The 72,089-nt window shown below is 41.4% G+C and overlaps 1 protein-coding gene across 1 annotated transcript; it reads left to right on the top strand.

Annotated features, from left to right (window-relative positions):
• Positions 1-30,968: 30,968 nt before the first annotated feature.
• Positions 30,969-65,894, top strand: LOC134290817 (uncharacterized). Its single transcript, XM_062858020.1, has 4 exons — positions 30,969-31,293; positions 32,905-35,892; positions 36,095-37,147; positions 65,740-65,894. Exons 1-4 carry the CDS (start codon positions 30,969-30,971, stop codon positions 65,892-65,894), a joined length of 4,521 nt encoding a protein of 1,506 aa, XP_062714004.1.
• Positions 65,895-72,089: the final 6,195 nt, after the last annotated feature.

The raw sequence follows: 72,089 nt of genomic DNA, 5'->3' as shown, positions 1-72,089 counted from the left end.
GAGGCTGCTGCTTCTGCTAGTGCTGCTGTTTCCAGACGATAGTAGGAAGTGTATCCTGAGTTCGCGCCCTCTCTAATCTGGGAGTGATTGAGTGTGAGTGTTTGTACGTTGTAGAGCATTATGTGTGATTAAAATGATTTGATATTATACTAACAATGGTGATGAGGATGCTGCCAGAGAGGTGAGATAAAACTAGATTTACTTGTCAGTTGTCCGGCTATAAGACGTCGCGAATATTTCACGATGAATGCAGAATCCATCTTCTTTGGGGTTCAATCACGTCTCTAATCGTTATGAGCGTGATCTTCGGTCCTTCGCCGGAACCTCACCTTGATAAAGCCTGTATCCGCAATAATCGGGACACAGAAATACAGCTGTAACTCTGCAATAGATACATTAAAATTGTTCAAATTTGGCATAATAACATCATAAGATGTGTTCATTTCAGCCATAAAATTTCATGTGAATCGGTGCAGTACTTTTTGTTGTAGCAATGAAAGAGCAGAATGAGCGCCATTGAATTTTGTACAGTCCCTAGTTTTGCTTGTCAGCGCTGTAACTTTTCAATTTGGCAAAGGAAATGGCTGAAATTTTGAACACAATCCTCTCAATTTACATTTGTTGCTTAGACAAAATTTCAAGAAAATTTATGCACTATCAAGAATTTTATAGTCGAAACATGTATTGGGACTGAACGTGATTTTAGCCCCTCAGACAGCAATTGGTCAGCACTCTTTATTGTTCCGATTATACTATTGAAAGTACTATACCAATAATCGTCAAATTTGCAGACATAAAATACACATAATCAGCTACCATATGTGAAAATTTCATGAAAATTGGCAGAGAAATTCAAAATTTATAAATAGACAAACAGCGCACATGAAAAACACGAAAATTTTTTACTAACGATCAGCCCTATCGACACCAGTAGCTTTCAAACCAATCGATCAAAGTTGACGAAATTTTGCAAAAAAGTGTCTCTAGTATCATAACTACTAACAAAATTTCATAATTATGTTAATAGAACTTTGAACTGTACCGTAAAATAACCATCTATTATGCGAATGAAAATTGGTCATGATTGTACAAAATGCTTAAAACCACGTCTGTTTGTTTTTCATATACAGTTAAAAGTAATGCGCATCGATTTTTATGAAATTTTGCACGAACAATAAACATACACCAAAGAGTTCTCAGTCATTTATTTGGTCAATTATACCGATTCATTACAGAGCTACAGCCGTACTTCTGTGTCCCGATTATTGCGGATACAGGCTTTATGTAACTTGTTGGCTACAAAGTAACTGTACTGTACAGCTTACAGCACCATCCTCGTCAACCTTGGACTTTGTTCGTCCAGTTTCCCCGAACGTAACACACATTATTTTCTTGTTTCCCTCCAAGAATTGCACTCTGCACTCGATATTTTCGAAAGCTTCCCGGCCTATCTCCTTAAACATCCACGCCTTGTGAGCGTGGAGGATCACCGGAAGAATCAACATCTTATATGTACATAGTGAATTTCATATGAGTTTGCAAATTACGGAATCTATACGAATTACGTAGTCCGTAAAAGGCCCTATTAACAGCTGCACTACGCCTTTTCACTTCACGAGAAACATCATTGTCACATGCCACAAGTGGACCAAGATTCATCAACAACTACAAACACAACTCCATCAATCTCTTCCTAAGAAGTCATGTATTTTGTCTTGGTTGAGTTTTGACGTCAAGGCTATCCTTGCTGTCTTCCTCTTCAGAGGAGCATGAGCTTTTTTTGCACACCAGTTTATTGCCAGCCGGATCAGTAGCGAACACCAACTTTTCAGGGATTTTGTCCGGCATTCTTGTTACAGTACCTGTCCAACGTATCCCTCCGGCTGGATGCTGGATTCACCATAGAGTGTAGCGAGCCCGTGGTTCATCCTTCTGCGTCATACACTATTCTCCTGCACACCACCGCCGAAGATCGTCATTAGCACGCATCACTCGAAATAAATAGGCACGATATCCACTGATGATGCGCATCCGTATTCCAGACTCACATTGTTGTCAGTTATCAGTAAGGATCCAAGGTAGACGAATTCCTCCACTACCTCGGAATGCTGCGTTACTTTCTAGACGAATCTTGTCGTATTCCATTCCACCTACCCGCATTCACCACTGTTGTATACAAGTTCGGTATTAGGATTTCGGTAAATAGGAGAATACCGGTTTCTAAGACAGGTGGTAAATTGAAGAGAGATGGCTGCACTGAAAAGATATGGATTAATAGAAAAGGGAAATTATAACTTTTATGAGAATCAGGAGAAATAAATATGATCAGAAAGTACCTATCTTAGATCGAATTGATTAAGTTGTGTTTTCTCTACCCATTCTTTAGAAAACCCCAAAGTATAGGATTTCGGTAAATAGGAGAATACCGGTTACGATTGATAGAAAAGAGAAGTAAGAACTATAATGAGAATCAGGAGAAATAAATATGAGCAGAAAGTGTCTGAGATCGAACTGATCAAGTTTTGTTATCTCTACCCATTCTTTAGAAAACACCTTAGTAAAAATTTATCAACCACCAGTCCGACCTTTGTTACTGTGTTACTGTGTATCGTTCTCAAAGTCCTCTGCAAAGTGATCCAGGAGAAGATTGACGCAACTCTCCGACGGCAGCAAGCAGGATTCCGTGCCGGACGATCCTGTGTGGACCATATATTGTCATGCTCCGTATCATCCTGCAGCAAACCAATGAATTGCAAGAGTCTCCCTACCTGGTGTTCATTGATTACGAAAAAACTTTCGACCGTCTCAATCACGGAAATATGTGGGAAGCCCTCAGGCACAAGGGTGTCCCTGAGAAAATCATCGGCCTCATTGAAGCACAGTACAGGGCATTTTCGTGCAGAGTACTGCACAATGGTATCTTGCTACTAGAATTGCACTTTAAGAATAAGTGGGGTGTCCCAGCCCTTATACACTTGGATCTCCAGTTAGCCTAGTGGATAAGGCTATGGATCGCCAATCCGGAGACGGCGGGTTCGATTCCCGTTCCGGTCGGGGAAACTTTCTCGATTCCCTGGGCATAGTGTATCATTGTACTTGCCTCACAATATACAAATTCATGCGATGGCAGGCAAAGAAAGCCCTTCAATTAATAACTGCGGAAGTGCTCAAAGAACACTAAGTTGAAGCGAGGCAGGCCAAGTCCCAGTGGGGACGTCGTGCCATAAAGAAAGAAAGACACTTGGATCTCAGTGCAATTGATACCAGCTCAGATCAATCAACCAGGAGCAACCATTGACATATATAGTCAGATTTGATCGTTTTTTGATCGATCAGAGTACTGCACAATGGTATCTTGTCCGATCCCATCCGGGTCGTTGCTGGAGTGAGACAAGGATGTATACTATCACCGCTACTGTTCCTCATCGTAATCGACGAGATCCTGGTTGGTGCGATTGACCGTGAGCCAAATCGTGGATTGCTGTGGCAACCCATTACCATTGAACACCTAAATGACTTCAAACTGGCTGATGACGTTGCTCTCCTAGCTCAACGGCGCTCTGATATGCAGAGCAAGCTCGATGATCTTGCCAATCGCTCCTTAGCGGCAGGTCTTACCATAAACGTCAGCTTTACGGTAGCTGGGCAATCAGTGGAGAATGTTGAAAGCTTCCAATATCTTGGTGGCCAAATGGCAGCCGATGACAGCACCAAGATCGACATAGGTGCACGGATCAAAAAGGCGAGGGCTGCTTTTGCGCACGTGCGTGTGATGCGACCATGCCCTAGGCGAGTCCACCCTAGAAATGAGAGGCCACCGGCTTACTGGTAGACCGACGCGATTGCGGACCTGCGCCGCGCCTGCCTACGGGCTAGGCGGTGGATGCAGCGACCACGATCAGAGGAAGAGCGAAACGAACGGCGGGTGGTGTTCGCCGCTGCAAAAGCCGCGCTTAAGACCGAGATAAGAGCAAGCAAAAAGGCCTGCTTTGAGGGTCTCTGTCAGAGTGCCAATACGAACCCGTGGGGTGACGCCTACAGGATCGTTATGGCCAAGACGAGAGGTGTGATGGCTCCTACAGAGCAATCTCCAGAGATGTTGGAGGGGATCATTGGAGGACTTTTTCCGCGTCATGATCCTAGTCCTTGGCCTCCTTTCGTAGGACAGCCGGGGACTGGGGCTGGCGATGAGGAGAGGGTCACCGATGTGGAACTTGCGGGGATAGCTAAGTCCCTTAGCGTAGGTAAGGCCCCAGGTCCTGACGGAGTTCCGAACCTGGCCTTAAAAGTAGCTATTGCAGAGGCTCCCGAGATGGTCAGGTCTGCTATGCAGAAATGCCTGGACGAGGGAGTTTTCCCAGAAGCTTGGAAGAGGCAGAGCCTGGTACTATTGCCAAAGGCGGGGAAACCACCCGGAGACCCGTCGGCATATAGACCAATATGCTTGATTGACACGGCGGGGAAGGTGCTCGAAAAGATCATCCTCAATAGAATGTTGCGGTTCACCGAGGGCGAAAATGGTCTTTCGAGTAACCAGTACGGCTTCCGGAAGGGGAGGTCCACCGTAGACGCTATCTTGTCGGTTACAAAAACCGCCGAGAAAGCACTCGAGCCTAAGAGGAGGGGAATTCGCTTTTGTGCGGTAGTGACTCTGGATGTAAGGAATACATTTAATAGCGCCAGCTGGTCTGCTATTGCCGATGCGCTCTTGCGTCTGGGGATACCGGAGTACCTGTACAAGATTCTCGGAAGTTACTTTCAGAATCGTATACTAGTCTACGACACGGAGGTGGGTCGGAAGTGCTTTCACATAACCTCAGGAGTCCCGCAAGGTTCCATTCTGGGTCCGGTGTTATGGAATGTCATGTACGACGAGGTGTTGAGGTTAGAGTTCCCAGTGGGAGTGGTGATTGTCGGATTTGCCGACGACATTATGCTCGAAGTCTACGGTGAAACGATCGAGGAGTTAAAGTTTACTACCAACCACTCGATCAAGGTTGTGGAGGCGTGGATGCGGTCCAGGAAACTGGAGCTGGCTCACCACAAGACAGAGGTGACGGTTGTTAACAACCTGAAGTCGGAGCAGCAGACGGAGATCAGTGTAGGAGAGTGCACTATCCTGTCAAAGCGCTCCGTCAAACACTTGGGCGTGATGATCGACGATAAGCTTACCTTCGGTAGCCACGTCGATTATACCTGTAAAAGAGCCTCCACAGCTATTGCGGCACTGTCCCGGATGATGTCCAATAGCTCTGCGGTGTACACCAGTAAGCGCAAGCTTTTGGCTAGTGTTGCTACGTCCATACTAAGGTATGGCGGCCCGGCGTGGGGCACCGCGCTAAGTACTAAATGCTAGCGACGGAAGCTGGAAAGTACTTACAGGCTTATGTGCCTGAGGGTTCCCGGGTAGAGGTGAAATACAGACGATCAAAACATGATATTGGTTTGGTTGATATAAGAGATAAAAGATCTGAAAATAATATCTGAAAAATGTTCCTGGAACATCTGAACAATATCAAAATTTGATATTTCAAGATCATACGAATAGCTCGCTGCTATTGGTTAGATCTTAAAAAATCTAAATATGATTTGATGATGATGTTCCAGGAGTAAATTTTTGATTTTATTTTTAGATCTTTTATCTCTTATGTCAATCAAACCCATATCACTTTTTGATCTCCATATCAAAACATGCTATTATTGAGCTCTTTTCCTCTACTCGGGTTGCAAGCGCGTACCGTACCGTGTCACACGACGCTCTCTACGTCATTACTGGTATGGTGCCTATCAGCATTCTTATCAATGAGGACATGGAGTGCTTCGAAATGCGCGGCACAAGAGGCATACGCAGGACTGTCAGGATGGCCTCTATGGTCAAATGGCAGCACGCGTGGGACAGTTCCACCAAAGGAAGGTGGACCCATAGGTTGATACCGAGGGAAGATAGTTGGATTAATAGGCGCCATGGGGAAGTTACATTCCACCTGACACAGGTCCTTACAGGTCATGGTTGCTTCAGACAGCATCTACACCGTTTCGGGCATGCGGATTCTCCCGAATGCCCAGTGTGCAATGCAGGGAGGACGCAACTCCGGACAACTTGGTCCAGAGGATGTGTAGGGATGAGTTTGGCTGGAACGCCGTTTCAACGGCTATCACCCATATCGTTTGGGAGCTACAGAGGAGGTGGCGCGTGGACTCGGAGAATGGCTAGTTCAGATGCAGTACAAGAGGTGCTCCAGGGGTTCGGAGTCGGCTTCGTAGGTCATACCGGTGCCCTGCGGTCGAGATCGACCCTTACAGCGATTAAGTGGCCGCGGAGAGGAAGTCCCGGTAGCGGTGCTGTCGTGGCATCGGTCTACTGGGTTGGATCCGAGCCCGCAGTTGGAAAGGGGTCCCCGGCAAGGGTCGAGGCAGGTGGAGACCCTGTTGTCAGCAACCTTCTGGTGCAGCTGATAGGGCCTGAAGGGTAGTGATACCTGCCTTCAGCAGGTCAGATCGGGTTGCAAGTGGGCATCAGTTCTTGATGTCTGCAAAGCAGTTGGGCGTGGGCGAGGTTGACCCTGCCCGCCTTCCGAGGACAAAGAGAGTGGCGAGGACCACTCGGAAAACTGGCTAAGCGCCAGCATGTTACCGTGATGGACTCTCCAGAGCGAGTCATCGATGTTCGTTGCTGCTAGGCTACGCAGCTAACCTTGAGGGTGCGATGTGCACTAGCCCCTCTCTGAAGCAATACCTTCTTGGTGGTTCCGGAGAGACGTAGGGTTTGGCGACCATAGGAATGGTTTAGTGGGTACGAGGAGAGAGTAGTCCTGGCTTTTACTTTTGTTGTAGAAGACGGCCTCAGACCTACACTACCCTAACCTTCTGTTAGGGTGTCTGTTGAGCAGATTATCCCCCTATGGTTTAGAAGAAAAAAAAAAAAAAAGAGCTGCTTTTGCGAGTTTAAGAAATGTATGGAAAAACAACCAGATTAGTCGACGCACCAAAATCCCAATTTTCAACTCGAACGTGAAATCTGTGCTGCTATACGCCAGTGAAACCTGGTGTGTATCAGTGGAGAACACTCAACGGCTACAGGCCAAGCAAGTCGGCAGAAATTTGACCTGGCCACATGTCAAGGCGGTGGCTGGCAATCGCCCAGAATGGAAATCTTTCAATTCGGTCCTCTGCACCGCCGTGGGTGCTGCTTCACGTTTTTGGCAAGAGTACAACTTTGTCACCGCACCGTTTGGAGTGTTCTGGCAATAATATCCAAGTCGTCCGCCAATCACCCAAATAGATCGGATTTCGTGAAAATCGCTCCCTGTTCAATACTCGTTTGTAGCAATTTTCCCTTTTCAACAACTTTAACCATTTGGTTCACTGCTAATGAGAAAGATCGTAGACTTTTTTTTTTTTTGTAGTTCAAACATTTCATTGCCACAATGCAAATTGGCAGCTACGATTCTCCACGGCCAAGCCAAAGAAACCAGATAAAAAAGCCTCCCACAAAAGCATGAGAATTGTGCTTATCTGCATTTGCCCCCACTCGCCACCTTCTTCAGCCAGAGCAGCAGGTTATTTCCGCTATTCATCTCGCATTTTCCGGCGATGATTCCCGTTTCCCCCTTTTCTTCTCGAGATTGGATAAAGCTAACAAGCCAAAGGCATTGTTTGCGTTCCTGGTGCCAGTGGCTTCCACACGCTTGGTTCGGCTGCACAGCATCCACAAGCCAAACCACCCACAGACAAAGGGAACTAGTGCAGCAGTGTGAATGCAGCCCACTCCAGCCTCATTCACAGAAATCACCTGGGAATGCAATTTAGTCCTTTGGCTTCGCAAGGCTCTCCGGTGCAGCATTTCCGCTGCTGCTGGAGATGATGATGATGATGATGATGGTCTTACTCTCAGACTCCACCGTCATTCACCGTCGTTTGTTGGTCGTTAGTTGTTTCGAGCGCGCGTTTCTATGCCCTACTGCCGGAGAAAAATAGATGAAAGATAGTTGTTTATGCTGACATGCCACTGTCCTCGACAGACAAATAGACAGATAGTGCGACAGATAGAGATGGGAAGATGGTTGGTCAGTCGTCGTCGTCGGTCTGATGTCGGTTTTTCTCATTTTATGAGAACTGTTTCCTACATACTTCGAAGCCTCTGTCGTTGCATCATCTGTACAGAACTCTGTATCAGTCACTCGTTTGATGTATGTCTCTGTCCACATATTAGGTTCATTCTTCTGTGGGAGTGGAACATTCCTGGAGTTGGGAGGGTACTGTACTGTGAACTGGCAAGAATTTTCAGGCTACTGAGGCTGTGACCTTGTGCTTTGGAACTCATAGGTGGGTATAGTGTCCACCCTAATCTGAATTATATATTAGTGTGGGTCATCGGAACCGTTTTCTCAGATCAAAGCTTTTTTGGTTCCGTTTCGGGTCCTAAGTATCTGTGCAAAATTTGAGCACGATCGGTTGCGTCTACACTTTGCGCATTGCAATTGAAAATTGTATGGGATTTTGTATGGGAAAACATACTTTTTTGCATTTTAGCCATAAGTTGAAAAAGTTTGTCTGAAACTTTTTAACCGATACTGTAAAATGATAGCCTAGGATGTCCTGAAAAACTTTGTTGAAGACCGCAAAGCGATCCGATGCTTGTGAAAATAGTTATAACCAACGAACCGCATGCATGTGTTTATGTTTTAACATGTAAAGGAATAACAATAGCAACAAAATCATGCTGTTTCGCCAATCAATGCCAACGCTATAACTTTTTTCATAAGCATCAGATCACTTCGCGGTCTTCGACATAGTTTTTCAGGACACCCTAGGCTATGTTTTCACTTTAACGGTTACACGGTTTTAGAAAAAATCGAACTTGTTATGAGAGAAATGCAAAAAAGTGTAATTTCCCATGTAAAACCCCATACAAAATTCAAACACGATGCGCAAAACGTAGGCATAACCGATCCTGCCCAAATTTTGCACACTTATTTGGGTCCTAAAATGGGATCAAAAAAGCTTTGATCTGATGGGATACCATTGATTTTTTCTATTTTCCATATAAACGATGACCCATTCTATTATATATCATTATGTTATCCTGTAACGCATCTGCAAAGAAACTGAGAGTCCAGCAATAAAGAGCTAGCTCAGTCTAGCATGAGCCGTTGCATGAGACGGAGTCGGAACGCACATAACGTATTTTATTTCTTTTTAAAGAAAGAGTTTCTACCCAAGTTATTTATTTATATAAATCTTTATCGGTCGAGTTTTATTATAATTAGTTATCGTATATAACAGTGGCGACGCACACTGGAGTAACAGGGTCCATTTCATGGCCAAAAAGTTTTAACACGTTTTTGCGGTATATTATGTATGTACTAGCGATAAAATTGTAAATTTAGATATTGAGGAAGCATTTTGGATTATAAATAGCCATATTAATCCACTTAAAGGCTAGAAATGGTTTCTTATAACCTCTCTAAGGACAATGTTTATTTTCACCCCCATAAATTGCTTGAAGCGTCGAACATTTTTATTTGACAACAGGGAACTGGAAAATAATTATATTTCCATGTGAAATATTGTTTGGAAACAAGGGCCACCTCGTTTCATAGAAATTCTCCTAGAAGTGTGAGAGAAATTTAATTCTTTTATAAGTGTATATAACGTGTTTATGTCTTCAGCAAAGTTTTAAGGAGTATCATAATTGGGATACTTGTTGACCAATGTTTCTATCTTCATAATTTTTGGGAGTATGGGCCGTTATTTTTGAACGGCCCCTTAAACTCAGTTTAAATGTTGTACCTTTTTCCAGATATTTTGGGAATCACATTTTCATTGGGGTAACTTTTATAGTGCCCTGGAAAACACATCAAAACTCAAAAATTAATCATGGATTGCAATTTTAGGAGCTTGAACATGATGACAGAAGCCGTGTGGAATATCAGTTTGAATTTTTCTATTAAAACATGGCATTTTAACACAACTTTATACATAAAAGTAAGTTCGTGGAGTACTGAGTGAAAAACTTAATGAGTTTAGCTATAAAAAACATTATTTATCTTAAAATATTTTTTTAACGGTGCATCAACTTATGATTACATGCTACAAATAGTGAGCTCTTTATTTGAGTTGTTCTTGATTTTTTATAACAAATTTTGAACACAACAGTTCTACCTACATTAGATTACTACTGCATTGCATACATTTAGGCGTTTACCGGTGTATGGAGATTTCTGGCCAAATTTACTAAATTAAATCAATTTGACACATTTTGTTAAGAGATAGAAGACCAGATTTGTATTCTGCTATGATCTATCTACCGAGAGTAAGTGGCCGTTCATTGAAAAAGTAGTCGAAACTAAGTTGCTTTTTCGAAATAAAACCTAAATTGTAACTAAAAACTTGTAAAAAAGTTGTAAATTTCAAAATGATTTATTTTTTCGTCTGGTACTTTCTGGTACCCGTTCTCTTGCCATTCACAAAGGATATGCCTTATATTTTATTGTAATTTTATCCAGATCGCGGAATGCTGCAGAATCTGAAAACTTTTTGAATGCTGAAAATGGTTCAAAATTGACAAAAATCATGATTTTGAAAACTCTCCTGTAAGAAAGCAAAATAAATGAAACCAGGTGAAGTTTTTTGTTTAAATGATACCCCCTTATCAGGAGAACTGTGTTACATACTCAGTTATTTTTTTCAAACTGTCAATATTTCGATAATTGAAGTTCTTCCGATGAGTTATGATGCAAATGAAGAAAATAGTAGAGAAAATCGTCAAATTTCGGCATTTATTCTTAAAAAAATATGCATCCCAAAGAATTTTATTGATTGGCACATGATGGAGCATTACTTCATTTATCTTTAAAAAATATTAGACTCTGGAAAACTCTGAAAAAAAATTTTCGACTTATGGCCAGGAATTTGCCCCATTTACGCTCGTGTGCGACGACGGAAAACCGGATAAAAAGCGATCGCGATATGTGCAGGTAGGTAGCAAGGTAGGTAGCTCAAACGGAAGGTACTTCCAGCGTGAGTCGGCGAAAGTACTTAGAGCTTTTTCGAGCCTAGCAACTCGAGAAGCTTGTAAAACGACAGACAGGTTTTCTTGAGAATTGTTTTGATAAAAGAAGCAATTAGAGTACCTGTTGAGTCATTTTAAAAGCAGAATTATCTACGAATAATCAATATAAAATTGAGAAAAGTGGATTGGATCTATATATATAAATGCAGTGGCATACGTGGGACCGCGCGCGCATAACTTGCGAACGGAAGGTCCGATTTTGATCGTCTTAGTTTTGTTTTGTTAGTTTTCACCCAAGGAAGGTTTATGAGGCATAAAAACATGGAAAATTGAGAGTATTTGAAAATCGATCTTCCATACTTGGTCTAAGATAGAAACTTGAAACGTCAAAAAACGCAGTAGGCAAGACAAAGTTTGCCGGGTACAGCTAGTTTCATTATAATATCGTACTTTCTTCTATTTCACAGTCTTCTATTCGGGACAAAGCACTATTGTCCACGGATCGTCTCTGTATTCCACAACATCTCGGAAAAAATCAAATTCCGAGTGAGAGGCAAGAACTGTTCGAATACCTAGAGGATAGGCGCAAGTTACTGCTGCTGCTGTTGTTGTTGGGGTATTGGTTGCTGAGTTATTGTTGGTTGTGATCACTCGAGAGAAAATTAGAGAACCAGGCAAGGGGAGTGCTATTGCTGTAGGTAAGTCTCGCGGAGTGAAAACTTGCAGAGTGAAGACCAAACTCACTTCTCACATTTTAATCTCTCCGTTGTGAAAAGCATATCGCCGTGACTGTACCTTTGTAACCCTAGTTTTGGACTATGCCGAAGTAGACGACTGCCGTGCCAGGTCGTTGAAGCTTCAATAAAGTAAGGAGTTACGAGCTAGAAGTGCATGCTGCCAGTGAAGTTGTGGAGACGAGCAACAAGTGTTAGCTGGTGAGATATACCCGCCTGTGTACACGGTGAGATTGATCTGCTGTGAGTAACCTGGTTTTTATTTTCGATTTTGATTCGATAGCTACCGCAATCATCGTAATATCTACGCCTGGTATGATTGGGTCTATTGACCCGTACCAACGGCATAAACCGTTTGCAAATTATGTGGAGCGATTTAAGATATTATGCAAGCTTAATAGAGTGTCTGCTGAAACTTAACAGCCTTATGGCTTATTTCCGTAAGTGGAGATGAAGTTTTTGACGAGGTCGAGTAGATTTTCCCACAAAATTAAGTTTGTGAAATACCTTACAATAAGATGATAAAAAAAACTGAAGGCTTGTCTGGATAAAGTTGAGCCGGCTTTAATGAATCGTTACAACCTTTATAATCGCTTGCAGAGACAGAATGAGTCAGCTGAGAATTTTGTATTATCATTTAAATTACTTGTCAAAAATTGTAACTTCAGGGAATTCAAAGACGAAGATATTCGTAACCGTTTAATAATTAGCCTAAGAGATAAAAAGTTAAGGAAGAAGTTTCTTATGGACGATGAGGTAAATTTGGAAACGGTAGAAAAAAAACTATTATCAGTAGTGAGAAAACAGAAAACAGAGCAGAGCATAGGGACGACTACGGTGAATCTAGAAAAGTGCTTTCGGTTAAACATCGGCTAGGCAGAAAACTCAGTGACAGTGAGCGTAGAAGAGACAGGGACAGAGCTCGCAATCGCAGTTGGAGTCGTGATCGCAGTTGGAGTCGTGATCGCAGTAGGAGCAATGACCGTAGTAGGAATGACCGGGATAGAAATCGTGATCGCGAGTGGATACGGGCTCAGCGGTAGGAGTTATTAGTGAAATGCTATACAGACAAAGCTTCTCATCCATCCCGATTTTCAAATGCGATAAAACACTTGTTGTCGTGAATGGATCCAAAATTGCCGTAGTTGGAAAGATTTCAGTTGGAGTAGTTTTGAATGGTATTAGCGCTGGGAGAAGTTTGATTGTTCGTCTTTTACGCTACAGTTCAAAGTTCTGTGATGATAATTATAAAATTTCATTAGCAGTTATGATACTTATAGAGACACTTTCTTGCAAAATTTTATCAACTTTGATCAATTGGTTTGAGAGCTACTGGTGTTGATAGGGGTGAGTGTTAGTGAAAATTTTTCGTGTTTTTCATGTGCGATGTTTGCCTATTCATAGCTTTTGATATTCTCTGCCAATTATCATGAAATTTTCACAGAAGGTAGTTGATTATGTGTATATTATGCCTGCAAAATTTGATGATTATTGGTACAGTACTTTCAATAGTACAATTGAAACAATAAAGGGTGCTGACTAATTGCTGTCTAAGGGGCTAAAATCACGTCTAGTCCCAATACGTGTTTCGACTATAGAATTGTTGATAGTGCATAGATTATTATGAATTTGCAAATGCAAAAGTTACAGCGCTGACAAGCAAAACTAGGGGCTGTACAAAATTAAATGGCACACATTCTGCTCTTTCATTGCTACAACAAAAAGTACTGAACCGATTCACATGAAATTTTATGGCTGAAATGAACACATCTGAAGATGTTATTAGGCCAAATTTGGGTAATTTTAATGTATTTATTGCAGAGTTAGAGCTGTATTTCAGTGTACCGATTATTACGGATACAGGCTTTAGATGACTTCAAAGACACCGAACAGGTTTTAAGTACGATTAATCAAAGATACGCCAAAGTGTTCAATAAAGACTTTATTGAGCCAATTTCAGGTTTTGAAGCGGAGTTTACCTTGAAATCAAAACAGTAATCTTCAAAAAGGCGTATCAAGTGCCATTTGCTGGAGAACCAGTGAGTAATTACACCCATTCAAGCTAGCGAGTGGGCTTCTTCAGTCATAGCTGTTGTTACCGAACGGTAACTAGATTTTGTTTGGTGTGGGGAATTGGGGATTAATATTGTGAAGTTAGAAAACGTTCAATTTGAATTGATCGATCGTGGCTGATGGGTCGCGTACACGAGTGATAGGTGGGTAGCAAAATTTGATAAGGAAGTGAAGGTGGCATCAATGGGGCCGGATCCAGTGAGAATCACCCGCTCACTCGATGGGAGAATGGCGATAAAAAGGGGCCTGTGCGAAACCACGGTTGAGATGTTATCAGTCGTCTACCGATTGTCAGAACACAGAGGCGTATTGCAGTTGGAAAAGACATACCCACGTGTGGGACACAAATTTGCCAAAAGTGATCAAGTGTCGGCCAAGCCGATAGTATTCGAGTATTGTGAGCCTATCGTTGCTTTCGTCCGCTCCAAGAAAGCCTGTTACCTCTCCGGAAGGCCCGTTCGAACCGCCTTGAAGCCAGAACACCTGCTGGGCCGTCTCTAGGTCCGGCGACACCACTCTCAACCCCGTTTCGCCGCAGGAGACCTGCTTCGCCGCCGGAAGGCCCGGCTCGCCACCGTAGTGCCAGTTTTGTCACCGTAAGGCTCGAATCTCCCTCGGAGGGCTCTGTTTTCGCCGGCAGGGCAGCAGCGTTACTTGAAAGCCCTTTTGTCACCCGAAGGCCGGCCATATTGCCGAGAGAACCGTTCCGCCACCGGAGGTCCCGCTACACCATCCAAAACTCCGTTGTGCCGCACGTGTATCTGTTTCATCGCTAAGAAGCCTGCTCCATAAGGTCCACTATCCAGCCGGTGGGTCCGTGTCTTCGCCTAACGTCCCGCCTCCATGGGCGAAACTACGGATTTTTTCTAGGGGGTGCACTACAAACAAATATTCATCAGTTCATCCATTTACCATTCATCGCCCCATATCTCACAGTAAGTAATCAAAATTCTAGGGGGTACCAGGCAACCCCGGTACCCCCGGTAGTTTCGCCTATGGCCGCCTCGCCGTCGCGCACGCTTTGCGCTACGCCGCGGGGGCACCCGCTATCCCACCACGTGAAAATACCAGGCTGGCCTGTGTGCCGAATCCTCATGCTCGCCGATCGCAGAGACCTGCCTCCACCGACGGCTGTCGCTCCACGCTGTCCAGTGCACCAACTCCCACCTGCCACCGGTGCATAGTGTTTTATTTTGCCGATTTCGTGCGCTTTTTTAAAAAAGTTTCAACCGATGATTTTTGCGATATAGTTTCTTCGGAGATGTTTCTACAGTAGACAAGGCGCTTCTTTTGACATAAAGAGTTGAATGATCAATCCACCTATAAGTGAGATGAAAAAAATATTTTTTCGAAAAATGCATATAGACGTTTGATGTCTTCGGCAAAGTTGTGCAAAATGCAATTTTGAACAACTTTGTCAAAAACGTCATAATGCTGAATCTCATACTTTACGAGATATATTGCATTGTATGTGCATGACCCCTAGAAATTCATCATAACTTTTTAACGGGATTTTTTAGATTTTTTGCGTCTTCTACAAAGTTGTCTGGAATGTAAAAATACATATTTTTGCTGATCATTGAAAAACGCTAGCTTTTAAAATTACAAAATTATTTACAAATTACTGATATTTATAGGGTAACTTCGAACTCGTCTAACTGCTTTCGGCGCAAAATGGCGCAGAGAACCATTTCGAATAATGAAACAACTATATTTTTACTATATCAAAATGGCTTAAACTTTTGTATACAAGTGTATTCTTTATGTGTTATGGTAAATAAACAAACAATTATCAAATATTGAAATTATTTAATAACTTCTTCATTTAACGAGATAGAATGTCGCAACGTTCAACAAAATTGTGTATTTTTATATGCTCAACAACTTTGCAGAACATGAAAATAATGTAAAAATTATGGATTAAAAGTTATAATAAAAATCAATTTCTGAGTGATTTTTAAATATGTTTTTTTATATAATTCGTTAAAATAATCATAGCTTTTTACCAAGATTTTCTACAATTTTTGTATGTTCTAGAAAGTTGTTGAGCATACAAAAATATACAATTTTGCTGAGCATTGCGACATTCTATGTCTTTAAATTAAGAATTTTTAAATAATTTCAATATTTGATAATTGTTTGTATATTTACCATGACACATAAAGAATACACTTGCATACAAAAGTTTAAGCCATTTTCATATAGTAGAAATATAGTTGTTTCATTATCCGAAACGGTTCTCTGCGCCATTTTGCGCCGAAAAAAGTAACACGAGATCAAAGTTACCATATAAAAATCAGTAATTTGTAAATAGCTTTCTTATTTCAAAAGCTAGCGTTTTTCGATGTTCAGCAAAAACATGTATTTTTACATTCCAAACAACTTTGTAGAAGACGCAAAAAAATAAGAAATCCCGTTAAAAAGTTATGATGAAATATATGATTTCTAGGGGTCATGCACACACAACGCAATATATCTCGTAAAGTATGAGATTCAGCATTATGACGTCTTTGACATAGTTGTTCAAAATTGCATTCTGCACAACTTTGCCGAAGACATCAAACGTTTATCTGCATTTTTCGAAAAAATATTTTTTTCATCTCACTTATAGGTGGATTGATCATTCAACTCTTTATGTCAAAAGAAGCGCCTTGTCTAATGTAGAAATTTCTCCGAAGAAACTATATCGCTAAAATCATCGGTTGAAACGTTATTAAAAAAGCGCACGAAATCGGCAAAATAAAACACTGTGCGGCGCAACCATCAAGCCGGGGAGCCACATAGATCGACCCGTTGTGTGCCATTCCGCTGAATAAACGTTTGATCAGGTAACTACTTTCGTATGTTAGGTCCTCCACACCGAAAACTCCCCCTTCTCATACGCCCTGGGACCCGGGAGTCGAAAGAGGCCTTTTGAGCCCACCCCGGAAGCTGCCGTTGGCTGGACCAGCAGCTTGGGGCTTTGGGCCGTCCCCGTCTGGGACGGAATATAGAACTCCCAGGGTCAATCATAGTTTCACTGTTGTGGGGTATGAACAAAGCTGAGTAGCATTCCCCATGCGTGCATTTCCCCTAGCAAGCATCAGTGACAGCCAGCACCATGACGGGGTCGTCGTCAGTGTGATGCTGCCTCATTGACGAGTGGACTGTTGGCGGAGCAAGACGCCATCACCGTGAGGTTCCGTATTATGCCAAGTGATTCTACTGCAGTTTGCTAAGATGGCTGGGAACGGATTATTCCAGGGAGTTGCCCGGTATTCACAACTGTGATGAAGAAGGATGGAGATTAGTATGGGACACGCTTGTATGGAAAAAAATAAATCCTCGCTCCAGTCGACTTTTTAGATCCCATTTAGGTCCCATATGAACTGTACAAAATTTCAGCGCAATCGGCGAAACTATAATTTAGCGCAAGCGGTTCAAAGTTTACATAGGATTTACTATGGGAAAAGTTACACTTTCAAACAAAAAATCCCAGAGGTCGCCCCTTGTTTCCTTAATTCAAATCAATCAACGCATCTTGTAGAAAAATCATTTATGATACTTTCCTTCGAAGACCGCAAAACAATTGGATGCTTGTGGAAAAAGTTATTAATTTATTACCGATTAGTGATCCGACGAACGGTTTTTTGTTTTGTTTTATCAGCAGCACTGTAGCTGCTGCCTTGGATGCTGCTGTTTCTGGGGGTGGTGATGCCACCCGCCACCCCATGCAGCAACGACAGCAGCAGTGCTGCTGATAAAACAAAACAAAAAGCCGTTCGTTGGATCACTAATCGGTAATAAATCAATAACTTTTTCCACAAGCATCCAATTGTTTTGCGGTCTTCGAAGGAAAGTTTCATAAATGATTTTTCTACAAGATGCGTTGATCAATTTGAATTAAGGAGACAAGGGGTGACCTCTGGGATTTTTTGTTTGAAAGTGTAACTTTTCCCATAGTAAATCCTATGTAGACTTTAAACCGCTTGCGCTAAATTATAGTTTCACCGATTGCGCCAAAATTTTGTACTGTTCATATGGGACCTAAATGGGATCGAAAAAGTTAACTGGAGCGAGAATTTGATGTTTGTCCCATACTAATGGAGATGTTATAATGGCAATTGACTGTAAAGTGTCCATAAATAAAAGTTTGATTCCAAATACTTATCCTCTTCCTCTGGCTGAAGACATTTTTGCATCACTAGCTGATTGTTACACACTCAGATTCAATTTCGTCGTTCGGTAATTATTTTGCTGAAAAAATTCGGTAATGCTGAAAAACTACCGTTTTTCGGTAAAGTTGATTTATTTTACAAGAGTTCGGTAATTTTATTACCGACTGGTTTGTAATTCGATACTTTGACAGTATCATCTGTCAAATAATTAACTGTACGTGCTGTAAACTTCAGCAATCGCCGTATACTGTAAAATACTTTACCGAACACTTGTAAATCACACCAAACTTTACCGAATTTCAGTAAAATTGCCAGCATTATTTGCGAAATGTCAAACTGATGATAGTTGCAGTTCTCATTTCCACAGTTTTAGCGGTTCAGTGTTTTCAGTACTCCAAAAAATGTGTAAAAATAACGTTTTCTGAGAATAGTGGCAATTTCAAGTGGAGCATTGTTTTTGCTGGAATTGGGTAAGTTGTGCACATGTTTTTACTCTGATCTTCCCCCCAATTAAATATTCAATCATTTCGTTCCAACCTATCCAAGTGTTTATGAGGTTGAACCAAGCTGGAACTCGCTTCGCGTTCATGCTACAAATCAGTGATGATACGAAATTAAAGTGAAGAAATGTGTTAATAAAAGCATTATATTTCTCGAAAAAATGACCAAATAAAAACATTTAAACTTCAGACTGCATCGTTTATTTTTACAATTACCGAAAAACTGCAAAATATCCAGAAGAAAACATTGAATCACCGAAATCCTACGGTAATTCTGAAAAGCGCATTACCGGAAAGTTCGGTAATTTTTGACAGCCTTTCGAAAATGTGGTTTACCGGATGTTCGGTACTTGATTTGATTACCGAACGGACTACCGAACGTTCAGCTGTTGAGAATTCGGTAAAAAATTACCGGATACTGTAAAAAAATCTAAGTGTGTAGGCATGAGAGTCGATCACCTTGTCGCAGTCTTCGGCGAGATTCGAACGAGCTGTACAGATTGCCTGAAACCCTTACGCAGTTTCTTACACCGTCCATCGTCGTTTTGATCAATCTAATGAGCTTCCCAGAGAAGCCGTTCTTGTCCAATTTTCCATAGCTCTCTGTGGTCGATACTGTCGTACGCCGCTTTGAAGTCGATGAACAGGTGGTGCGTTGCGATCTGGTATTCACGGCATTTTTGGAGAATTTGTCGCACGATGAAGATTTGATCCGTTGTAGGGCGGCCGTCGACGAAGCCGACTTAATAACTTTCCCCAAACTCTACCTTATTGCCCCGAGCTTTCAGATTCCGGGGTTGAGTGCGCTCACCTTTTCTTACCCGTAGTAGGTCCGACTTCCGCTGATGATGCGCCTCCGAATTTCACGATATACGTTGTTATCAGCCGTCAGTAAGGATCCGAGGTAAACGAATTCCTGCACCACCTCGAAAGTATCCTTGTCTATCGTAACATTACTACCCAGACGGATCCGGTCGTTTTCGGGTCCGCCTACCAGCATGTAATTTGTTTTTGAGGCATTCACCACCAGTCCGACCTTTGCTGCTTCGCGTTTCAGGCAGGTGTTCAGCTCTGCCACCGTTCCAAATGTTCTGGCGATAATGTCCATGTCGTCCGCAAAGCACACAAATTGACCGGATTTTGTGAAAATCGTTCCCCGGCTGTTGAGCCCTGCTCGTCGCATCACACCTTCCAGAGCGATGATGAAGAGTAGGCATGAGAGTTCATCACCTTGTCTCAGTCCCCGGCGAGATTCGAATGCACTGGATAGTTCACCCAAAACCCTTACGCAGTTTTGCACATCGTCCATCGTTGCTTTAATAAGTCTAGTCAGCTTCCCAGGAAAGCCGTTTTCGTCCATGATTCTCCATAGCTCTGCGTGGTCGATACTGTCGTATGCCGCTTTGAAGTCGATGAATAGGTGATGCGTTTTGCGATCTGGTATTCACGGCATTTCTGGAGGATTTGCCGCACGGTACAGATCTGGTCTGTTGTCGACCGGCCGTCGATGAAACCGGCTTGATAACTTCCCACGAACTCATTCGTTTTAGGTGACAGACGACGGAAGATGATCTGGGATAACACTTTGTAGGGAGCATTCAAAATAGTGATCGCCCTGAAGTTCTCACATTCCAAATGGTCGCCTTTCATGTGAATGGGGCAGATTACCCCTTCCTTACACTCCTCCGGTAGCTGTTCGGTTTCCCAGATCCTGACTGTCAGACTATGCAGACAGTTGGCCAACTTTTCTGGGCCCATCTTGATGAGTTCCGCTGCAATGCCATCCTTACCAACTGCTTTTTTGGTTTTGGACTTTTGAATGGCATCCTTCCTTAGCGCGGGAGTTGGTTCATTTCCGTCCTCCGCTGTATTGGCATCGTCGTTTCTTTCGTTGCCGTGGGCTCCCGTGCCTACGTTCTCCACGCCATTCAGGTGCTGATCGAAGTGCTGCTTCCACCTTTCGATCACCTCACGTCCGTCCGTCAAGAGGCCTCCGTCTTTATCCCTGCATATTTCGACTCGTGGCACGAAGCCGTTGCGGGATGCGTTGAACTTCTGATAGAACTTTCGTGTTTCTTGGGAACGGCACAGCAGTTCCATTTCTTCACACTCTGCTTCTTCCAGGCGGCGCTTTTTCTCCTGAAAGAGGCGGGTCTGCTGCATGGTCTGCTGTTTCCGCTTCTGTTCATAACGTTCCACGTTCTGTCGAGTCCCTTGCTGCAGCATTACCGCCCTCGCTGCGTTCTTCATACTAGTTACATAATTATGAATTTGATATTTAATTGACAAAGGAAGCAATCAGCTCATAACCTAGTGTAGAATTAGCAACTAGTAAAAATACACAAAAATAAAAACAAAAAAAAAAAGCTCATACCCTGAAAAAAGATTTCCATATATGTAGCTGCGAGTTAAACTAAAAGATGAATACGAGATATTTTTCGTGGATGAACAAAGTCGTGCACACAAACAAACGCTAGCTAAAATATGCCTTCACACTCAACATTGCCTCCACTCACTGTAGAACAACGCGTGTGCGAAATCTCGTTCACTTTCCCAAATTAAGCAGCCCCAACAGGGGTAATCTCTGTTTTATGATTGTCGAAGTGCTATCTATTCTTGTTCAATCTTCCACCCAGCCCGACCGGTTGAAATCAGCCAAGACCTATAGGCAAAGGCACACACAGCTACTGAATTCACTCTGAACGATGAGACAGGCTCCCTATCAGGCAAGAGGTCGTAAATACAACGGAATGGCAATGCGTTTCCCAGCAGGGTCTTTACTCATCCGGTTGGCTGCCGCCACCCCCCATTGATTGGCGTCTGCTAGGAGCGATGGGAGTTGTTCGTCAGATTTGGTTCACAGGTTTTCTGACAAAACCTTCCACAAGCGGAGACGTGCAATCCTACTCAGCGTTGTTGGTAGGCATGTAGGCACAGGCAAACAGATACATATGTCACTTGTAAATATTGTTTATGGATATTAAAATTTCTTTCGGCGTTTTGCTCGACTGAGACGTTACTGGGTAGCCCAAATAGTCTAGAAATCTGTGCGGACCACATAGAAACCTGTTAGGGGGATTAGGGGCATAATGGACACCTGGGGCGTTTTTGCCGACACCGTTGAGTTTTATGTGAAGCTTTTAATGCATAAGTGTAAAGGAACAAGTCATGGTTCTATTTTTCAAAAGTACAATTTATTTTGCTCCAAAATAACTAAACTATCATTGAAATTGAAATATGTTTTTCATATGGTGAAATTCTTATAATTTCGAAGCAGCATCAAATAAGGTATTATGAGTGTTTAAGTGTATCTACCATAAAACAAGTGAATTGTTACCTTATCTACATGTATACAAGCATGTAGCAATCGATAAAGTATAATATTTTTGATCAGAATTTACTTAAAATAACAATTTTAATGTTGTAGTCGATTCGGGGCGAAATGAACACTGGCAATTACGAATGGATGTACGCGCATTGCATACTGTTAGGCGTTTTAGAGAGTTTGGAAAAAATCAATCCAATTATTTTGGCCAAAAGTTTATTTAATTAACGTTGATGTTATGTAAACACGTCTAAGATGGAGTATTATATCTATGTTATTGATCTCCGTAGGCAAATTACTTAACTGGTCGATGTAACCAAAGAATTAGAATAAAATATGCAGGGGTTTCCATTTCACCCCGTACCTTTCCTGCCAACCCCAAAAAACACAAGGTTTACAAATCATTATTTCTTCACAATAAATACATTCTATCTGCTCTAAATGATTGGAATACGTAGGAAACAAGTTAAAATTGTAAGACAACTGATAATATGTTAAGTTTTACTCTGTTATACAGGCCTAACGTACTCATTTGCTTAGGGTGTCCATTATGCCCCTAATCCCCCTATTTATCGAAAAAGAAATCCATTATGCCATTTCTCCAAATATCAGTCATTTTTTTACAATAACTACAGGTTTTATCTGTTTGTCTATGGCGTCACAGTATCGCACACTGCACGATGCCTGCTGGCAGGCGGGTACTGGGGTTTGGATTTGATTTTGAGAATCGACGACAAATCAATTGCCGTTCCCTCCCGGCGAGACCGAATGGGTCCGTGATGTGGAAGGTATCTCCGTAATAATAACACCACGCAACTGTATGGGAATAGTGTGATCGGAGGCAATCTAGTGGAAGCCCAACGGCAACTATACGAGCTTGGTCGATTGGTAGCAGGATTTTACATCGCCATGGACCGTCATGCTGAAGGTATGCCGAATATTGCCGTACGGACATAGGCCAAAAGGAGCTGGTTCTTGGTAGGTAGCCCTTTCAGAGCATCTCGATGACAACACAATTCATCTGGGACAAATTTTATTGCATTCATACGCGTTGGTCTGGTTCGGAATTAGAAGTGCTGCTTGCATCCTGCAATATCGATAGTTTATGACACATTCATGACATTACAATGGTTTTGGAATTGAAATCACCTGTCTTGAAAACTCAGGTTTAGGTACTGGAACCAAACCTTTTACTGGGCCGCTTTGAAGCAAGACATAATCCCTCTATCCCATGAATTGTTAACCTGTACAAATCGAAGGTTTTAGCAAATTATTCCCACGGCTCCAATGTGCCAAAGCCGAGCAGATTTCCATTTGCTAAATTATTCAACGCTACAGAACTGGTGTTTGACAGGGGAATTTCCATTACTTTCACATTTCCAACCGAGAAAGTGGAAAATGCTTTCTTACATGTAAGCTCCCTACATCAACCTAGCTTCCCATCAAATGATATTCCCTTTCCATCAGACTTGTGCGCAGTCACTGGCAAGAAATTAATTACAAACGTGTCAATTTGTTAAATTAAAATAATGCCTCCTTGGCGGAGTTTGCTCTGCTGGCTCGAATCTGGCACCATTTGCCAGATTAAAGCATTTGGGAGGCAGACTGACGGGATTCACGCTCTGCACGAGAATCGCAGGCATCGTGCTGATGACAACTCGGTGGTTACGTAATCTGGAGAGAAATGTCGGATTAACATTATTTAATTGACATACGATGGCTGGGTCGTATATTAATTAAAATTCCATCCAATATGGCTAAAGGTTAAGTGGTTTCTGTTTTTAATGACAAAATGTATCAGCTGAAATGGATGATAAATCGCAGTACCAACATTTGTCATAGACACACCAAAATAGCCGGAGCGACAAGCGCGCAGATATTCGGCAATATAATGCTGAGGATGACGGGTTCAATTCCTGGCCGATCCAGGATCTTTTCGTAATGAAAATTTCCTTGACTTCCTTGGGCATAGAGTATCTTCGTCCCTTCCAAGCGATATGCACATGCAAAATGGTCAGAGGCAGCTCTCAGTTCTTCTTTTTCTTCTTCTTAATGGCTCTACGTCCTCACTGGGACTTGGCCTGCCTTGCTTCAACTGTATTCTTTGAGCACTTCCACTGTTATGAATTGAAAGACTTTCTTTGCCTGCCATTTGCATGAATTTGTGCGGAATAAAAGTGTTCGTTTTTTCCGCCGCGTTGTGAACTGCTCGTGATTCCGAAAACCGCCAAAGACTTCGCGCCTATAAAATTCTTGAGTGCAAAGTGATGGACGGGTTTCCAAAATTCCTGAACAAATTCCTGAATAAGTTTTTGACAGATTCGAGAGAAATTTCTGAAGGAATCACCAGCAGAGTTCCTAAAGCAATCCCTGGAAGAATTCTCGGAGTAATATCTGGCGAAATTGCTAGAAAAATCCTTGGAAGAATTCTTGAAAAATCCCTGGATGAATGCCTGAAGACATATCTGCAGGAATCCTTGAAAAAATCTTTGGACAAATCCCTTGAGCAATTCCTGGATGAATCTCTGTAGTGATTCCTGCATGAAGCTCTGGAGGAATCCCTGGAAGAATTTCTGAAGGAATATCTGGAGGATATCCTGAATTTTTCTGAAGAAATTCTTAGAGTAATCTCTAGAGAAATATCTGGATAAATTCCTGGAGCAATCCCAGAAAAGATTCCTGGAGAAAAATCTGATTGAATTCCCGGAGGAATCCCAAGAGAACCCCCAGAGAAATTCGGGGAGTAATCCCTGCAGACATTTCTGAAAAAATTCCTTGAAGGAATCCCTGGCGGAATTACTGGAGTTCCAAAAGCAATCCATGGAAGAATTCCTTGATATTTTTTGAGAAAATAACTAGAGAAATTTTTGAAGGAATCTGGAAGAATTCTTGGAGAAACCTCTGGAGAAATTCCGTGGAGAATCCCTGACAAAATGATATGAAGAATTTCTGGAGGAGTTCCTGAGGAAAGTTTTGGAGTAATTCCTAAAGTAATGTCTCGAAGAATGCTTGATGGGTTACCTGAAGCTGCAAGAACCCCTGAAGCAATTCCTGGAAGAATCTTTGGAGTTATTCCTGGACGAACTCCTGTAGGAATTCCTGGATGAATTCCTGAAGAAGTTCCTGGAAGAATCTCTAGAGGAATTCCTGGTGGATTGGCTGGAGGGGTTCTTGATGGATTTTTTGACGTAGGACTACGTCTCTGTTTTCTATACCTGGTGTCATTTCAAAATTTATGATACCGAGAGCGTTACGTTTGAGTGAAAGATTTCAAACGCTCACAGTATCGTCCCTACTTAACGAAATGATAAAAGAATCCCGTTATACGAAAGATGAAACTCCCGCGTTCCATTTGGAACATTCGGTGAACCTGAAAATCATTGATAAATAGTTGAAAAATTGTTTTAAAGTTTGACATTGCAAACGCTGAAATCTATAAATATGGGTAGCGGACAAAATTTCTCGTTCAGTCCACCAACGCTCTCTGATTGGTGCGCATCGTGATGGGCAACTTTGGTGCAGGAAGGAATGCGATCATGCGATAGCTGTTCGTCAGTTCCATTTCGACCAGCATCGGAGGAAGAGCTGGCGAGTGCCTCGGCTTTGGACTTCCAGTGCCAAAGGCGAGTGGCATTGGAAATCCGTTCACGGCAGCAAGCGGCAATGTTTCGGTGGCGGAGAAAACCCACTCGCATTGCATTGCGTGGAGAAATAATTTGAATTAATTGCCCAACATTCGTCCCGGTCCTTTTCAGGACTACCGAAACTAATTCCACAAGAGTTACGAATCGAAAAATGTTTCTTCATCGATCGAGAAAACTGCAGTGCAACCAAAAAGTGAAAAAAATTGAATGCCATTAATCAGCAACATTGATGAAGCCAGTCACTAATGATTCCACCTGGAATTTTGCAACGCTTTTTCCTATTAAGGCCATTTTGTGTGAAACATTGTTTAATTCTAACATTTTTCGAATTACAATGATCTACTCAATTCAATATTTTGGTTACTTTATCCGTTCATTGACAATTTACTCATTTCTGGGTTGGTTATTCGTTTAAAGCGTTGGGGTACACGCGGGCGGGGCATGCAAATGAAATAAACTGGAAAGCCACCCAAATGGGAGGAGCTTCGCCTGCTAATCTAGGGGTATAAAAGCTTTGTCCTCGGTTTTCTTTCGTCATTTTCGTTGGATCAGTCAAGGAGGTGAGTGGCGCCTCCACTACGACAGCAGCACACACCAACCCAGCGACGGCTCGGCTCGGCTAGAAATTTCATCCAAGGCAGCAAGCGGCGGGCCACTATACGACGGCTTCCAGCATTCAGCATGGAGAAAACCAACACGTATTGCGTGGCATGGTGAATTCATCAAAATCGTCCATAATATAAACGGTCCTTTTCAGGACCACATAAAATCTTCCCTGAAGAGTTGGACCACCATCGATCGAGAAAAGCTTAGTGCAATCCAAAGTGAAAGACAGCTCGGCTTTGAAAGTCTCTCTAATAAAGACAAATCAATCAATCAACAGCTCGGCTTCTCAGAAGAAGTGAAGCCCACCATTAATTTTATCCACGGCAGCAAGCAGTGGGTCAGTTTTCGGCGGTCCAGTATTTAGCGCAGAGAAAACCAACACACATCGCGTGACATGGTGAATTCATGAACAAACGGTCCTTATCAGGGCCACCGAAAATGATTCATCAAGAGTTAGAAATCGGATTATTTTCATCCATCAGTCGAGAAAAGTGTTGTGGAACCAAACAGTAAAAGAGTGAATACTCGTTGCTTGGCAACAGCGGAGACGGTCACTCAATCTTATCCACGGAAGCAAGCTACGAGGCAATTTTCGATGGTATCCAGCATTCACCGCGGAGAAACCCAACACGCATGCGTGAAATGGTGAATTCATGTAATTTTCTTTCTTAAATCGTCCAGATTCCTTGAAGGTTTAATCCCATCGATCTGGAAAAGCGTTGTGCAACAAAAAAGTGAAATATTGAATGCTTGATGGCTCAGCAACAATGATAAAGCCGGCCACTAATGATTCCACCTGGAATTCTACATCGAATTTTCCAAATTAGAAACATTGCTGAATGAAAATTGGCTCATTTCTCGGTTGCTTAATGGTTTGAAGCGTCTGGGTGCAAGTGGGCGGGGCATGCAAACGAAATAAACTGGAAAGCCAGCCAAATGGGAGGAGCTTGACCTGCTAATCTAGGGGTATAAATGCTTTTTCCCCGGTTTTCTTTCGTCATTTTCGTTGGATCAGTCAAAGAGGTTGGTGGCGCCTCCAGTACGGCAGCAGCACAGACCAACCCAGCGACGGCTCGGCTCGGCTGGAAATTTCATCCAAGGCAGCAAGCGGCGGGCCAGTTTACGACTGCTTCCAGCATTCAGCATGGAGAAAACCAACACGCATTGCGTGGCATGGTGAATTCATCTAAATCGTCCAGAACGGTCCTTTTCAGGACCACCGAAAATCTTTCCAAAAGAGAATTGGATTCCATCGAGAATAGTGTTGCACCCAAAAAGTAAAAGACATCGTCGTTTCTCAGCAAGAGTGAGGTCGGCTATTAATTTTATTCACGGCAGCAAGCAGTGGATCAGTTTTCGGTGACCCAGCATTTAGCGCGGAGAAAACCAACATGCTTTGTGTGAAATTGCTAATTCATTAAATTTTCTTTCTTAAATCATCCTGATTCCTCAAAGGTTTCATTCCATAGATCGGCAAAAACGTGGTGCAATCGAAAAGTGAAAATATGCTTGGTGAAATGGCAAAATGGCTCTTGACACAGTGATGAAGCTGGCTGCTAATGGTATACAGAGTTCATCAACGCATTATCCTATCCGGGCCGTTTTGTGTGAAGCATGGTTTAATTCTAACATTTTTCGAATTACAATGATCCAAACCATTTAATATTTTGATAATTTAATTTAATCCTTTCAATGGAAATTTACTCATTTCTCGGTTGCTTAATGGTTTGAAGCGTCTGGGTGCAAGCGGGCGGGGCATGCAAACGAAATAAACTGTAAAGCCACCCAAATGGGAGGAGCTTCGCCTGCTAATCTAGGGGTATAAAAGCTTTGTCCTCGGTTTTCTTTCGTCATTTTCGTTGGATCAGTCAAGGAGGTTAGTGGCACCTCCACTACGACAGCAGCACACACCAACCCAGCGACGGCTCGGCTCGGCTGGAAATTTCATCCAAGGCAGCAAGCGGCGGGCCACTATACGACGGCTTCCAGCATTCAGCATGGAGAAAACCAACACGTATTGCGTGGCATGGTGAATTCATCAAAATCGTCCAGAATTTAAACGGTCCTTTTCAGGACCACATAAAATCTTCCCTTAAGAGTTGGACCGCCATCGATCGAGAAAAGCTTAGTGCAATCCAAAGTGAAAGACAGCTCGGCTTCTCAGAAGAAGTGAAGCCCACCATTAATTTTATCCACGGCAGCAAGCAGTGGGTCAGTTTTCGGCGGTCCAGTATTTAGCGCAGAGAAAACCAACACACATCGCGTGACATGGTGAATTCATGAACAAACGGTCCTTATCAGGGCCACCGAAAATGATTCATCAAGAGTTAGAAATCGGATTATTTTCATCCATCAGTCGAGAAAAGTGTTGTGGAACCAAACAGTAAAAGAGTGAATACTCGTTGCTTGGCAACAGCGGAGACGGTCACTCAATCTTATCCACGGAAGCAAGCTACGAGGCAATTTTCGATGGTATCCAGCATTCACCGCGGAGAAACCCAACACGCATGCGTGAAATGGTGAATTCATGTAATTTTCTTTCTTAAATCGTCCAGATTCCTTGAAGGTTTAATCCCATCGATCTGGAAAAGCGTTGTGCAACAGAAAAGTGAAATATTGAATGCTTGATGGCTCAGCAACAATGAAAAAGCCGGCCACTAATGATTCCACCTGGAATTCTACATCGAATTTTCCAAATTAGAAACATTGCTCAATGAAAATTGGCTCATTTCTCGGTTGCTTAATGGTTTGAAGCGTCTGGGTGCAAGCGGGCGGAGCATGCAAACGAAATAAACTGGAAAGCCAGCCAAATGGGAGGAGCTTGACCTGCTAATCTGGGGGTATAAATGCTTTGTCCCCGGTTTTCTTTCGTCATTTTCGTTGGATCAGTCAAAGAGGTTGGTGGCGCCTCCAGTACGACAGCAGCACAGACCAACCCAGCGACGGCTCGGCTCGGCTGGAAATTTCATCCAAGGCAGCAAGCGGCGGGCCAGTTTACGACTGCTTCCAGCATTCAGCATGGAGAAAACCAACACGCATTGCGTGGCATGGTGAATTCATCTAAATCGTCCAGAACGGTCCTTTTCAGGACCACCGAAAATCTTTCCAAAAGAGAATTGGATTCGATCGAGAATAGTGTTGCACCCAAAAAGTAAAAGACATCGTCGTTTCTCAGCAAGAAGTCGGCTATTAATTTTATTCACGGCAGCAAGCAGTGGATCAGTTTTCGGTGGCCCAGCATTTAGCGCGGAGAAAACCAACATGCTTTGTGTGAAATTGCTAATTCATTTAATTTTCTTTCTTAAATCATCCTGATTCCTCAAAGGTTTCATTCCATAGATCGGCAAAAACGTGGTGCAATCGAAAAGTGAAAATATGCTTGGTGAAATGGCAAAATGGCTCTGACACAGTGATGAAGCTGGCTGCTAATGGTATACAGAGTTCATCAACGCATTATCCTATCCGGGCCGTTTTGTGTGAAGCATGGTTTAATTCTAACATTTTTCGAATTACAATGATCCAAACCATTTAATATTTTGATAATTTAATTTAATCCTTTCAATGGAAATTTACTCATTTCTCGGTTGCTTAATGGTTTGAAGCGTCTGGGTACAAGCGGGCGGGGCATGCAAACGAAATAAACTGTAAAGCCACCCAAATGGGAGGAGCTTCGCCTGCTAATCTAGGGGTATAAAAGCTTTGTCCTCGGTTTTCTTTCGTCATTTTCGTTGGATCAGTCAAAGAGGTTGGTGGCGCCTCCAGTACGACAGCAGCACAGACCAACCCAGCGACGGCTCGGCTCGGCGGGACATTTCATCCAAGGCAGCAAGCGGCGGGCCAGTTTACGACGGCTTCCAGCATTCAGCATGGAGAAAACCAACACGCATTGCGTGGCGTGGTGAATTCATCAAAATCATCCATAATATAAACGGTCCTTTTCAGGACCACCGAAAATCTTTCCAAAAGAGAATTGGATTCGATCGAGAATAGTGTTGCACCCAAAAAGTAAAAGACATCGTCGTTTTTCAGCAAGAGTGAGGTCGGCTATTAATTTTATTCACGGCAGCAAACAGTGGATCAGTCTTCGGTGGCCCAGCATTTGACGCGGAGAAAACCAACATGCATTGTGCAAAATTGTGAATTCATGTAATTTTCTTTCTTAAATCATCCTGATTCCTCAAAGGTTTCATTCCATAGATCGGCAAAAACGTGGTGCAATCGAAAGCTGAAAATATGCCTGGTGAAATGGCTCTGACACAGTGATCAAGCTGGCCGCTAATGGTATAAGGAAGTCATCGATACATTATCATATCTAGACCGTTTTGTGTGAAACATGGTTGTAATTCTAACATTCTTGCGTCATTTTCGTTGGATCAGACAAGGAGGTTCGTGGCGCCTCCAGCCCGGCAGCAGCACACACTAACACAGCGACAAATCTCTGCTCGGCCAGGAATCTCACCAGGCAAGAAGTAAATCTACGGCAGCAATCAGTTTCCGACGGCGGGGAGAACCAACACGGCATGGTGAATTCATGTCGTTTCCTTCCTAAAATCGTCCATTAAACGGTCCTTTTCAGGACCACCGAAACTAATTGCTCAAGAGTTGCGAATCGGATAATTTTCCTTCATCGATTTAGAAATCATGGTAGCTTGCGACTTTGACTAGAATAACTTATGAATACGCTCAGCGAAATGGTTTACATTACAACTTTACTCCATGCATAGCTCCGCCCATTCCAAATTTGCCAACGTATCTTGGTTATGTATTTTGAGGATATAAAAGTCGGAATCTCGCATGGACTTTTGTCCATTTTGACTCTTCAGTCGCCGAAGGTGGTTCTTCCGAGGAAGTGTTTCGTTGTGCCGGTTGTTGTGTGACAGGTGATAGTGAGTACATTCCGTTCGTTGCTGAAAGGATGCCGCGCCGTTTGGAAGCAAAATATCTTGCGAACTTCCGCAAGCGGAAGCGTGAAGAGCAGGAAATCGAAGGAGTCTCGCCGAGGCCTGCTGTGACGAATGCGGAACGCATGAGGCAGTACAGGCAGCGGAGGAAAAATGCGCGGGAAACTATCGGCGTTGGTGTCGGGCCCGGTGTCAATGCCGGTACGACTGCGGCTGCCAATCTTGAGCCGGTGCTCAATTTTGTGCTGGAACCTCTTCCGGGCAGGAGCACTGATCCGGTGAGATTTGTAGCAGTCCCAGTCAACGGTACATTGCCAAATGGTGCGGTTTCATATAGCGGTGAGTAAAATTATCATTTTCAAAGTGCATTCGCGGTCATGCAACTTGTATCACGCAAGCATTAAGTCGTTAGCATAGTATGATCCCGGTGCAGCTGTCAGGAAAAGTTTTCTGCTGTGCATTACTGCTGCAAGCTAGTTTGTTATCTAGTGTCGTACTTTCAAAAATAGCAGATAGCTGACTGAAAGCATTAAAAGTGCATGTATCTAATCTTTTTAAGTGAGCAAGTGTTGTTAAATAATACCATTCTTCAATTCATAATACTTAGTTGGTTTTATTTTTCCATTGAAACTCGGCTTGTTTCTTCGGTTACGTGCTTTTTTTTACTTACTGACTTTTTACGATTCGGTACAATGTACAGGGTTTGATATGAAATATATCGATTTGAATAGCTTATCGTGGGAAAGCTTTCACGTATTGATGTTTATGCCAATGATTAAAGCACTCCAATTCCACTACTTTTTACTTTTGTGCTTAATGTGGTAGAGTTTAGCGACAAATTCGTAAATTGAAAATCTGTAGCACTCATGGGGGACTCGACGGTTGACGTTAACACGTTGAGCTCGAAATGTGAACGTTGTATAATCTTTGTAATCCAAACATTATTCAATGGCAAGTGTATAGTAAGTTAAAGATTTTCCTCATTTTTCCTAGGAATCGCTCCATCTATTCATGTAGATGGGGAAGCCCATGTTGAACAATTTCGATCCCAAGGTAAGTGCTTATTGACTGTTGTATGCATATTATTGTTGTGAAGATTTTCAAGTTTACCTGTCACCACATTAATTCCACAACGAAACCTATGTTTATTGATTGACGATACTTAATATACACTACTTTAGGAATACCCCTATAAAACTAAGATCATATTTGTCAACAGAAAGCATTTTTTGACGTATACAATATTTTGTGTATTTTTCTTCTCAAGAATATTTCAAATAATTTATGCCAGACACCAAGCCAGACACATTTTACCAAAAGCATTAATGATTTGGCAAACATTTAATCATTATTTTCAATCTCATTTCACAGAACTTGTTCCATTTCGTTCTGAGCAGAACGAGTCTGTTCTAATTCCTGATCACTTTGGTCAGGGTGAGTAAACTATTGGTATTATCATTACTAAATGGTGCGCATAATGAATCAATTAATGTTTACAGGAATTGACATATCTATACCAATTCAAGAAGAACCAAAATTCGATAAAGCTGATCGAGAGTTCCACAAACGGTTCACTGAAAATGAATTTGGTATACCGTGCAGCGTATGTGATAGGCTGTGGTTCATCAATGATCTAAAGTCAATCACCGAAGCTGCAGGGAGAGTGTTGATAGAGGGAAATCATTTTGAATCGGTCAATGAATTCAAAGTATGCCAGACTTGTCGCAGCAGTTTGCAACGTGGTGCTGTACCCAATTTGTCAACATCGAATGGGTTCAAATATCCACCTTATCCTTTGGGCCTTCCACCGCTGGACCCAATTAGTGAAAGGCTTATTTCACCACGACTGCCATTTATGCAGATTCGTCGCCTGCGCCAAGCGCAAGGTATGATTGACATATACATTTTCTCATTTTATTCGATTATATAAAATGTTATCCGAAATTTTAGGCAGTTACACGATCATTGGTCAGGTGATCAATGTTCCAGTAGATGTAGATGAGATGGTTAGGGCACTTCCACGCGAGCTTGAAGATGATTATGCTTTTAACGTGTGCATTAAAAAGCACCTTATTCATAAATCAAATTACTTGTCTGGATTCGTCAAAAAGTCTGTGGTGAAAGCTTGGTTGGAATATCTTGTTACCACTCCTTTGTATAGACGGGAGGGGGTAAGTTTTAACCAGGAACGATTGAGCGCTATTGCTTCTGAGCCTCAACCTGGTTCATCGCGGGATGGAGACGCGATCCAGCTGGATATCATCGAGGAAACCAATGATGTGGAGATGTTTGCTGGTCAACAACAGACACTTATGTGGAATGAGGATAAGTGTTTGGAAATCGCCCCAGCTCAAAACAGGAGACCAGTTTCCATCGTTTACGATGATGATGCCGAGGAGCTTTCCTTTCCGGATATTTATCTTGGACACCCCAGAAAATTCAAGGCTGGGACTCACGTCACGCCTTTCATGAAGGCTACCAGTGAGCTGAGACGGAGTGATAGGCGAGGAGCCAAGCCCAACCATTTGCTGTACATGGCTATGAAGATTCTGCGTCTTCGAGTTACCGAAGGGTTACAGCATGTCTTCAAAAGCGTGGGAACCGCGAACATAACGCGAGGACAGCTCAACGACCGAGCTTTCGTGGAAGGTCTTATGGAACGGAACCTGTCGTTTATGAAGTCGATACCAAATTCAGTGCAATATTGGTATCAAAGGAAACAGGACCTTTTCGCCATGATACGACAGTTGGGGAAGCCAACAATGTTCCTGACTCTGAGCGCCAGTGAAACTCAATGGCCTCTTTTGTTGAAGCAGCTACACAAACTCTCCAGTGAGTATAACGGCATTGATTTAACGGACCCGCTGCAGGAGCTGAGTGCTCTACAGCGAGCAACGCTGGTCAATGACGATGCCGTCACGTGCTGCTTGTACTTCAACAAGCTTGTCGATGTTCTCATGACGATCCTTTCTTCACCAAGGTTCAGCCCGTTGGGAAAGCATTACGTCGTGGACTCCTTCAAGCGCATCGAGTTTCAGCATCGCGGCAGCCCACATGCACATATCATGCTTTGGCTCGCAAACGATCCTAACGAAACTGTTTCTGAAGATATGCCTGCTACAATGGAACTTATTAGGAAAGTTAGTTCCATCAGCGCTGTGCATTTGCCGGAAACGATCAAGAAGCAGATTCATGACCACACGCGTACTTGCTACAAACGTAATGAAAAGCGTTGCAGGTTTAACATACCGTACTGGCCAATGAACGAAGAGCGAACACTGATTCCTCTCACCGCTGATGATAGTCGCCGTGATCGATTGAGGAAGCGTGCCTCGGAAATGAGACAAATTTTGGAAACCAAGGCATTTGACACGTTAGAGGAGTTTCTAGACGACTGTAAATGTACATACGAGTACTACCTTGATGTTCTGCGTTCTTCGATTAAGCGACCAACGATCTTCCTGAAGCGAGTGATGAATGAGCTATGGACGAATCCTTTCAACCCATGGATTGCTCAAAAGCTTCGTTCTAACATGGATTTGCAGTTCATCCTCGACGTGTACTCATGTGCGTGTTACTTGGTTGACTATGTCAACAAGTCCAACCGCGGTATAAGTGGATTGCATCGAGAGCTTATCGCTCTGCAAGAGCAGTATCCGGACCAAGATTACACGGCTTTGCTGAAGAAGGTTAGTTTGAAAATGCTGAACTCTGTGGAGATGTGTGCCCAGGAAGCTGCATGGGTACTTCTGCGATTGCCTATGTCTGAAGCCAGCAGGAAAGTTCAATTCTTGCCAACGATGTGGCCTCATGAAAGGATAAGATCTAGGAAACAGTACAGGCAGATGGATGAAGAGGAAATCGATGAGGATTCGACTGATGTGTGGACCAAGAACATTATCCAGAAATACGAAGAGCGCGATGGCTTAGAAGATGTGTGTTTAGCTGACTTCGCAGCACGGTACACTCAAAGAAGAGGTACTAACACCTACACTATCCGGAATGTTCCACGAATATTGAGATGGCGTGGCTACAGCATGAACGAGTTGGCTGAGTACAAGCGTGAATCGGTACTTTTGTTTTGGCCATTCAGAAGCGAAGTCTGCGACATTCTGGATGGCAACAAGTTTCTTCAGCTTTATGATATGAACGAGGCAGATCTCTTGAGAAAACGAAGGGAATATGACTGCGAGCTGAACTTGGAACAGACTGTAGAGGAATACCTTCGTACTTGTGAGAACGAAGAGGTTGGTGAGCAGGAGAATGCCGCTACAGAGAAGAATAATGAATTTGTGCGAACGATCATCATGGAGCCCAACAACGACGATATTGAACATTTGCCCACAGGAGCACTGAATGCTGTCATCAGGCAACGTACTAATGTCATGTCGAAAGAAGATTACTGTGCAATGGTGAGGACAACCAATGCTGAGCAGCGCGACCTCATCCTGCAAATGATCCACAGTTTGCACAGTTACGATGAAAGCAGCAAGCCGATGCAGATTTTCTTTACTGGACCTGCAGGGTGCGGTAAAACATTCACTCTGCGCATTTTAATGGAGACGATAAATCGCTACAGTCAAGCCCACAACGCGCAGAAGAACGCCTTTGTGGCGTGTGCTTCCACCGGAAAAGCAGCCGTTGCTATAGGAGGAACAACCGTTCATTCAGCGTTTCGGATTACTATGTCAAGGCGAGCCAATTCGAAACTCAGCTTTGAGATGCTGCAGTTGTACCGCAATGCTTTTGCAAACATTAAGGCGGTCATAATCGATGAAGTTAGTATGATTGGTGCGGATATTCTCAACACCATTCATGCGCGTCTTCAGGACATTAGTGGCAATTATGATGATCCATTTGGCGGAATTAACATCGTATTCTGTGGAGACTTGCGACAATTGCCACCCGTCAATGCAAGGCCTGTTTACAAGCCTACAGGTAATTCTTTTCACGGTGCTGTTCTTTGGCAAGCATTGGATTTCTTACCGCTTATTAAGGTTATGCGGCAGACAGATGTAGAGTTCTCCAGTATACTCACTAAGATTGGTACTGATTGAAAGTCGGTTCCGTACTGTAGAGTGGTGTAAACAAAACGCACCAGGAGCAATAAGGCTTTATCATCGGAATGCGGATGTTGAAGCATACAACAACGAAGTACTGCATAATCAGGATGCTCTGGACTGTATAGCGGATGACGTTTTTGCGGGATACAAGGACGCTGGTCAACTGGCAAGCTCTCGCATCAAGCTCTACAAGATGAGCGTCGTGGAAACCGGTGGGTTACCGTATTTGCTACGCCTTTCCGTTGGTATGCCATACATGATTACAACCAACGTTGATGTAGAAGATGGCGTAGTGAATGGTGCGATAGGTGAGCTGAAATATATTGAAAAGGATGAAGACGGCTCAGTTGTGAAACTATGGTTCAAGTACGACAACGAGACGATAGGTGCTGCGTTGAGGATCAAATCGCGACCAACTGTCTATTCAAGGCCAGGAATTCTGCAACCCGATTGGACTCCTATTGCAAAGCGTTCAGGTAACATAAAGCTAAGCAGCATCATTAAATGCAAACGCATACAGTTTCCGGTGGTTAGTGCCTGTGCGTTAACAGTTCATAAGTCGCAAGGTGGCACTTTCTCCGAGGTCGTGTATGATTATGACAAGAGTCAAGATCAGCAATTGGTGTACGTTGGCTTGTCACGTGTTACGACGCTTCAAGGCCTTTACTTGACGAACTCCGCAAACTCGTTTAAATTTCATCATGCTAAGGGTAGCAACTCACCAAAGATGGTGGATTTAAGGAACGAGTTGTTGCGTTTGAGTAATCACCGACTGCGTACACTAGGAGATGAACTGAGTGAAGTAGTTGAAAACAGCGGCTCTGCATGCACATTGATGAGCCTCAATGTACAGAGTTTGAACGCTCACGCGCAGGACATAGCGACTGATCGAATCCTTTCAAGCGTAGAATTTCTCGCTCTGAATGAAACCTGGATGGATGCTACCTCTCCAATAGAGATTGATGGATATAAGCGCATCACCCAGTGCAAGCGAATGGGTATGAGAGCGGCTGGAGTCGCGATCTATCAGAAGGAAACGGCATCAACCGTGGCTGTTCCGCATCCCATCAAGCAACTCGGTGAGGATCGAGACGAGACGTTTGCCGAAGTGATCAACTATGGAGACATATGTGCAGCAAAGGTTAATGTTATGGGAACCGAAGTACTTCTAATGTCGGTTTACATTTCACCAGGAACAACCATAAGAAATACGAAGTTGTTCATGACGCGGAAATTGTTCAGATATGTTAGACTGGACACACCAATGGTTGTCACTGGAGACTTTAATATTGACGTTTCCAAACAAGAAAATTTTGATTTCCTTAACTTCATGAAGAAGCATTTAAATTTAACATTAGCTAATCCTCATAACGAAGCAACCACACTAGGTGGTTCGTGTATTGATTTAACCTTCATTAAAAACATTAGCGCAGAGTGTAGACGCTATTGCTCTTATTTTTCTTATCACCGTCCAATTTTGTCTGTGCTCGCAGTAGAAGTGCCCGAACTATCAAACATCTAATCTACAGGAAATACATCGCTACGCTCAAGAAACCGGAGCCCGGAATGCAACGTTATTCGATACGATACACAGCAAATGCTCACCACAAACAACACCTGGTCGCTAACAATCATCGGTAGCACAAGAACCTTCCCAGGAACATCAGAACCACCAAACACCAAACGGTCCTTTTCAGGACCACCAAAAATAGTCCACAAGAGTTATTGGAGAATTCCAGATCCAAATATTTTCATTCCTGTTCTTGACACTTCTTCTATTTCTTCTCTACTTCTTTTTCTACTTCTTTTTGTTCTTCTTGGCAGAAATCCAAACTGAAACGGAGCCTGCCTCTCAGCTCAGCGTTTAATCATCACTTAAACAACTATTAACAACTGAGAATTTTCTTTCAAATCTGCCATGTTCGTACGCACAAACACGGAAGTCAAGATCCTCGACCGTAACGGAAATGATGTCCAGACACCCTTGCTGTTGCTAGATAGCTGCGCATTCACCAGATAGGGTAGAAGCTTCAAAAAAGTTTATTACACGCTAAAAGTTGTCCTACGTCAAGCTTGCGGTTATGTCTCAGACATTACCCACCCCTAGTTTTTTACTTAAACGTTTAGTTTTCGCTCATGCTTGTTGGCATAACGGAGCCGAATTCAGTCATTATTTTTTAATTTCATATTTTTGACTTATAAATTATGTTAGGTTTGGGGAACCGTAAAACTCGAGGTTTAGTCAAGGTTAGGGGGAAACAATATATGTGAAGAAAAGATAGCGGAGCAACAAGACGGGGATATCAAACGAAGACTTCAGCTTGCTTCAAGAAGTCGTACACAAGCTGGAAAAAATCCTGGTGAAATTCCTGGCGAATTGGCTGCACAAATTTCTTAATTGATTGATTCTTAATTGAAGAGACTTTCAGCTCTTGGCTGGTTCGTCTCTTAAATTTCTGAAGGAATTCTTGGAGGAATTCTTGGATGAGTCCCTGTAGACATTCCTGGATAAAATCCTGGAGGAATGCCTGAAGGAATACCACGAGGAATTTGTCTGCAATTTCTGGACGAATCTCTGGCTGAATTCGTGTAGGAACTTTTAATTAGTTCTGAGATGAATTTATGTAGAAAAAAAACGGCAGAGGAAGCTCTCGATCAATACCTGGAGGAATCGCTTGAGAAATGCCCGTAGGAATTCCTGTTGAAATTTTTGGACAAATTCCTGGCGGAATCCAGGCAGAAACATCTTTCTCTGGTGTGGGAATTCAGCTTATGGTTCTTGATGAGAATCGCCCAGCACCCGATCCGATGCACTGCAACACGTCCGACGTGGTCGAACGCTGACCGAAGAAAGAGGCAGTGCCGTGGCCTGCTATGATCTCGTCAGCAGCTGTCAGTCGACAGTGTAGGCGATACCCCGGGTGGGCAATGTGCGTGCGTTATCAATTGTCTGTTAGCATATTGAGGGACAAGACTCCAAACACACTGAGAGATGATCATTGTCAGACATATCAGGCCAAACATGTCTAAAGGTCCTATCTGCAGTAGAGAGGCCCTCTTTGGGTTCCCCCTCTTTCGTTAATATCTCAGCTGTTTATTTGTATTTTTATTGTCTCCTTGCATTGAACGATGGTCAAAACAATTGTCTTTTGATTTGTACTGCAAAAATAGTTGAAAAGTGTACCTGTTGTCGACTTGGGAATCACTGAAGAGCACCCCCCGATCACACAACAATGATTGTCGTATCTGCCTACCTATCGCTGATCTTTACCACTCCAGAGCGTATAGAACCTTCGGAAACGAATAGGCAGATGTGGTATTGTTTGACCATTGGATAAACAGATATCACGTGGACGGTAGTGTGTCAAAGGAATTGCATTACATTAAAGTTATAAGATTTGCTACGTTAAAAATTGTTAGTTGATAAAACTTATATACTATACTGAATTAAAACTGCTGAACTGGTTAAACTACGTTGCCTTATAAATAGTAAGTTCTGCTTAAAAACTACGTCTAGCAATACAATAAATATTATGAATTAAAGGTTGCAGGCCGGGTTACATGCAGTAGGAAGATTTGTTGGGACGAAATCCAGAGCGAGGTTAGACTCGATGTAAGTACACTTTAGTGATAGTTTGATGTTTGTTGAGAACTAATAAAACTTGTAGCTTTTAGCAACTTCCAAAACTAAAAAACGAAGTTCGCTCAAAAGTGATCCGAACCGCCCAAACGCTCAGTTCCCAACAGTACCATTACATTGCAGTAATTGGAAAAGAAAGTGAACAAAGAGAGCCTCTCAAATGCAGATAGGACCTATTGAAATGTTTGGCCTGATATACCACACATCTGGGGATTTCGGCTTTCAGTCAAAGAAAATCGTTGATTTTCTTATCTCATCGTCAACGTCTCGGTCAGACAAATTTATTCTGACCTCGTGTTCATCTCACGAAACCCTTGAAGGAATACCAGGAGGTATTCTTGGAGAAATTCCTACAGAAATCCCTGGAAGATTCCCTTGAATAATTCCTAGAAATGTCTGTCAAGAAATGCCTGTCCCTGGAGCAATTCCTGGTGGAACTCTTGGAGCAATTCCTGGATAAATCCTTGAAGAAATGCATGGAGGCATGTCTGTAGGATTTCCTGGAAAACAATTGCTAGAGTAATCTTAAGAAGGATTCCTGGAGGAATCCCTACAAGAGCCTCTGGAGGAATTGTTAGATTTCTCAGAGGAATTATTGAAGTAATTTCTGGAGGAATTCCTGGAGGATTTTCTGAAGAAATCCCAGGAGGAAGTACTGAAGAAATCGCAGAAGGAATTCCTATGGGAATCATTTAACAATACCTGTAGATTCCTATTCCATATTCCAAATGAATTCCTGAAAGAATTCCAGGACAAATTCGTAAAAGAATTCCAGGAAGAATTCCTGTAGCAATCCAACGAAGAGTTCGTAGAAGGAACTTTTAAAATAATCCCTGGAGTTGTTCCTGAAATAATCCCAGATTTTTTTCCCAAGTGCATTGGAGGATATCCTGAGGGAAATCCTGGAGGAATTCTTGAAGTAATCCCTGGGAGAAGTCTTGCAGGAATAACTGGAGAATTTCTCGAATAAACTCAAGGAAGAATCCCGACAGCAATACCATAAAGAATTTCTTTTTATGCATCCTTGCAAAAGTACCTGTAAAAAAAATCTGAAGAAAAACATGGGAGGGATTCCTGAGGCATTTCTGGAACAAGACCTGAATCAATCACTATCAAAACCCCGCAAGACGTCCATGGAAGAATTCACAAAGGAGAAATTCCTAAAGAAGTTCCCTGATTAATTCGTGATAGAATTCCTGAAGAAGATACTGAAAAAATAATTGAATGAATTTCAGAAGATGTCCCTGTAAGAATTCATGGATGAATCCCAGGTTTTTTTTTACTCTTAGCATGTCGTTTATTTGAACTGAAAACTAGTGAAAATTCATGAATTTTGAGTTACTACTCTACAGCAGCATATGGTGCTAGAAAGAATATACTTCCATTCCCCAGGATTGAGGAGGCACGTCTCGAGCGTCTGTTCACCAAGGAGCTGCGACTCAAACAGCGTCTGTTCTGGCATCCAGCGGCTCAGTAAGAAACCCAGCAGCCCCACCACGGTGGATAGGGAACCTTAGGCCAACAACCTACTGTTTCCCAAACTGTTTCAGAAACCGAAAATGAAAGATGACGAACTGATTCAACGGTAACGACTTTTAGCGCGAAACAACGGACAAGAATTGGAACTTTGGAATGTTTTAGCCCTAGCTCATCAGGGTAAACTGGCACAACTAGCCAATGAGGCATACCGCATGAAGCTTGAGATCCTAGGACTGAGAGAAGTCCGTTGACCAAACTTTGGAGGACACAGATTGGCGTCGGGTCAAATTCTGCTATACTCTGGCCTACGAGGTGAACATGCTCCTCGTCACCGTGGGATTGGTTTCTTGCTCAGCGCTCACGCCCATGCTGCGCTCATGAAGTGGGAACCTTTTAATGAGAGGATAATTGTCAACTGAATGCTGTCGTGGACAATATTCCGAAAGGTGATATTAAGATTCTCATGGGCGACTTGAACGCGAAGGTTGGCTCCGATAATTCGGACTATTAGCACGTCATGGGACGCCATGGTCTTGGAGAAATGAGCGAAAACGGAGAGCTGTTTGCAGAGTTTTGTGGCAACAATGACATGGTAATAGGGGGATCGCCCGTTCCTCATCGACCAGTGCACAAAGTGACATGGGTTTCCCGTGATGGTGCCACGGAAAATCAAATCGACCACATCTGCGTCAGCCGAAAATAGAGACGGAGCCTTCAAACGTAGCGCTGACATTGCGTCCGACCATCATCTCTTGAACGGCGAGATCCGACTGCGCATTGCCATGATCCATCGACAGGAGGAGAAAATCGGGCGCCGGTTCAACACACGCCGACTGGAAAACGCTGTGGTGAAAAGGTCCTTCGTCGAGGAGCTAGAGAACCGTGCTGCGAATATTCTAGAAGATGGAAGCGTAGAAGATCAATGCAGCGCCATCAAGAACGCCTTCATCGCCACCGGCGGGAATAATTTGGGTGAGCTACGCATCCGAAGAAAGCAGTGGATCACAGATGATACCTGGAGGAAGATAGAAGTGCGAAGGAGCGCCGAAGCCGCGATATAACGAGAAAAAACACGAGGAGCTAAAGCCGTAGCCCGTCAGCGCTATTCGGCTCTCGAGAAGGAAGTGAAACGCTCATGTAGACGGGACAAAAGAGCGTGGGTGGACTCCCTAGCCGACGAAGACGAGAAAGCCGCAAACATAGGCGACATCCGTCTCCTCTACGATGTCTCACGTCGCCTTAGTGGGACTAAGATAAATGCTACGATGCCCGTTAACCTTCATCCAGCCAATGTACATTTTCCACCTTCGAAAAGCACAAAAATGTTCATAACTTTTTTGTTTTTTGATGGATTTTGATGAAATTTTCACAACTTCCCGAAAAACTCTTCTAGTTTATTATGCCGGGGACATGGGTGCCTGGTCCACATGGTTCCGGAGTTATTCCGGATTGTCTTGGGGTACCAAAATTGTCCACATACTTTGCGCAACATATATCTCAAGATCCCGATGAGATAGAAGTATAGTGTCTTTGGCGAATTTGTTCAGCAGGTTAAGAACTAACTGGCAACGGCGACTTTGATTCGCGATTCAGCCGCTAGGCGGCGCCAGTGGCAAAAATGTTCAAATCCTCATATCTCAGAAATCTGATAACATAGAATGATGCTGTCTTCGGCAAAATTCTTCAGCAAGCTCCGAACTATCTGATAGTAAAGTCTTTGGTTTGGGATTTATCCGCTAGGTGGCGCATTGTGTCTGAAAATTTCAAACACGTTTATCTCGATACCCTTATGAGATACAAGCATGCCGTTTTCAGCAAAGTTTTTCAGCAGGCTAAGAACTATCTGGAAATGGCGTCTTTGGTTCGAGAATCGTCCGCTTGGTGGCGCCAGGGTAAAAAATCTTCAAACTTCTATATCTCAGAATCCTGATAAGATAGAATGATGCCATCTTCAACAAAGTTCTTCAGCAAGCTAAAACTTGTCTGATAGTTGAGACTTTGATTCGTGATTTATTCGCTTGGTTATTCGCTACACCGTCTTTGACACCCTGCAGACAAATTTTGTCACCCCACAATATTGCTCCGTTTTTTCTTCCGGAAATTTCTCCGGGAACTTCTACAGGAAATCTTCCGGGAGTTTTTCCAGGAATTTCTCCGGGAATTTCTCTAGAAATTCTTCTGAAAATGTCTCCGGGAATTCCTTCGAATTTTTTCCCAGGATTTCCTCTAGGACTCAGGATTCCTTCAGGAATTCCTTCGAGAGTTTCCCCAGGAATTCTTCTGGGAATTCTTTCAAGAGTTTCACCAGGCTGAATTTCTTCGAGAATTTTTTCTAGAAGTTCTTCCAGGAATATCTCCGGGAATGTCTCCGGGAATTCCGTCGGGAATTTCTTCACGAAATCCTCCAGGAATTGCTTCGGAAATTTCTTCAATTAATGGTCCGGGAAATCCTCCAGAAATTCTTCCAGGAATTCCTCCGGGAATTCCCCCCAGAAACTGCTTAGGAAATTTCTTCAGGAAAAATTCCGGTTTTTTTTTTCAAAAAGTCTACTGGGAATTTCTCCAAGATGTCTTCCGTGACTTTTTTTTTATCAGAAAACCCTCTGGGAATTTCTCCAGGGATTTCTCTATGTATTCCTCCTTTGTTTTCTCCAGGAATTCCGCCTGGAATGTCTCTGGAAATTCTCCCTGGAATTTCTACAGAAATTTCACTAAAAATTTCTTCAGGAAATCCTTTCAAATTTTTTCCTGGAATTCCACTAGGATTTTTTTTTACGATTCCCTCCAGGAATTTCTCCGGGAATTTTTCTAAGACTCCCACCAGCAGTTCCTCCGATGATTCCTTCAGTAATTTCTCCAGGACTTTTTTCCGGGATTATCTCCAGAAATTCTTTCAGGTATTTCTCCAGGAATTCTCCCGAGGATTCCTTCTGGAATTCCCTCATGCGATTCCTCCAGTAATTCTTCCAGGAATTTTCTTCGGGGAATCCCCCAGGAAGGAGGATTCCCTGAAGAATTTACCAAAGGAATTGCTGGAGAAATCACCGGAGGAATTCCTAGAGACATTTCCTGAGAAATTCCTGGAGGAAAACCTCGAGGGATTCGCAGAGGAATACATGGTGAAATTCCCAGAGGATTTTCTAAGCAAATCCTGAAGATTTACTTTGAAAATTCCCGGAGGAATTTCAGAAGAGTTCCCGGAGGAATTCCTGAAAGAATTCCTGGAGGATTTTTTGGAAGATTTCCAGAGAAAAATCCCAAAACAACTCCTGGAGGATTTCCTGGAGCAATTCCCGGAGACATTCTTGGAGAAATTCCTGGAGAAATTCCCGGAGGCATTACAGGATACATTCCCAGAGGTATTCGTAAAGGAAGTCCTAGAGGAATAGGACAGATCGGTGAAGTACTAGATTTATAGTAATGAGCTGAATTTTAGTATGGTGAGAAGAACAATTCTCCGTTTCTGAAGTGGAATGGTGTAAAAAGCGTGGGTATTATGATTCCTTGCCTAATTTGATGCTAGTAAAGCAAAACTTTGGGCAACAGTGTTGTTGATTTCTCCATTTCTTGCAACATAAACAACATAGTTATCCAACAACAATACCCACGCTTTTTGTACCATTTCATTGTAAAAACAGAGAACTAACCTTCTCTCCATACTAAAATTCAGCTCATTACTACAAATCTAGTACTAAGCCGAGCGTGCCCAATTCCGGAAGAAATTCTCGAGGGCTTTGTGAGAAAAAAAAAATCACGGAAGACTTCCTGGAGAAAGTACCAGATGATTTTCTTGAAAAAAAAAAAACGGCAGTTTTCCTTAGAAAACTCCCGGATATGTTCCTGGAGAATTTCCTGGAAAAATTCCCGAAGAAATTCCTAGAGAAAGTCTTGGAGGAATTCCTATAGAACATCCCGGAAGAATTCCTGAAGAAATTTCCGGAGGAATTCCCGGAGGCACTCGTGGACGAAGTCCTGAGAAAATTCCCAGTGAAATCCCGAAGAAAGTCTTGGAAAAAACGTCCGGAGGAATTTCTGAAAAAATTCCCAGAGGAATTTCCGCAGAAATTGTCGAAGGAATTCCTGAAGGAGTTCCTGATGGGAGTCCTAGAGGAAATCCTTGGGAAATTTCCGGAGAAATCCCCGGAGGAATTCCTGGAGGATTTCCTAGAGAATTTCCCGAAGGAACTTCTGAATGATTCCCGGAGAAATGCCTGGAAAAATTCCTGGAAGAGTTCAGCAATATTGTAGGGCGACTAAATTTGTCTGCAGGGTGTCAAAGACGGCGTTAAAGTATTGCCTCTCGTACCACCGTACTCGACAGTGTACTATCCTGCCAAATGGCTCTTAACTTGCTGAACAACTTTGCTGAAAATGGAATACTTTTTGGTTATTAGGGTTTTCATACAAATATTTTCTTAATAATAGACAGAACCTATCGAATAATATCAGAACCAAGAACACCAGATACGCCTTACTTCCTTTTAACTTTCGGAAAAGTTTGCTGGGCGTTTTCCGATTTTTGAGATAAAGAGTTTTTAGCTTGCTGAAAAACTTTGTTGAAGACGGCATCATTCTATTTTATCAGGATTCTGAGATATAGAAGTTTGAAGATTTTTGACCCTGGTGCCATCTAGCGGACGATTCTCGAACCAAAGACGCCATTTCCAGATAGTTCTTAGCCTGCTGAACAACTTTGCTGAAAACGGCATGCTTGTACCTCATTAGGGTATCGAGATAAACGTGTTTGAAATTTTCAGACACAATGCGCCACCTAGCGGATAAATCCCAAACCAAAGACTTTACTATCAGATAGTTCGGAGCTTGCTGAAGAGTTTTTCCGAAGACAGCATCATTCTATCTTATCAGGTTTCTGAGATATGAGGATTTGAACATTTTTGCCACTGGCGCCGCCTAGCGGCTGAATCGCGAATCAAAGTCGCCGTTGCCAGTTAGTTCTTAACCTGCTGAACAAATTCGCCAAAGACACTATACTTCTATCTCATCGGGATCTTGAGATATATGTTGCGCAAAGTATGTGGCCAATTTTGGTACCCCAAGACAATCCGGAATAACTCCGGAACCATGTGGACCAGGCACCCATGTCCCCGGCATAATAAACTAGAAGAATTTTTCGGGAAGTTGTGAAAATTTCATCAAAATCCATCGAAAAACAAAAAAGTTATGACCATTTTTGTGCTTTTCCGAAGGTGGAAAATGTACGTTGGCTGGATGAAGGTTAAAGACACGGCTGGACAGTTACTAACCGACCCGGCTGACCAGTTGAAACGCTGGTTCGAGCACTATGGAAAACTTTTTCAAGCGTCGGTCACGCCATCAACACCTCAGCATGATCCGCCAAGGGTTCGACGCATTACCCGTATCAACACCGAAGCTCCATCAGTGCAGGAGATAGAAACAGCCATCCGTAGCATGAAATCGAACAGAGCCCCAGGGGTCGATCGTATATCAGCTGAGATGCTCAAAGCTGACCCCGTAGTACCGCACAACTACTGCATCAATTATTCTGCAACATATGGGAAACCGCAACATTTCCGGCCGACTGAATGCAAGGCGTCTTAGTAAGGTACCCAAAAAGGGTGACCTGACTGTATGCGATAATTGGCGGGGCATCATGTTACTGTGTATCGTTTTCAAAGTCCTCTTCAAAGTGATCCTTAACCGGATACAGGAGACGGTTGACGCAACTTTCCGACGGCAGCAAACAGGATTCCGTGCCGAACCAAAACATGTGGTCAGGTGCGAGGGTCTCCCTGAGAAAATCATCGGCCTCATTGAAGCACAGTACAGTGCATTTTCGTTCAAAGTACTGCACAACGGTGTTTTGTCCGATCCCATACGGGTCGTTGCTGGAGTGAGGTAAGGATGTATGTATACCATCACCGCTACTGTTCCTCATCGTAATCGACGAGATCGTGGTAGGTGCGATTGGCCGTGAACCAAATCGTGGATTGCTGTGGCAGCCCAATACCGTGAAGCACCTTAATTACTTCGAATTGGCTGATGACGTTGCTCTCCTACACAGAAAAAAATATTCATGTAAATTTCAGCGAAAAATCATGCACATAAAGGGAATGCTAGAGTTAGTGCATATTTACATGAGATATCATGAAAAATTACGTTACGTTCTTGTAAATTTCCGCTAATAGTCGCGTAACCAGTTGGTGTCCATTAAGGTTTACGCGATGGCTGGCGGAAATTTACATGATGGTAATGTTATTTTACATTATATCTCATGTAAAATTGCACAAACTCTGGCATTCCCTTTATGTGCATGATTTCTCGCTGAATTTTAATTACATATTTTTTTCTGTGTATAGTTCAACGGCGCTCTGATATGCTAATCGCTCCTTAGCGGCAGATCTTACCATGAACGGTCACCCCTCCAGCTTTACGGTAGCTGGACAATCAGTGGAGAATGTTGAAAGCATCCAATATCTTGGTAGCCAAATGGCGGCCAATGAAGGTTCCAAGATCGACATAGGTGCACGGATCGAGAAGGCGAGGACTGCTTTTGCGAGTTTAAGAAATATATGGAAAAACGACCAGATTAGGAAAAGTTATGCGTGTTTGGGACAGTTGCGATGTGGATCTCGGTCGCGTTGCATTGTTCGAAGGAAAAAAAAATGAAAAGTGTCACGTATTTGGGGCAGGCGCACATTGTCTTTCCTCGTGAAGTGATATGGATGCACACTTGGTAGCCAACAGTATTGAAAGAGTGAAGGAGTGGTTGCGGTCATCCGATGACATAGAATTGGGTGAGATCATTCCGATTTATTTCTTTACATCCTAGAAGGAGTTGGGGTGATTACGCCAATGCGTTTTCATGAGAACTCCTGGAGTCTGGTAATATCTGCAAATTAATCGTGTAGCTCTAGTGCTGACCTAATATGAAGCGATATAAATGTTAGAAGAAACTAATTGCAGCTCACAACAATCATTGAACACATAAAAAAATGGGTAAATTACCTCATCGGCCGTCGATCATAGGTAACACATGGGAAGTGCGCGATAACTTCCGTGGAGAACACTCAACGGCTGCAGGTCGTCATCAATAGATGCTTGCGGTATATAATTCGTGCATGGTGGCCTCACAATTGGATCTCCAACGTGAAGCTTCATGGTCGATGTCATCAAATGCCGATAACGACAGAAATTCGGGAGAGAAAGTGGGGGTGGGTCGGCCACATTCTACGCAGGGGCGGAAACGCAATCTGCAAGCAAGCGTTTTTTTTACTTATTCGTTTATTTGGAAGGCTCGGGCGCCACATGGGCATAACTGAGCCGAGTTCTTTTGTTTTCACATTAATTTTACATTTTACAATTTATTACAGCCTTAATACTATGTTAGTTTGGGAAGCCAAAGTACTCGTGGCTGTTTCGAGGTTAAGGATTAAGAAAAAAATTGGGAAGGAGGGATTGATGGATTTAAAACTAAAATATTTGCAAACTTATACTTAAAACATTGATGGGACAAATTGTCCATATCTGTAACGGAACCAAAAAGACAACGACAAGAAGAGGACAAACGGAAGGGAGGCGACGACAGACAGGGGCGAACAACAAAACCAAAAAGTGGACAACGAAAACAAGGAAAGTACTATATCAAACTCTGACATCAACACGTTTCAAAAACTGGCAAATCAGGTTCATGTATTCCAAATCAAGTCCTTCCAACACTTCTCTAACGGGTTTCTGTTGTTTTCCTCGGACCCGGAGAATTTCATGCAGCTCAGATCTGACCTCACGATACTCATTGCATCCCCACACGACATGTTCGATATCCTGGTAAGCCACGCCACAGACACAGAGATTGCTTTCCGAGAGCCCAATACGGAAGGTATGTGCGTTCAACAAATAGTGGTTGGACATCAGCCGACACCAGGGATGCCATATATACAGATTGATCATTATTTTACAGATTTTTGAACATCCGTACAGATATCGATTTATATGAAACACAGATTTTTGAGCTAGAGGGGCTATTTTATTTTTGTATGGGATACAGATTTTTCACCCAAATTTTGTATGGAATACCGATTTTTGAAAATAGTGATGCAGATTTTTCAAAAAACCATCTGGCTTCCCTGGCCGACACATTACACGAATGAAATCGCAGCCTAAATCCAACCCTTTCAACCATGGCTTCTTCGACGCCTGCGGAATGATGGAGTGCAACCATCTACCCATCTTTCCATTTCTCCATTTGTGTTGCCAGCTGATCAAGGTCTCCTGACGGGCCAATGCAAAAAAAATCGTCGAAGGCGATTTGACGCTCGTAAATATCACCTTCGCTAGCGCCCACCTTAGCCAGTGAGTCGGTCTTCTCATTGCCCGGAATCGAGCAATGTGAAGGGACCCAAGCTATGGTGATGGTGTATGAGCGTTTGGTCGAAGCACTCAATACTTGGCGTATTCCATTCAGGAAGTACGCTGAGTGCTTCATCCGTTTCGTTGACCGAACAGCCTCCAGAAAACTTAGACTGTCGGTAAAAATGAAGTAGTGCTCAGGTGGAAGAGTGTGAATGTACTCTAAGGTGTAGTGTATAGCCGCTAGCTTAGCTACGTATACAGAACAGGGCTTTTAAAGCATGAAGGTGGCGCTATGAAATTCGTTATAGACACCAAAACCAGTCGAATCACCGTTTTTTGAACCATCTGTGAAGAACTGTCTGTCCCCGCTAATATGCCCGAACTTACTTGCAAAGATTTGCGGAATACACATAGAACGAAAAGATTCTGGAATTCCATGGACCTCATCCTTCATGGTCAGATCAAAATCCACAGAGGAACTGTCGAAATTTGAGAAGTTGTCACGATTGGTGTTAACCGAAGATGGGCTTACCTCCAGCGCCATGCATCAGTAGTACACAGTAGTTCGAGCAGCTTTTCGAAATTTTCTATGACCAATGGATTCACAACCTCGCATCGGATGAGGAACCGGGACGATAACTCCGCAAAGCGGTCTGTCAGAGGCTGTACACCAGCGAGTACCTCTAAACTCATTGTGTGAGTCGAGTTCATGCAACCTAACGCGATCCGAAGGCAACGGTACTGAACCCGTTGAAGCTTCAGCAAGTGGGTTTTCGCCGCGGATTGAAAACAAAAACTACCGTATTCTAAAACCGACAGAATGGTTGTTTGGTACAGCCTGATCAGATCTTCTGGGTGCGCTCCCCACCATGTTCCGGTAATAGTTCGCATAAAGTTGATTCGTTTCTGGCCAAGCAAGCGTTATGCGAGGTATTGGAGTGCAATCGCTCAAGTAATTTTCGTTCAGTGCATTATTTTTCCGTGACTGGAATGGTCAAGAAAATTAACACAGCAAGCCCCATTTGATTTGAGATTTCGTTTCAGATCCGTACAAGGATCCGGAATTAAGCCCCGCTTTATTATTTCTTGAGCGATTCCTTGCCTGAATTTTCCACGCATCGAGATAGGCCAAGAAATTACTTGCGATCTGCATACTTCCCATTAGATTGAAACCTAGTAGGACATCGCAGCAGAGGCAGAGCTAGAGGCTCATGGCGGCGTAGCCTCAACAACGAAATCAAGAAAATCGAAGAAATTTGACCTGGCGACAAATCAAGGCGATGGCTGGCATTCGCCCAGGATGGAGATCTTTCAATTCGGCCCTCTGCACCACCGTGGGTGCTCAGGACTGAAAGTAAATATGTAAGTAGTTTTTCACCACAAGTTTCGGCGTGAAATCCTAGAACACAGTTTCAATAAAATATCAATTTCCTCCTCATAAGAGTGATAAGAACCTATAAGAACCACTTATGTCCGCGTTCAATTAGGAGCACATCATCACTGGAGCCAAGGATGAATCGGTGAGTTCGTTCCATATTAAAACAACTATTACTGCTGATATTTTAGCGTGTTTATAATCATTCGGATCATGGATCGTCGGTACAATTAAAAGAACAATGATACATAATATATTTTCAGTGAAGGCTTTCGAATAATGTGGAGTTATCTATACATTCATTGTTCGAAGCATTACAATTAATTTCTCCAACGCTTCTTTTGTCTGGTCTCCACTAAATCCAATTAGTAAGTAATTTAAAGTAATTGATTCCAACGTGCACGTTGACTACGAAATCCCTACTGCGGCAGGAGAAGCCCACCCGAGTCCTGATATCGTCAATTTAATCCAATTCCACGAAGCATCCAACAACGAGAGGCTCCCACCGCCTATTTTAGATACACGCCGGTCGGTCCCATCCTGTAGCAGCAGCCAAGCCACACTTGGGTCACGTGACACGATTCCGGAAGCCTCCGTGATCACCTTATTGGATGGTTGTTAAATCCTGTTACGACTTTTGAATCGACTTCCACGAAGCCGCCTTATTCGCTCTATAGAAGACGGCGGTGACATTCACCATTGATGACGCCCAATGAACATCACGTCGTCCCGTCGTTGTGGCACATCCTGATTCACTGATACCCGCGATGTGGATGCGTGTCCTTCGGATGACGGGAAACAGCGCCGAAAACGTGGGACACATTTTAATATTTTGTGAAATGAGCCTACAAACGAGTGGAGTTATTCTATCGACGTGAAGAGAGTAGATGGGCGGAAAATTGATATTTTACTGGAAGGTATGGTGGAAAGACCTGCTTTATGAGAAAATTCATAAGCGATGTGATACATGTTTTGAAGAAACACTTAAAAGTTAATTTTTGTGTTATATCAATTGTGATCAATCCCCAATCGGGAAAAATACTTAGAAAGTGCGTACAAAGATAACATTGTATCTTTTTAGTTATGATTCATGAAGTCTCTCTCTCTTCTTGGCGTAAGTCCTCATTGGGACAAAGCCTGCTTCTCAGCTTAGTGTTCTATGAGCACTTCCACAGTTATTAACTGAGAGCTTCCTCTGCCAATGACCATTTTGCATGCGTATATCGTGTGGCAGGCACGAAGATACTCTATGCCCAAGGAAGTCAAGGAAATTTCCTTTACGAAAAGATCCTGGACCGACCGGGAATCGAACTCATCACCCTCAGCATGGTCATGCTGAATACCCGTGCGTTTACCGCCTCGGCTATATGGGCCCATGATTCATGAAGTATATCGTTCATTTATAATTGATCTCATTCATTGCTCCCACTCAGTCTATTATATGATTTCCAGGAAAAAATGATTTTTCGAATCAACACACATTCAAAATCACCGGAGCGTAGGAGTTCTTCAGAAATCCATGAAAAGCAAGAGCCGACAACTCAAAAGGACTTCATCAACAACCAGTCAGTGAAAGTCATTAACTGTGAGAAGCAGCAAAGTTACTGCGGAAAGATTTTAATTAAAAATTATGCAACGAAAAGTGGGGAAAAGTTTTACACTCGTCTGTTAATTTCTCATTTTGCATTATATGATGTTTTCATGCTGAAAACACTGACACTGACAGACGGCGTGTATGGCTTGGGCATGGCAGATGAGAAGGTGGTACTTTTTATACATTCGAAAAATTTGCTTCGTCGTCGCATCGGCTGAGATACTTCGAATGCAGCAGCAGTCAGTGCAGTTCTGTGTGAGGACGTAACTTGTTCGCCCAGCCATCTCTAATTGACACGAGAGGTAATTATTTTCCTCTGCTTCTCTGATTGCGAGAGGCGGCTGACAATGTTGATTGCCATGTTCTGCAGCGTTCTAGGAAAGTATTTATTAATCATGGCACAGAGTTTCAATATCGAAAAGAATGATTGTAAAGCCAATCAAAGGTTTACCTGACCTGAATTACTTGAATATCAAGTGAATCTGACCTGAATCACTTGAATATAAAGTGAATGAGACCTCAATCACTTAAATATGAAGTGAATCAGTGAGTGAATCGGAATCACTTGAACATGAAGTGAATCCGACCTGAATCCCTTGAATATCAAGTGAGTCAGACCTGAATCACTAGGATTAAAATGACACATACCTGAATCTCTTCAACATGAAGCGAATCCAACCAGAACCAGACCTAAATCACTTTAAAATGAAATGAATTAGACCTGAACCACTTAAATATGAAGTGAATTCGACCTTAATCATTTGAACATGAAGTGAATCAAACCTGAACCTATTGAATTTGAAGTGAATGAGACCTGAATCACTTGCACATCAAGTGAATCAGGCCTCAATTTTTTGGAATAAAATATCTCAGAACTCAATCACTTGAACATGAAGTGAATTAGACCTGAACCTATTGAATATGAAGTGAATCAGACCTGAGCTTCTTGAATATGAAGTAAATCAGAACTGAATCACTTGAATATGGAGTGAATCCGACCTGAACCAGACCTGAATCACTTGAATATGAAGTGAATCAGACCTGAACCACTTAAATATGAAGTAAATCAGACCCGAATCACTTGGATTAAAATAATTCGGACCTGAATCACTTGAATATGAAGTAAATCAAATCTGAATCATTTGGATTAAAACGACTCAAACCTGAATCATTTGATTATGAAGTGAATGAGTCTTGAATCACTTGAACATGAAGTGAATCCGACCTGAATCACTTGATTATCAAGTGAGACTCACCTGAATCACTTGAATATCATGAATATCAAGTGCATCGTATTTAAATCGCTTGAATATAAAGTGAATCAGACCCTAATCACTTAAATATGAAGTGAATCACTTGAATATGCAATGAATCAGACCTGAATCACTTGAATATGAAGTGAATCAGACCTGAATTACTTGGATTAAAATGACACAGACTTGCAACACTTGAACATGAAACGAATGAGACCTGAATCATTTGAATATCAAGTGAATCAGACCTGAACCACTTAAATTTAAATGAGACAGACCTAAATCAATGGATTATGAAGTGAGTCAGACCTGAATCACTTGAATATCATGAATACCAAATAAATCAGATTTGAATCGCTTGAATATAAAGTGAATCGGATCTGAATCACTCAAATATGAACTAAATCAGACCTGAATCACTTGGATTAAAATGACTCAGACCTGAATCACTTGAATATGAAATGAATCAGACCTGAATTACTTGATTATGAACCCGACTAGAAAAATATATCAAGTTTATAACACATTGTGTTATGATGTTATGAAATTTTTCTATAACTCATTATGTTATAAACTAGATGCAGGATGATGTTAAAATAACTAAAATCGTAACAAAAAGTACACCGGTCAAATCAAAATAATAACCTATTTTGTTATAATCAGATCAAAATTCTAACACAATATGATATAAATTTTAGCTTCAAGAAAACTAGTTTCTATCATATTTTGATACAATTGTGTAAAATGATGTTCTGAATGTCAAGGAATCAAAACTAAATTATTTCGCAATGAGTTATTGAACAACATTTATAACACAATATGATACAATTGAGTTATAATATTTTTAAACACCAAAGATGTTAAACATGATTATATCACAATGAGTTATACATATCATGGTTTGTTATAATTATGTTATATTTTTGTTAGAATCTTCTAGTCGGGAAGTGAGTCTGATCTGAATCACTTGAATATCATGAATATCAAGTGCATCAGATTTGAATCGCTTGAATATAAAGTAAATCAGACCTGAATCACTTGAATATGAATTGAATGAGACCTGAATCACTTGAATATCAAGCTAATCAGACCAGAACCACTTGAATTTAAATGACTCAGTCGTAAATCAATTGATTATGAAGTGAATGAGTCCTGAATCACTTGAACAAGAAGTGAATCAAACCTGAATCACTTGAACATGAAATGAATCACTCGGATTAAAATGACATACACCTAAATAACATGAACATTGAGTGAATCAGATCTAAACGTATTGAAAATGAAGTGGATGACATGCTTGCCATTATGATGTCCATGACCAAACGAACAACTTTGCCAAAGATTTAATCTTTCTGTCTCATCAGGATCTCGAGATAGAACTAGTCAAAAATGCTCATTTTCCTGGGCTCACTAGCGGCAGAATTGCGAATCAAACTGCTTTCCATTGTGATGCCAACGACCTTCCGAACAACTTTGCTGAAGACTGCACCTTTGTATATTTTCAGAAATTTGAGATACAGCATCACATATTAACTTGTTTTGAGGTGAAGCTAAACTTTTCAAGGGGATGCAATATTCAACTGAGTGTTGTAATACTTTTTCAAGCGAGTCCGTTCTTATGACGGGTAGTGTACATTTCTAGAGTACCCTATTCTTGTTATAGTTCTTAAAAAAATATTATGGAATCTTTTCAAAGAATTCCCGAGTTCTGTAAGAATTAACGGGGGAAAATTCTCGGAGCACCAACAGGACCCGACCAGAAGCTCCTAACAAGATTATAACAAAATTATTACAACCGTAGTTAGAAATAACACAATTTGATATAATTTTGTTGAAAGGATTTTTATTTGTGAACAACTATAACAAAATTGTAACAAAATTTGTTATTATTTTAAAAACAAAACTATAACAAAACTTGTATTATTTATTCAAACAGTTATATAACAGTATTTGTTACTTTATGCATATTAAAATAATTGCCTATAGCAAAATTTCGTAACACATTTATTGTAGTATTTTCTACATTTATTGTAACAAAATAAATTCAAAATTTGCTGTTTTTTTTTTGTATTGACGCGAAATAGTTTGATCATTTTTTAATATTGACCACTCGAGCCAAAAGCCATAAAACAAAACTTTTAGCATTCATTTAAAACGCAACGCTAAAATCGTCATGTTTTATGGCTAGTTTCCACTTCGTACGTTCTGTGCAAAAAGATAGGACAAGTAATGGTCAAGTAATGATTCTGCTTCAAAATTACTTGTGCAGTTCGTAGATGGCAAGTAAGGAAAAAAGTGTAACACTCGTAACGTCTCCCGTGCGAATCAAATGGAGCTGTCACCTTTCCTTCCGGAAAAATAGTCCGCGCTATTATTCCGTAAGGAAAAGTAACGTTTCTCCCCATACTGGATCAGTTGTCAAAATTACTTGCGGAAAAAGGTGGAATTTTACTTGAGCGCTCTACTTGGCAACAAGAAACTAAGCATTAACATCCCCTCCTCTTCCGTTACGCTTTTTTGTATGAAAGTCCTAAATTTTTTGTATGGACCGTAACGCTTGGTTGTACTTTCCCCTATTCTTTGAGCGACGCGTAATTTGGGGATGGCGTCATATTTTTTTAAAACAAAATTGCAACAGATGATATCATTTAGTTATAATCTGCCAAATTCTTCCCAAACCAGCAGTGCTTCGAAGCTACCTGAAGCTAGCTGAAGGTACTATGTATCATTATGCGATATCATTACTGCTGGAAGGTGTAATAAAAAAAACTGTTAGGATATCACAATGGTTTGTCAGATGTAAACATTATTATCAATACAAACTGTAAGCTGGAATATAGCTGGAAATCAAATACTTCACAGCACTCTAATCCAAAACCTTAATAGTTCCCGGATTATGTTCCAATCGGATAAAAATCCTCACCAATAAAACAGCCGCTTTCATAGAGTAGGGGATTCTGGGGTAATACGCACCTCTTAAGGAAGATGCGTCCAAATGCATATAAAAAGGCAATAATTTATTGGTTTAATGCATGCATTCATTGCATATACTTTCATTCTAAGAGAAACCAAACAAAATTTCAGCCTTAATACAGTTCAGCTCTTGAAAATAACGTTTTTTGTTAAGACTAACATTACGGCTTCGTATGTTTATGCGGGGCAGTATGCACCCTTGCTCGGGGTAAAATGCACTACAACAATGGGGCAGGATGCACTCAAACAAAGGGGCAAGACGCACCATAACATTGAGGCAAGATGCACCGTCGAGTTTGGAAATCTTTTTACTTCTTAGACAAAATGCATGTTTTATAAGGTTTTAAGACAAACAATAGCTCAATTTAGTTTGCGATTACTTACAGAGCACTCATAGATATTATTACAGCTTGCTTTCTATAGGTGCGTTTTGCCCCAACCAATGGAGTGCATATTGCCCCAATCAATAGCAAAAAATAAAATAGTTTAAAACATATAATTTACGTAGATTACTGTTTAAGTTATTTTTCCTCTGCTTAGCATTGCCCTCAATGAACTGAATAAACACAACAGCATTAGATGTTTGGTCGGTTTTCACCATCAAATCATTCGACAAACGATCGGGAAAATTACATCAGAATCGTGCTTTTCAATTTTATTCATTTTTCTCACTAATTACGTAACGCAGATGTGTAAAATTTTCCAGATGCTCATTTATTAAGACGTTCTATTAGACTGATAAGGTTTCAAAGCTCTAAAACCGATAATCCCTGAAAAACAAAGGGGGTGCGTTTTGCCTCGACAGTGCGTATTACCCCAGATGCCCCTACGTTTTAATACTTGTTTCGGCGCTAGTTCCGGCGCTTTGTAGCGTTTTAAAAAACATTCTTTCTGCTGGAAGCTGTGGCGAAGAAGGGAACGTTCAAAAATTACGTCCAACATTTGGGGGAGGGGGGGGGGGTCTAGAAAAGTGTGACAGTACGTGTATTAGGTATAGGAAAATAGCGTGACACAGGGTTGGAGAGGGGGTCTAGAAATCCCAAAAAATGATGGACGTAATATTTAAATCTTCCCGAACCTGTTGACGCAACAGCAGTCTTGTCTGGTGTAAAACAAAACAAGTAATCATTGACAAACTTCTCCTTTATCAGATCATTAGCTTTTCTTTCTTCTCTGTTAACCTTAGTTTTGTCACAGACAAACAGACGTAACCCTTAAAGGAAATCCTCAAAAAAATTTGCCCGGTGTCTTTTTCATGATCACACTGCCACCTGTTGGTAGAACCGCGCGCAACACTGTCGGCCATGATGGATTTTGATTTGAAGTGCATTCAGCAACGTGTACACTGACAAACGTCAAAGCGATCGAGCACTAGCGCCTCTGGTGGAAGGATCGCGCAAATCAAATGAAATTTGAATTTATCGTTAAATGCTTGAGCCAAGTCGTTTTGAAGAGTGTTACGTCTGTTTGTCTGTGGTTTTGTATTCTTACGCGATAGATAGTCGGGTAAACAACGTAAAAAAAGGTTTGGAACTTTTTATCAGACCGTTTTCAAACTTTGGTAGGATGTCAAAGATACAGTAGACGTTCGATAACTGCAACATGTTTACGTTTCACTTAGCGAACGAAATTCGGATAACTGTAACGCCTGACAGTATCAACAAACCATCAATTGACGTTAAATAAACGTGAACTTCATCCGTACACATATTTGGAATTTAACTTCATGAGTCTCTGAATATGTAAGAAAATGCGCTATTTTCATAAGTTATTCGAAGCTCCATCAACAACATTATGTTATTTCCAACACATTTGTGTATTCCAAAAACAATCACTCACTTGATTGGACGAACAGTTTGAAAGTTATAGGAAGATTGTGAACTTCATTTTGTAAAAAAAAAAACAAATAAAGTTTCTAACGTGAAATGATGATAATGGGTTGTTTTTATCGATAAACTCTAAGTAAGAACAAAGCAATACAACTTTGGAATAAGTAAATTCTCAGTTTGCGTTTTATAGTTTTAAACAAGCATCATTTCTTTGTGAGCATCCCTATCAACCAGATTCGGATTTCCTTCATAGTGCTTTATCTGACGATAGCGATCGCCATCGATTCAATACAAATCAATATTGATCGATATCGAAAATCTTTCACTGGTTGACCGGGATGTTTCAGGCCGATAAAACCCTCAAGACGAAGAGAAAAAACCTGTCGGTAATACCCAAAGTCATCCTATCTAAAACGACGGATATTGCATGTGCTCCAATTTGCAACCGGACGAACTTAAGGCGAAACTGGAAGCAAATCCTCACTTTTTGGTTTTTGATTTTTTATTAAATAACGAAGCAATATTTTCAAAATCGGTTTTCGTGCACATGTAGAGTATGGATCAGGGTATCTTCTGATTCTTTTACGCGGTAGAAAATGTTTTTCGTTTTTGCAGAAACCATTTTTGAACAAAATTTCACTAAAAAATGGTTTCTGCAAAAACGAAAAACATTTTCTACCGCGTAAAAATTCAGAAGATACCCTGATCCATACCCTACATGTGCACGAAAACCGATTTTAAAAATATTGCTTCGTTATTTAATAAAAAATCAAAAACCAAAAAAATGAGAAAATGCTTCCAGTTTCGCCTTAAAATGTTTCCGTTACATGGAACTACGTTATGTATGCCTTCCAATACTTGAAGTTGAATTTTACACAAATGACGTATATTTACACGCGAAAACATTAGATAAATACCAAAACAGTACTGCTGTTCTAATTTCGCCAAAAAATATACCAATTAGTGAATATTATTGAACATGGAGAAAGCAAAAGTGGAACTAAATAATTATAACATAGGATTTGTTTATTCTACCTATTTTGCTTCGACCTTAGGGAGCATATATTAAGAACGTCACGCTAAAATTGGCAATATTCAACCCCTGATTCCTCCAAACGTGATGATAAACTTGATGGATGACCCCTTATGTGATAGATTCCATTTCATTGCTTAAAATAAAAAAAAAAGTGGAATATAACTAAATTGTATCTACAGCTGTTATCATATCTGCATATGATATAATTGTGATAGATTAAAACAAAATCACTAATGCCAAATCAAGTATATTATACGTCAACCAGCTCAATGTGACGTCATACTACCCCGCTCGTGTGCGTCTGACAAACAAGGATTTGAATGAGGCAACTGGAAATACGTAGAACCAGTAAAGCTTCTATCATCGCCCTCTTCAAGTGTTGTGATGGCCTCATTGGCAAGGGCGTCAGATTCCTACCGATGGTAGGTGTCTTGGTTCGAATCCCGTTCGGATTCGAAAATTTTAACACGTACTGGAAACTTTTTTTTATGTTACCTACTTTTTCTAAAAATAGAATAACACACTTAAAAGTATTTACCCAAAAATGAGTATAAAAATTTAATTTTTACCCTAAAAGGTTGCCAAGGAATTATAACACAATTTGTTATAATTTTGATAAATTCTATCATATTTCATGGAACAAGTTTTGTAATATTTTTGTTATGATCATAACACAAGTTATTACATTTTTGTTCTTTTCAGTGGAAATTTTGTTAGATTTTTTGTTATTTTAACTACTAACGGTACATGTTTTATAACAACCCTTGTTATAAAAGTTTATTGTAACAAAATAACACAACTTGTTAGAATTTTGTAATGTCCATCTAGTCGGGGAGCTCCAGTAGCGCTATAGTGAGTTGAAAAAAAAAACTTCAGGGAAGTCATGCAACTTTTACCGAAGAATTTTTCTGGCATGCACGTTAGAATGATTCTGGAATTCTAGAAAAAGAAAATTTGGAAAATTTGTCGGAGATGCTCGCGGAATATTTTCTTTAAATCCAGGAACAATTCCCGAAAAACCTGCTGCAGAATTTCTGGGTGAACTGCTAGGATAATTTTTGAAGCAACTTTTTCCGAAGGAGCTTCTGCAATAAGATTTGGAATCAAATAAAAGCTTTTAAAAGACATTTAAGAAAAAAAAAAAACTCGTGGAACTTCTGAAATCGATGATCATTGCAAGTATATTCTCCCAGAATTTCTTTCAAAGAGTTTTTTTTAGAAATTGTTTCCAAGATTCTTCTAGACACGCTTTTGCAGATTAGTAATGTTTTTATTAATTCATTTGTTTAAGAAATTCTCACACGAGGATCTCTTTTTTTCGAGAATTATTCTTAAGATTACTGGACATTATGAAGAAGCTAATTAAGAAATTCTTGGTAAAAATCCCTGAGAGATTCATCGAAAAAATAAGGAGAATTCTAGGAAAAATTTCTAGAGGAATATTTTGTTTTACTTATTTGAATAAAAAATCATAATCGTATGATGGTGTTTCTAGAACAATAAATAAAAGGAATCCAATCAAAGATATATCAATGAATTTATACAATGATCCTTCAAAAAAATTCTCCAAAAATATCGTCCAAGGAAATTTTGCTCATTTTTCTTTTAAAAAATCAGATCTTCTTGCAAGTGTACTTTTGGTAATACATCCAATGATCTCTACAGGTATTCTTCCGATGATATCTCCAGAATTTATTTCTAGAAGGTTTTCAGAAATTATTTCATGTATTCGTGTATACCTACACTCTTTTGAAGGCGCACTAATTTTTGCATAAATTGCTCCGCACATTTTTCCTTGGGTTTTCCCAGAAATCTTCCACAATTATTGTTTTCAAGAATTCTAACGACGATTTCATTACTTCCAAGAATTCTTCTTTGGATATCTCTAGCTATTTGGCAGATGCCTAGAAGTGTCTTCGAAAGATCTTGCTGCAGGGATTCTTGAAGGAATTCTGAAAAATATCGGTTAAAAGAATCGGGGGGTGAATCCTGGATTGTATTAATGGATTTTTTTTTAAGAAATGCCTGGAGAATCCCGGAAGATTACACGGAGGAATTTTGGGAGAAATTCTTGAAGCTCTTGAGGGAACACTTGTAGCCTACAAGTTGTAGGCAGCATTGACAGACACAAATGTATAAGTCTCTGGAGTTATCCTTATTACTGTTCTTAAAAAAAAACTCGTTAGGAAATTCTCGAAACAATTTCAGAAGAATAAAACAGCAAGAGACTGCGGATGTAAATATCGCGGAGCATATATTGAGTATTTTTTAAAAGAGGTCTTGGTGGCACTTCTTCTATCTTGAAAGAATTGGGATTGCTTGATTTTCTGTACAAATCCTAGTAATAAAACATGGAGGCATCTTAGAGGACATCTTTGAAGACTTTCTAGAGGATTCATTGGAAATATTTCAAAGGTATCATTGAAAAATTCACAGATAAACTCCCTAAGAAATCTTTGCAATAATTCCTGAAGAAGTCGTTCATTTAAGTTTCGAACGAGAAAATTGCTTTCGACTTTCCTATGATGACTATTTTATCTATGACGACTTCATCAATTTTAAAGGTTTCCAAGAAAAAAATATTAAGAAGTCTTAATATGTTTGAGAAGAATCCTGGAAAAATCCCGAATGATTCCTTCAAAGACATCTCGGAGAAAGATCTACGAGAATCGACGAGGAATATTTTTAAAAATTCATGGAAGCAAAGAAGCAAAGAGATTCCTTGGGAGGATTCCTGAAAAAAAAACCTTGCAGATGTCCTTGATGGTATCTAAGGATAAATTCCAGAATAAGTTGTTGGGATAGACCCTGTGGAAATCCTAGAATAATGCGTGGAGAAATTTCTGAAGGAACCCTTAGAGAAGTTCTTGGAGGAATCAGTACAAAACAAACAACGCTTCAATCCTTTGTTTTTCTTAGGATGAAAATGTTTAATATGGAAACCAATCCTAGTAATTCTTTTATGTTCTGTAGTAAACTCTAGGATTTTTTTTAGGATTCGGCAAAAAAAAAAAATCTTGACGTGTTCTCAGAAAATTCTTTGAGAGGATTCCTGGAAGAATTAATTGATAAATTTCAACAGGGATACCTGTGTAAATTGCTGCAAAACTCTTGCACAAACTGGAGGAGGCATTTGTGGACGAAATTTTAGAGGATTTAATATCGGTATGAGATACCGATGCAAGAATTAAATGTAATTGAATTGAAAACTGAGTAATTAAATCATTTACGACCGAAAACACCCCAAAACGAGGGAGCGGATCTGGTGTGATGGTTAGAACACTTGACTATCACGCCGAGGACCTGGGATCGAATCCCCGACATATTCGCAAAATGCGAGTTCTTCCTTCGGAAGGGAAGTAAAGCGTGGGTCCCGAGATGATCTAGCCTAGGGCTAAAAATCTCGTTAATACAGATAAAAAAAACCCTAAACGATTGAATGTGGGGTTCACTTTGAATATGCTTCTATTCCAAAGAGAAAAAGGAGGGGTCAGTTCCTCTGAATCGTTTCTTCTGTCTGTCTGCCTGTCTTCTTCTGTCTGTTTTCACAACAGCGTAATGATCTCCGTGTTAGGGGCACCTGATCGACGTTCGAGTGCCAGGGAAGGACTCTAAGCTCAAAAATACCATGGTAACGGAAAATCAGCAACAGAATAATACGAACCGAGACCAACGGCAACGACCTCAATTAACAAAAAGGACTTGCGATTGGAAACTTGGTACATGGAACTGTCGATCTTCATTGGGAGCACCCGTATACTCGCCGATCTACTAAAGGACCACGGGTTCGGCATCGTAGCGCTGCAGGGGGTGTGTTGGACAGGATTCATGGTGCGAACGTTTAGAGGTATTCATACCATCCACCTTAGCATCTACCAAAGTTGCTGCAACATACGTGAGCTGAGAACAGCTTTGATCGTGATGGGTGACATGCAGAGGCGCGTGATGATGACCGATCGACGAAAGAATGGTTGAGAATCAATGGTCGATTCTTCAACTTCAGCAACTGCAACAACGAGTACGACCGCAGCCCAAGCCACGACATGAAGATCATCATGGTGACCTAAACGCTTAGGTAGGTCAGGAGGTGGTATTCAGATCGACGATTGAAAAGTTCAGCGCCAACCAGCTGACGAACGAAAACGGTCTACGACTCATTGATTTCGTCGCCGCTAAAATCATGGCCGTTACACCTGGAGTAGACGGAATCGCAAAATGACTACGTTCTGATTGACGGATGGCAGTTCTCCGACATTATCGACGCCAGGGGTAACGGTGACGATCAAACTGCGACCAAAACTTTCCGTCATCAATAATGCACAGTCCCGGCGACCACCAAGGTACAGCCTTGAGCGACTGATGCAACCGGATGTCGCCTCAGGATACGCGAGAAGCTCAAGGCAGCATTGCCAGACGAAGGTGAGCTAGATGTGGTTCATCTAGAGAACTACTAGAGAACAGTTAAACGACGCAGCCGAGAGCACCATCAATAAAGGAATCGACGAAACGAATGGTACGTCGAGGAGAACAGAGCGATTTAGGAAACAAATCAGTTTGAAAGGATGGTATCGCAGCTGTGCATGAGAACGGTGAGATGGATGAACCATGAGCTCGCTACACTCTACGGCGAACCCAGCATCCGGAAGGTGACCAAAGGCGGAAGGAAACGATGGGCGGATCATGTTGCAAGAATGCCGGACAACAACCCTGTAAGCTTGGCGTTTGTTACTGATCAGGTCGGCACTAGAAGGCGTGAAGCGCAGAGAACACGATGCTATGGGAATAGGTGGAGCGTGATCCTGGCGAGCATTGGGAGTGACCGGGCATGGAGAGCGGTAGCCACAAACCGAATATTGTGGCGTACTATTGTTGATCGTCTCTGTTATCTCTTAGGGGCTGTCCATAAACCACGTGGTCATGAGGTGGGGGGGGGGGGGGGGTTTCGGCCAATGACCATTTTGTATGGACAAATAAAAAATTGTGTATGAACAAATGACCACGCGAGGGGGGGGGGTTGAGAAGTCCCAAAAAAATGACCACGTGGTTTATGGACAGCCCCTTACTCGACTTACTCGAGCCAAGTACAAGACACTGAAGACGACCTTACAGTTAAGGTCGAAATACAATGTGCAATGAGTGTACCTATGTGAAGTTCAAATCAAAATTACAAATTTTCTGTATTATGCGTAATTTTATGAGGTCTTAATAATAGATATCTCCTTATATTTCTATGCAATATTGTTGCTTCATGAATATAGCAATTCAACATTAACCACTTTACATCTGGAATAATCCCAGAAAATAAATATGTTTTACTTGCACCGAGTTTTTAAGAAAAGTTCATAGATTAAAAAAATGCGAATCGGATGAAAAACGGGTGAGAGATAAGAAGCTGAAAAAACCGTACCCAGTATTTTGAGGCATGGCAGTTGGTGAAAGAAAATGTTTTATAGCATAATAGAGGGAGCGTTGAAAAATAACATGAAACAAGCTCACCAATAGTGTATGCATCTAACATTGTTAGCATTCGTTTATTTCATACGTTAAACATCACATTTCATATAAGCTTCAATGACATGTTCATCACGTTGACCAGTACTTTCATTGTATGCTATTGTATATATGCAGTGCTGAGTATGATGCATGTCTCAATTTGTCCCAGGGAGTGTTGAGACGTGTATAATTAAACTAATGGAATACATTAGACCTCGTTTGTCATGGATCTCACATCACAAGATCTGCTGCAACTACAAACAAGCAAGATATCGCCAGAAACAGTGGATGCAATACCATGAGTTGATGATGGTTTGTTAGTTCACTCTCCGCTTCGATGTCTTGCCTACCAACCAACATTGTTGGCTGCATTATGGCGACGATGATTCACTCGGGGTGAGTGTCACGCTCCGTCTGTTTATTGATGTGAGCGAGTGTGTCTCAATTGCCAAAGGACATCCTTCCGGTACGATAATTTATGCTGCAACATTGCATGTCTGATAACAAGCACGTGGGGGAGAATATTAATATTTTGATTGAAGCTTGTGCTGCTCTCAGCCTGAGAAAGCGTTTTACAAGTTGTCTCTATTATACTCCAACTTACATCAGAACTAGTAATGGCACTTCATATAATCCGGAATAGAGTTCGATGCAAGTATAGTCCCATGATGAAGTACAACTTTCCCACAACAACTCCATTTAAAATGTTTCTCTAACAGTTACTTCCGATCCGAGCAAACTTTCAACCAACTGGTTCAATCCGTTCAGTTTCCTCTCCATCAACTACCAAGCCCGAGCCAATGAAGTGACGATTGAACACGAACGAAAAGCGGCAACCACATCGATTCATTATTGCTGCATGTTTAAATCATGAGGGAAAGTCAGGCTTCCATCAACAGCAGCCGCGTGAAAGCAAACCTCGCCTCGGCATGTTGAAAATGTTAACAACCCTTTTCCCGTTAGTAGCGAGTTGGCAACAAGCAACTGCTGCTGGTTGATGGTTCGGAGTAAATTAAAATGCATTTTCGGTACAAGGAAACTTTCCACCAAAGCATGGCAGGACACGGAAAAGTTTCACTTTCCAACCGATCTAACAACCGATTTCAAAAGCGTCCCCCAAGGGACTCATCGTCCGTCGTCGTCGTAAAAATGGTCCCACGCTGCCCTGGGCTGCTGTAAGCAAAATCAATCACGAGAAACGTACACTTTTACTGTTTGACGGAAACTTCTGTGCAGCAAAAAGGACAAGCACGCAGCGGCAGCCTCGTGCCGTGACGCAGGAACTTGTTCTTGACACAGCTGGCGATGTGTACCTACCCGCAGCAAAGAAAACTTTTTCGGGAACGTAGCAGAAGTTCATGGATTGCATAACATCTTTGGGGTGTCCGCCTCTTCATCCGGGTTGACATCGCAACTTTTCGACATAGCGCCGACGAGTTGGTGATTGGGGTATGGCAGTTGACAACTGGTGTGAAAGTGCAAAAAAAAAAAATGCTACGCAACTTCACCGAGAGGATTTTACTGCATAACGGAATAGGACTTGGCCTGCCTTGCTTTGAGCACTTCCACAGTTATTAATTGAAGGGTTTCCTTTGCCTGCCATTGCATGAATTTGTACATTGTGAGGCAACGACAATGATACACTATGCCCAGGGAGTCGAGAAAATTTTCCCAACCGGAACGGGAATCGAACCCGTCGTCTCCGGATTGGTGATCCATAGCTTTAACCACTAGGCTAACTGGAGACCCTCTAATCTATCACCGACCCAACGGGGATTTCCAGATCCAGGGCTGTTACAACAGCGCGGATTTCGCGAATTCCGCGGATTTCGCGATTTTCGCGGATTTGGCGCGAATTTACCCATGGAATTTGGCCCTCGCGCGGATTTGGCGCGGAAATGATTTTTGTAGTGTGTACAGCGAAATATTTGAATGATTATCGGCACTTGAATTAAAAATTATGAAAAGTAAATATTCGTTTAACCCTCCTAAGATGTTAGAATTTTTGCACCACGATGGCGTAGTGTACGTTCAGCGTGCCTGACTGGGTCATGTTGACCTTAACATCCTACTAGGGAAGAATTTGGAGCAAGTTTTCGTTTTGGTGTACGGCAATCGTTTACGAATTTCATCAGCTCTTCAAAATATTTTTTTGAAGAAATTGTGCAACGATTCTTCCAATTCCAATTCCATTGTGCATCTTTATTCAACTTTCGAGTCCTTGTTTCTAAAAAAAATCAAATTTGTTTCTAGCAATTCCTTCGAATTTCGACTGTTGGTTATGTTGGGAGGTCTTCGGAGTCTTTGGAGGAATAACTCAAAAATGGATTCTTAAGCTTTCATCCGACGTTTCGGTCGCTATATTGCGCTTTTTCTGGGAATTAACTATGCTCCGTTTTATCGTAAGTATGAGCCCACTGCATAGTCCACATTCGTCCCAGACGTAACGTATCGTCCGCCGCCGGCGGCGGTGTTCCTTTGAATGTAATATCCGAAAGATATCCGTTTATCGGAAGCCGAAAGGGTAATAGTAATCTGCCCGAGTTACTGGTACAATTTTGAAAGGCACCAGCTATATATTTTGAAGAGATTTCTAGATAAATCCCTAGATTATTTCGGGAAAAAAACTTTTGAAGGGCATCCTAGAGGAAACTGCTAGTAAAAACTTTGGCGAAAAACTCTGGGGGACCTCTGTCGGCATTCCTGGATATATTACTGCAGAAATTCTTGGAGAAACTCCTAAAAAATCCAGGAAAACCATGTAGGAATTTCAAAGGACTCCAGCAAGTAAATCTTGAAAATTGTCAACATTGTCCTTCTAGGATTTTTCCAGTGATTATCCATTTTAAGGGACGTTTTCCTCTGGGCAGAGTCACAACCTTGTGATCAGCGAATTGCTGTCAGGTCTCGGGGCTTAAATGTATCTTTACTCTACAGAGAAAGATGCACACTCGTGGTGCCAAAAAGAACCGATACTTTTCATGATCAAACGAAGAAGCGTCACGGCTCTTTTTTGTTGTTTTTGATATATTTGATTTCTTTTTCCATATAAGGAAGGAGGTTGTTACACAATTTATCCTTCTATTTTTTTTAAATTATTATTAACCAAGCTTCCAATATTGAAGACACAAGGTCAAGAATCACAAGAAGAGCTGTTTATGCTAGTTCCCTGAACATGATGCTTGATCGTCAAATTTGTTCATTTTGTGTGAAAATACGCAAAGGTAAAAAATGTTGACAATTTAAATAACAACACATTCTTTTACAGCTCAATTTGCAAAATCAATCTCCCACCTTTCCTCATCCTTAAGGCCACGCAAAATTTTAAAGCCACATGGCTAAAGAGGTTGCAATACCTACTCCCAAATTCCACGGTGTATTATGGACGATGTGAGTTGTTTTCTCAGGTTTTGCCAAGTATTCTCCTTGGAAAATTCCTCACTGAAGATTCATTCAAGAACTACTAAGACATTACTCAAAAAATGATCGAAGTGATCTTATGAGAATTTTTCATGAGTATCCTTCTCAAATTCATACTGGTTTTAAAAAATTCTTAAAAAAAATTGTTCGGGTTACTGTCTCCAAAAATATTCAGTAATACTTAAAGAAAGCCAAGAAAGTTCCATTCTGTTTATTTTAAAGATTTTTTTTTTCAGTTTCTTATAAAAATTTCTTCAGTTTTTTTTTAAATATTTTTCCCACGATTACGCTACCTAGTTCTTGGGATGTTTCTCCTGAGATTTTGTCTAGAAAATTCTTTTCAAAAATTGCCCAATGGATCTTTAAGAAATGTTTTTGGAAAAAAATAACGAGAGTTTTGCCGAAACTCACTTTCAGAAAGCATGAGTTGCGTTGATTTACGAATCAATAGTTTATTCTTCATCCAGCAGTCTATTCCAGTTTAATGGATTTCTTCAATAACGGGTAGAAAGAAAAAAATACCTTCACACTCTCGTGGATTTAGCGCGAATTTATTTCCAGTATCGCGCGGGTTTGGCGCGGATTCAAATTTAGCTCGCGCGGATTTGGCGCGGATTTTTTTCCACCCTTCTCGTAACAACCCTGCAGATCTCCCATCGTTTCCGTCTAACAAATAAATACCCCAGGTCGTGCTGGTTGTGGGGATACAAAGTGTTCTCGGTCTCTAATAGCAACACCCAGTAAACTCTAACATTTCTTTCCCTTCCCAGCTGACTATGAGGACTTGGCCGGCGCCGATATTGATCAAAAATATATGAGCTGCTTAAATTGCACTTTGAAAATAAGTAGCGTGCCCCAGCCTCTGATTCAGATGGATCTCAGTGCAATTGGTACCAGTTCAGATTAGACGTGTGCGCCGAAGCAGTTTTCACCGGTGGCGGCGTGTACAGTAATTTAAGGCAGCGGCGGCGGCGAAATGGGCGTGACCATTTTTTAATTTTTTTTTTTAATGAAGTGCTATTTTTAGCCATTTAAAACTGTCAATACAAAATAGGAAATGTTTCTTGTCCCTAAGTACAATGTTCATTTACTTTATTTGAAAGGTTTAAAGTGAAATATCAAGAAATCCCACTTCAATTTTGCATAAAAACTTTGGAGGCATAAATCTGACGAACGAAGCCTCGAACCAAGCCGTACTTGTTTATCCTGGCTTAGCTCACTTGCAAAAAGAGGCAGCTTTTCCCAATCAAGCAAATATGTTTATGAAATTTTAAGATTGGTGCTCTTGAAAACGTGAGTGGGGGTCCAAGTCGGCCAATGTAGCAGCCATATTTGTATGCTCTGATGTTTCTCCTTAAAGGTATGAAAATCAGAGGTTATAATGAAAACTATCCCTATAAGAATTATACTTTAAATTTTAGAGAGAATTCTTGAGGACGTTTAGGGGATTCTGGGGTAATACGCACCAGTTAAAGAAGATGCGTCCAAATGCATAGAAAAGGGCAATAATTTATTGTTTGAATGCATGCATTCACTGCAAATACTTTCATTCTAAGAAATATCAAACAAAATTTCAGCTTAATATAGTAATATAGTTTAGCACTTGAAAAAAAACGTTTCTTTGTGAAGACTAATATTACGGCTCCGTATGTTTATTCGGGCAGTATGCACCCTTCCTCGGGGGTAAAATGCACTACAACAATGGGGCATGTTGCTGCTGGGCACACTGGCTGTGCCTTACGCGATAGGAAGTTCAACGTGTAACGTATATGATGACACTGATGCATGATCAGCAGTTGTCAAAGGTGACAGTGCAAAAGAAGGTAGCTATAAAAGATGGCGCAATTCGACTCTCTTAATAATCTTATATAATTTGTTATTCTACCTAAACCTATTAATTTGATATCATACTTAAATCTAATTGGAGTGAGTAAACTTAAATTGCTAAAAATACGTAAAACTAATCAATTGTTTACCAATTAGGATACCAATTGTTTGTTGAACGGGAAGGAATAAGGCAGATGCACCGAAAGTGTAAGCATCATAAATTTGTATAATAATAATAAGAAAATAACATTAAATATATTCGCAGTTTACAGCTGCACGAAACCGCAAATCTAAGTGCGTTTGATGTGCTGCTCATAACCCGGTGAGCAATCCCTCGATTTCCCCGTCAACAAACTTTAAAACTTTCGGTGCATCTGCCACTTAACCGACCGATTTTGACACTTCAGTTGAGAGGTATCGTCAAATGCGATAAAGAGTAATGTTAAGGGAGAAAAGAAAAATGATAGGAAGAAAGAATCATCAGAGTTATCCATGAGTGACATTACATGCAGTTTTTCCTAGTTCAAGAATGTGATAGAATCGAAATAATTGATATTTAACAGTTAAACTTAGAGCTTAGAGGATGTTTGAACTAAAACTAGCTTAATCTAAACATAACTATTATCACAGTTTTCTATAACAAGTCGTAAGTAATTAATTAATAAAGATATTATTAGTTCTAACCTAAATTATTATCACAGGAGCAAAAACGAACACAAAAGGAATATGGAACTACCCAAAGAGTAGCTCATCACCGAAAATTGTAAGTGGATTCAATCATACACTCCCGTGCAAAAGTTTGGGGTCACCCCCTCAAAAACATGGAAATGTTTTTCGGTCATATCTCAGTCATCTTTCATTTAATCCACTCGTTCTTAGACTCTATGGAAAGATAAAAAGTTAGATTTCATTCGTAGGTTCTTTTCACAAATTTCATATGAAATTTTTAGTATAAAAAGTTTACCTTAACATACATGTTTTTTTTTCTAAATCTGTACGAAAAATTGTTTTCCGTGTAATTCAAAATTGGGTCGACCAAATTTTAAAATTTAAGTTGCATTAGAACCCTATTTCTATCCTCTTTGAGAGCCATTCATTAGATTTTACCGACACGAATGCACCCTTCTGGTGTGAAGTGTCGTTAATAAATAATAATAATAAAAATTAGATTTTAGCGGAAAAATTCATATCATAATTTAAATGATCGAGTTAGGTTTACAAGTCATCGTGCAAAAGTTTGGGGTCACCCCTTAGTATGCTGCATCGTGCAAAAGTTTGGGGTCACCTTCCAAATGAAGTATGAGTCGGATTTTTATACAAATCGTCATTGTTTTTGATGCAACTCCAATTCCTTTTTTTTTTGATATTTGAATGGCAAGACACAGAAATGGTAATGAAATGTTCATAAACTAAGTTCGAATTTAAGTTAAGGTAGAAAATGGCATATAAAATCCATACTAAATCAGCTAAGTTCGTTATATAAAGTGCGAAAGAGGATGGAAGTGAGATAACAATGACTAATTTGTGAACTCTGCCCTATATAACTGTAAGTGTTAAAACCACAAATATACCATTACCCCAAAATCCATAACAACGAATGTTATTTCTCCGAATGTACAATTACATTCGAGATTTTGGGCTTTCGTGCAAAGCAAAATGCCATTCAAACTCAAATATGTAGCATTCCTGAAACTTATGGATTTTGGAGTAATGGTATGTTTTTGGTTATAACACAGTTATATAGGGCAGAGTTCACACATTTGGAAGGTGACCCCAAACTTTTGCACGATGACTTGTAAACCTAACTCGATCATTTAAATTA

This window comes from Aedes albopictus, chromosome 3 (assembly GCF_035046485.1).
Source record: "Aedes albopictus strain Foshan chromosome 3, AalbF5, whole genome shotgun sequence".
Taxonomy (NCBI): domain Eukaryota; kingdom Metazoa; phylum Arthropoda; class Insecta; order Diptera; family Culicidae; genus Aedes; species Aedes albopictus.
Note: the sequence above shows the minus strand (reverse complement) of the source record. Positions and strands in the feature narration are given on the sequence as shown.

Coding starts and splice junctions, on each gene's coding strand:
- LOC134290817 (XM_062858020.1), top strand. CDS start 30,969: ATGCCGCGCCGTTTGGAAGCAAAATATCTTGCGAACTTCCGCAAGCGG. Junction 31,294..32,904: donor TGGTGCGGTTTCATATAGCG/GTGAGTAAAATT, acceptor CCGAAATTTTAG/GCAGTTACACGATCATTGGT. Junction 35,893..36,094: donor GCCTGTTTACAAGCCTACAG/GTAATTCTTTTC, acceptor CGGATGTTGAAG/CATACAACAACGAAGTACTG.